The sequence below is a fragment of the Oncorhynchus clarkii genome, chromosome 29 (genome assembly GCF_045791955.1).
Source record: "Oncorhynchus clarkii lewisi isolate Uvic-CL-2024 chromosome 29, UVic_Ocla_1.0, whole genome shotgun sequence".
NCBI lineage: Eukaryota > Metazoa > Chordata > Actinopteri > Salmoniformes > Salmonidae > Oncorhynchus > Oncorhynchus clarkii.
This window is the reverse complement of record NC_092175.1, coordinates 8,951,107-9,012,054: the sequence shown is the minus strand read 5'-3', so window position 1 is coordinate 9,012,054 and position 60,948 is coordinate 8,951,107. Positions and strand designations below refer to the sequence as shown.

The window sequence follows — 60,948 nt, the reverse complement described above, 5'->3', positions numbered from 1 at the left end:
GTGTTTAACGGCAGTTGGCATCCAATATTAACGTTGCATTACCGTCATCAACTGGACTGGAGTATAAATCCATTATGCTTTGTGATTCAAAAATGGATAAAGAGAAGAAAAAAATGACCCTGCCAACTAACTTATTAACCCCCCCCCATTTCATTTGTAGGCCCATCAGAGGTCAAATAGCGGGTGCTTATATTTGTCCTGTTTCACACGTACAAGTGTGTGAGACACCCTCGGAGAGTGGGGTCACGGCCAGGGATCAGCCAATATTGACTGCGTGCTGGCAAAAGTCTACTACTTACCGGGAGCCTCTTAGGATCCCTCACCCGTGACCCATTTCCTCTACCTTCTTCACCGCCTTAGCACGCTACACCTTCTGTACAACTCTGACCCTGGCAACCTCCTCCTGCTTCTCTCACACCGGACACTTCTGATCCCCAGCAACATGGGCACCCCCACAGTTAACACATACCACTTGTTTCACTGATACTACACATTTCCTTGTCCCATGCCCTCCTGCACACTTCTCACATATTGGATTCTCCCTCCTACACACTGCTGCAACATGACTATAAACTTGGCACCTGAAACACCGTAGTGGATTCGGCACTCAAGCTCTGATGGGATAACTGATATATCCTAACATGACTTTGTTGGGCAACGACTTAACATCAAAACTCAACAGGACAGACAGTGCATTTTCTGTTTCGCCACCAGGTCTGCGTCGCACCAAACGGTGACCGTCAAAGACACTGGGAATCTTCAACTTCAGTTGATCCACCTCCACCCTTACCGCTACCCCAGTAATCATTCCTTTCAACGGCACCCTGTTCTTGAGAGCAAAGAAAGTAACAGGTCTTGTCCCCATTCACATGGCGCGGGGCACCGCTCCCTCTCGGTGGAAGAAACACAAAGAAATCCACTTCGGGTTACCTTCGCCCTTTTCCCCCCCTCAACCTGAAACCAGATATGGGTCAGCCAAAAGGAAGGGTCACTCCTACCGGACCAGATGAATGACCATTGGTGCAAGGCTCGGGCTCCAAGCTCAACACCACACCTGCCACCTCAGGTAATTCATCTTCATTGTCTTCCATATCACCTCCAGCACTCGGTCTGGAGTACAGCTCATTCTGTTTGCACTTGACACTGATCTTCATCGACATTACCGGTCTCCCTCACCGTTGCTAGCTTCATCGGATTCAAACTAATCATCTGTTTTCTTCACTCTCCTTATCCCCTTCTTTTTTCGGCGGAGTTACTCTCCTCATCATCATCCTCAAGCTATTTACAGGTCCACGAGATTAAGGATCGCGCTGATCAGCAGGCTCACTAGAAGTCTTCTTCCTAACTTCAACTCTAGTTTATCAACAGCAGTCCATCCAGTACTCCCCTCACTCTTCCTCCCTCCATTGCTGGCATCATCTTCATCATACTCGTTCAGACTTCACAACGCTATCACTCGGATGCCTTGTTTTTTTAAATATGTTTTTTTACTTTCCATTGCCGTTTTCGAGAACATGCTCTTCACTCCATGCAGTCTTAGCCCGAGACTGCTCCGCTGGGCACCCGATGAGCAATTTCACACAAAATAATGGAGAGAGTGCCTTCAAGCAAGAGTGTTCCTTAGTTTATGTGCTCTCTGGAAGTCACGGTAGAGGCTAGACAGGTGGATTGGGATTCGAACAGTGCCTCTGTTCTAGGGTGCGTCGCCCCGGTTAACGGGCCAATTAGCTTTGGCGCTTAATGCTTTATTAGCGTCACCTGTCTTCTCGTCATCTTTATAATCGACAGTTTCCGAAGATGCATTTCTGTCGTTCTCTATCTGTCCAGGACCAGTCTGACGTGCAGCGTCTTCGGTAAGCATGTTCATGCGACGTTATGATTGATGCTTTGATTGCGAAATGATTAGATGGCTGAACTCTGCTCAACGGTAAACGACGTTTCTGATAACCACCAGAGGCGTCGTTAGGTCCGCTAAATAAATATAGGCTTTGACAAACTTCTGCACATTTAATGTGTTAGGTCTCCGTGTGCGTGATTCACGAGTGTTTTTGTTTTTCGCAGGTAAAGTTTTCCAAGTTTGTAAAAATGCACAAACAGGAAAAACCACTGTCGATGTTATGGGGTAGGTATTTAGCTAGAAATTGTGTTTCTAGTGTGCCCATTTAAATGTAGCTGTTGGACGGAATCGGTTAGGCTTTTTAAAAATTGTTTTTGTAGGTTGTGAACTCAGTGAGTCAAAGATGGAGGAAACGTTCAAAACGGATGACACAAACTACCAACATCAACTCGCCCTGAGAACCGTAAGTCATTACTCATCTTGGAGCATTACATCTTACAATCCAAGTGCTGTACAAACACATGAACTGCCTTTAGGTTTCAGGTCGTGTGTAGCAGCCCAGCTGAGCATGTCTGAAATGCACGTGATACGTTACTACGGGTAGCACGACTGCGATCAATGCAACCTGGAACGTACTTTAAAATCAATACAGTGGCACATTTGCAAATGACTGACTTGTCCCTGGCAGATGTGTCTGGGCGCAGGCGCCAAAGGAGAGTTCAACATTGTGGAGTTGATTACTGGAGAACCGGATGACGCTAAAGGTATAACTGTGGCGACCCTGCATGCCAGCGGCATGCCCATGGTAAGATGTAGTCCCAATTTTTCATTTGTAGGCTTAAATCTATTGCATTGCAGTTCATTTTAAATTGATCAACCTAGATTTCTATTGTGAAATTGAACTACTTAATGACCTAGACTACAAGGTGAATTTATATCTGATAATGGGAGTAATCACCAGCTTACTGCTAGGCTCTATGAGTTTGAATGAGAACACTTGTCGTCTGTATTCACATCTCCAGGTCAATCTCTCTGGGCTTGAACTCCACCCTCCTGTCACCTTCAGGCTGACAAGTGGTGCTGGCCCTGTGTACATCTGTGGGGAACACATTGCCCGTGAGTAGGGGGACCAGGGATGCCCTAGTTGAGGGGTTTGATGGGTGTGAAAATGAAGGGCTTAATGACTTCGGGGTTCAGCTTGTCAAGGTCTTGCGGAGTAGGTTTAGCCAATGGTTTAGCCAAGGGGGTGACTCTAGAGGCGGCTTGGACATCCATCAACTACAGGGCTTTCAGACTGGCAGTTGTCGTCTGTGTAACTTGTTTCTTTCCAGTGGAGGATGACTTCTCAGGCATCGAGAGTGGTGATGAGGAGATGGAGGATGAGGAGGAAGACATTGAGGAGTCTCCTGTGAAGCCGAAGAAAGCACTAGCCAAGAGCGAAAACGCTGCAGGCAAGGTATCTGTTTGATATCAAATTCTAGCTCACTTTTTTTTTTTTGTTGGAATGATTAGGTTACCATTTTCACTTGACACAACAAGACACGTACTTATAGCATGTGTTCTTACTCAAACTATGCTTGACAACGAGCTGTTATGCACAAACTGATCTGGGATCAGGCTAATGTTGTTCCCCCGTCTCCAGAAAAAGAAGCCAGAGGCGGCAGATGAGTAAGTCGTGTTAATCAATGCTTCTCTGACGCATTTATGAAATCATTTCCTGGAAGTGCTTTGCAGAAATGTAATTGTTGTATCTGGTTGCCAAAGCCATAATTGATGCTCTCTCCTTCCAGACCTGTGTCAGATGATGAGAACCCTCCCCAAAAGGTACTTTAATATTTACTCTGCCTTTAATATTTACCTTCCTGTTCAATCTGAGACTCCAGCTTTGTCCCAAATGGTACCCTGTTCCCTATATAGTGCACGTAGTCTTTCCTGTTAGAATCACAACTGGCCTGGTTATAAAATTGTGGTTCCTATGCTTTTCAGGGAAAGGGGAGAGGAAAAGGCAGGGGAAAGTAATGGCAGGTAAGTGGCTACCTGGTGACTGCCTCAGGGTGTAATGGTAATCTCTGAGTGGGCCTCTATCTGTTTGTAGAGCTGGTGTTTCAAGTACCATGGACTGGATTCAAATGTTTGCACGTGTGACTGTCACTTTGGCTAAAGTGTCTGCTAAATGGCATATATAAAATCCACTCCACTATACTGGACAACATATAAATGCAACAAAGTGTTGGTCTCAGGTTGTGAGCGGAAATAAAAGATCCCAGATATTTTCCATAGGTACAAAGCTGCCCTTATTTTTTTTACGGCCCTTTTAGTGAGCGTTTATCCTTTGCCAAGATAATCCATCCACCTGACAGGTGTGATACATCAAGAGGCTGATTGAACAGCATGATCATTACACAGGTGCACCTTGTGTTGGGGACAATGACAAGGTAACTAAAATGTGCAGCTCTGTCACATAACACAATGCCACAGATGCCTCAAGTTGAGGGAATGTGCAATTGGTATGCTGACTACAAGAATGTCACCAGAGATGTTGCCAGAATTTAATTTCTCTACCTGAAGTCACTAATCCCATTTTGGAGAATTTCAGTATACCAAAATGGCCTCCACTGTAGACCATGTTTAACCACGCCAGCCTAGGACCTCCACATCCAGCTTCTTCACCTGCAGGATTGTCTGAGACCAGACAGCTGATGAAACTGTCTGTAATAAGGCCTTTTGTGCGGGGACATATACTAATTGGCTGGGCCTATGCCCAGTCATGTGAAATCCATAAATTAGGGTACATTTATTTAAATTGATTTCCCTATATGAAGTAACTCATTAACAATTGCACTGTTCAGTACATTTGTTTTTCATTAGTCCACTAAACCACCTAACATTTTGGGACTGTAAAGATTGGACTTTTAAAGAAGCAAAATGTCACTTGCCACAAGATGTCACTGGCTGTGTTCTCGAGCAGCTCAACTGTATGATGGGAATTTTGTTAAACCATTTCTTTGGTCTGTTTCAGGTGCTGCTGCTCATCCAAATGTCCTGTTTGGTCAAAGGTTCTGTCAATCAATTTAGGTGTCTCTCTACCTGTATTAAACTAAGTCTGTTTGTCCTGTACTTGTTGTCGGTGCTTTGTAAGTAAATCGTTTGGAAGAAATGGTCGTGTTTCGTACATGTTGATTACTACCACTATGTAATTGGTTTATCATCCGTAATCTAACAACCATGTTCTTCTAAAGTCAAATCATGTTGCTCTTCAGGTGGGAAAGTTTGTTCTAGACTTAATTCCCCCCCCCCCCGGTTATCTTGACATTGGAGAGCTCAGTTTTGAATGTGGCAGAACACCCTGTCCCAAATTAATCTCTACACTTCTGTTGGCTCACGCCAGTTCTTGACAAACCGGTGTGCCTGGCAACTACTACCGTACCCTGTTCAAATACCCTTAAATCGTGTCTTTCCCGTTCACCCTCAATGGCACAGCTTAAATCCTTTAACCTGTCTACTCCCCTTCAGTCTCATGTAAAGGTGTTAATGTTGTGTGGTTCTGGATTGGGGTCGGGTGACCGCCACCCAATTTGAGATGGCTTGGACCGTGGAGTGCTCAGCATGTGTGGGAACACCTTCAAGACTGTTGAAGCATACAAAGCGTTGATGTCTATTCTACATTGTAGAAAATAGTAAATAAACTGGTGTCGGTGGAACAGTTTCTCATCTAAAATTCAGTGGGCTCATTTCAATTAACCACACAATCCATCTTTGGCTTAACTCTTGACATTATCCACATTGATCAAATTGTTTCCCCTCCCACCCCATAATGACAAAGCAAAAAAATCTAAGTTTTCAAACTGCTTACTCAGTACTTTGGCAGTGATTACAGCCCCGAGTCTTCTGGGGTGTGACGCTACAAGCTAGGCACACCTGCATTTGGGGAGTTTCTTCTCTGTCAGAATGGATGGGGAGTGTCGCTGCACAGGTCTCTCCAGAGATATTAGGTTGGCTCTGGCTGGGCCAATCAAGGCACCTGCGTCTCATTGGTTTGATTCTTCAGTCGTCCTTGGGGAGGAAAGAGTTGGAGGAGCTGTGTTGTCTTGGCTGTGTGCTGTTGGAAGGTGAACCTTACCCCCAGTCACGAGATCCTGGGGCAGTTTTTCATCAAGGTTCTCTCTGTGCTTTCCCTCGATCCTGACTAGTCCCCGCCGCTAAAAAACATCCATAGCATGATGCTGCCACCACCATGCTTCACCGTAGGGATGGTGACAGGTTTCCTCCAGTTGTGATGCTTGGTGTTCCATCAGATGAGAGGATCCTTTCTCATGGTTAGAGTCCTTTTGGCAAGCTCCAAGCGGGCTGTCATGTGCCTATAACTGGATGGCTCTCCCATCTCCACAGAGGAACTCTGAAGCTTTGTCAGAGTGACCATTGGGTTCTTGGTCACCTCCCTGACCAAGGCCCATTTTCGCTGGGTGGCCAGCTCTAGGAAGAGTCTTGTTGGTTCCAATATTGTTCCATTTTAAGAATGACGGCGGCCACTTTGGTCTTGGGAACCTCCAAAGCTGCAGAAATGAAGTACCCTTCCCCAGATCTGTGCCTCGACACAATCCTGTCTCGGAGCTCTACGGACAATTCCTTCGACCTCATGGCTTGTTTTTTTTGCTCTGACATCCACTGCCAACTGTGTGCATTCCAATCAAGTTGTGGAAACGGGATGCACCTGAGCTCAATTTCAAGTCTCATAGCAAAGTTGTTTAACTTTTATAAATTTGAACAAATGTTTAAAAACCTTTCTGCATTGTGTCGATTTGATGAGGAAAACAATTAATTGAATCCACTTCAGAATAAGGCTGTAACTTAACAAAATATGGAACAAGTCAAGGGGTCTGAATACTTTCCAAATGCCCTGTATATCTTCTTTGGCTTGAGTGTGACTCCTTGCATAGGCATCTCTGAGTGGCTTCAGTTTATCCTGCAACCCACACAAACATGCAGGCAAGGGAGAGAGGAACACATAAAACCTTGTATTGACTACCTTACATGTGAATCAAACTGAACTGACGACTCACCGGAAGCTGTAAGTGCTCATGGTGTCTGTGACCAACTGGTTGCTGATTGTACTGCTGCCACAGGGAGAGCCCCCCCCCCCTGGGGAATGCCTAGGCAATAACAGATAACCTCGCCAACATCCTCCGTGTCCAGAGATTGAGAACCAACACTAGACACACTGTTGCTGAGGAAGAGAGAAACACACACACACACAGTGTTACTGGCAGGCAGAGATCACACACTACCAAGAGAGAGAAGACACGCGACACTGCACAGCCAGTGATGCAAGACTTCTAAGTCCGGGACAGCCACAGGACATTTCCTGTCTCTGTATCCTCTCTCCTGCTGTGAGACCAGAGGTGGCAGACATTCACACACAGTACCAGTATGTCACCTGTCTGACACCAGAGAGAGGAAAGAAGAGGAACAGGTGGGAGCGAGAATTAAAATAGGTCAAAGAACAGAAGTTGGACAGAGAAGCGACAGAGCCGGCAGGATTGAGAGGGGGAACGGTAAAATGATAGAGAAAGGGACAGGAGGGAGAGAGCAGAACTGGCTTCTGTATTGTAACTCCCATGCATCATGGAAGACAAGAATATCAAAGCAGGTGAACTCTCATACACACACCTTAGAACAGAGACGAGCTCATTGTGACTTCTTAAACGTTTCTTTGCTCCAGCCCTGTGGTCCTCGAACCGGTCCACCCACAGACCACAAGACAAAACCAACAGGGAGATGGTGCCAGGTGCCGCCGTAGACAGTAACAGTCAGACTACAGCTCAGACATCTAGCCACTCACAACCAGCATTGCAACATGCTCGGTCTGTCCACATCATCAACAGTCCTGGGATCAAGTCAGAACAGACTGGTCTAAAAACACACACAGGGACCCAGGGTTCTTACAGGTCTCTCTTTCTGGTCAAGGATTCCACAGCCGTCGCAACACTTGGGGAGAGGGGTCAAAGGTCAGTGGTAACGTCACTTCCTTGTGAACACACCTGTACCCGTCCTTGACTCCTAACAGAGTCATTCTTCCCACACACACCATTGCTTTAACCCTTCCCCCGATACCACTCTCACACCATCCAACACAGTAAGATACAAGTCACTCTCCTCACTAGACTCCACTTCCTCCAGGGAGGCCTGCGGATCAACGATACGGCGGATGGATGTCGTAATGTCTGTCGGACTGTACTCAGCTCCGTCACTGGCATCTCCTGAGAACACAGAGAGAGAGAGAGAGAGAGAGAGAGAGAGATGTGTCCATTGGTGAGGTGACAGACCACCCACAAGGAACGCTAAGGATGTGTGTGAATGCGCCCGTGTCACTGGCCAACTAAGTTTATCCATGCTACTCAATACAGGCCAGAATGGATGAGTCTTATAACAACGCCCAGTCGTTATCGCATCATCAGTCATATACTCTGACGTACACACACACACATCCGCGGGTCCTTCCTGTAGTGTGTATGTGTCTGTTGGTCAGGGTTCTCGAGGAGCATTCTTGTAAAATGTATTTATTCATCTTCCCCTTTCCCTGCTCTCATCCTGTCATCTCGCTCTCCCTCACACACACTAGCTCATTCATTCAAATTTACGACACACACACACACTAGCGCACATGACATGAAGCGCACATATGACACACACCTTTTATGTGTGTGTGTGTCAGGGTGGGGGGTTTAGTGGTTGTCATAGAGACACGAGAAGTGGGATGGGGTGTGTGTGTATCCTTAACCTTGAGAAGGCAATGAGGATTAATCACAGCCAGACAGTGGCACAGCTAGAGAGAGAACGCTGGGGAGACAGAGAGTGCGTGTGAGTGTGTTTGTATCTCGCTCTGAGAGCTTTGTGTGTCTGTGGTTGGTCATTAGGTCGTGAAAAGGCATCAGTGTTACGGACGCTCTCAGAATACATAACAGGCACATATACACACACATACATACAGCCCACACACACACACAGACGACACAATCACTACAACTAACACCCTGCTCTTGTGCGCGCCATATGTTTGCTGCTACTATCCTGTTCTCTCTTTGTGGTGTGTGTAGTATGTACAGGTGAAGTCGGAAGTTTACATACACCTTACATAAATTCATTTAAACTCAGTTTTTCACAATTCCTGACATTTAGTCCTAGTAAAAATTCCCTGTCTTAGGTCAGTTAGGATCACTGCTTTATTTTAAGAATGTGAAATGTCAGAATAATAGTAGAGAGTGATTTCAGCTTTTATTTCTTTCACATTCCCAGTGGGTCAGAAGTTTACATACACTCAATTAGTATTTGGTAGCATTGCCTTTAATTTTTTTTACTTGGGTCAAACGTTTCGGGTAGCCTTCCACAAGCTTCCCACAATAAGTTGGGTGAATTTTGGCCCATTCCTCCTGATAGAGCTGGTGTAACTGAGTCAGGTTTGTAGGCCACCTTGCTCGCACAAGCTTTTTCAGTTCTGCCCACAAATTTTCTATAGGGTTGAGGTCAGGGCTTTGTGATGGCCACTCCAATATCTTGACTTTGTTGTCCTTAAGCCATTTTGCCACAACTTTGGAAGTATGCTTGGGGTCATTGTCCATTTGGAAGACCCATTTGCAAACAAGCTTTAACTTTCTGACTGATGTCTTGAGATGTTGCTTCAATATATTTACATAATTTCCCTTCCTCAAGATGACATCTATTTTGTGAAGTGCACCAATCTCTCCTGCAGCAAAGCACCTCCACAACATGATGCTGCCACCCCTGTGCTTCACGGGTGGGATGGTGTTCTTTGGATTGCAAGCCTCCCGCTTTTTCCTCCAAACATAACGATGGTCATTAAGGCCAAACAGTTCCATCTTTGTTTCATCAGACCAGAGGACATTTCTCCAAAAGTACGATCTTTGTCCCCATGTGCAGTTGCAAACTGTAGTCTGGCTTTTTTATGGCAGTTTCAGAGCAGTGGCTTCTTCCTTGCTGAGCGGACTTTCATGTCGATATTGGACTCGTTTTACTGTGGATATAGATACTCTTGTACTTGTTTCCTCCAGCATCTTCACAAGGTCCTTTGCTGTTGTTCTGGTATTGATTTGCACTTTTCGCACCAAAGTATGTTCATCTCTAGGAGACAGAACACGTCGCCTTCCTGAGTGGTATGACGGCTGCGTGATCCCATGGTGTTTATACTTGCGTACTATTGTTTGTACAGATGAACGTGGTACCTTCAGATGTTTGGAAATTGCTCCCAAGGAAGAACCAGACTTGTGGAGGTCTACAATTTTCTTTGAGGTCTTGGATGATTTCTTTTGATTTTCCCATGATGTCAAGCAAAGAGGCACTGAGTTTGAAGGTAGGCCTTGAAATACATCCACAGGTACACTTCCAATTGACTCAAATGATGTCAATTAGCCTATTAGAAGCTTCTAAAGCCATGACATCATTTTCTGGAATTTTTTAAGAATGATTTTTTAAGCCTTGAGACATGGATTGTGTATGTGTGCCATTCAAAGGGTGAATGGGCAAGACAAAATATTTAAGTGCCTTTGAACGGGCTATTGTAGTAGGTGCACCGGTTTGTGTCAAGAACTGCAACGCTGCTGGGTTTTTCAAGCTTAACAGTTTCCCGTGTGTATCAAGAATGATCCACCACTCAAAGGACATCCAGCCAACTCGACACAACTGTGGGAAGCATTGGAGTCAACATGGGCTAGCATCCCTGTGGAACGCTTTCCACACCTTGTAGAGTCCATGCCCAGATTAATTGAGGCTGTTCTGAGGGCAAAAGGCGGGGGTGCAACTCAATATTAGGAAGGTGTTCTTAATGTTTTGTACAATCAGTGTATAGTGTTTGTGTGTTACCAGCTCTATGCGTCTGCGGCTACTGTCCTGTTCTCTCTGAGCCAGGTCTTCCATCTCGTGGAGGCGTTGCCTGTTCTCTCTCTCCCTGGCCCCCGTCTCAGCACTCTGTTCCAGCTCCTCTCCAAGGCACACAACACTCTCCCTCAGATGCAGCACCTACAGAGAGATTTTTCTGAGAGATTATTGTTTTCATTCTTTCCAGAATTTCTGCTTTGGAAATATGTACGCCATGCCAATATTGCACCATGAAATTGAATTGAGAGAAAGAGATATTATAGTGACAGAGAGTGAGAGACAAGGGAAGAAGAAGTGTGTGAGTAAAGACATGCTATCTAGGGTTTACTGTCCATTTTGTGTCATCGTCTCACCTCAAACCTCTTGACCTGTCCTCTCTGGAACTGCAGGTCACACACCTTGGCCTCCTGCTTACTGACGACACTATGGCCCACCGTGGACGACTCCAGGAGCTGCACCCTGGTCACACTCGTTGCAAGCTGAGGAGGAGGCGAGGAACAGAGAGGAAGAGGAGAGGCTGAAGGACAAGAGGAATGGCAGAGTGGGTTTTTCAGCCAGTCTCCTATCCACAATAACAGCATGTGAAGGTCACCATCTCCCCACATTACTCAGCTCTCAGTCCTTACCTCTTCCTGTACTGTGTGTCTCTGTTTATTGACCTCCTCCAGTTCAGCCTGCAACTCTCTGACCTGAGAGATACCACCGGAGGACTGAGAGAGAGAAAGATCAGGTTTTTGGTCATCTTTCATTTTTAGTACATGTCGAAGTCTTTATACATGGTTTTGAGCCACTATGAGGCAGAGAGGGAACCCACCTGAGCGATGAGGGCTTTGTGTTTCTTCAGCAGTTCATCAAGGTCCTCCTGGTTCTCCTCTAGTCTCTTCAACAGATCTGACTTCTCATGTTGGAGCTGGACTACCTGCTCATCCACCTACACGTAGACACACACACTTTAAAACTGCTCTCTCCAAAAGATTGTTGTCCTCACACATATACAGGATCCTGTTACTGTTGGTTTCAGAAGGATTGCAAACATTTTGATGTTCACAGTTCCCGGACACGACTGATAATTATAATGTTCTAGTACCAGTAAGAGTCTAGTACAAGGCCTCTATCTCTCTCACCAGATGCTTGTGTTTGCAGATGTTCTCTAGTTCTGAGCATTCTCCAGTTCCATGGACAGAGTCTTCTGAAAATACTCCAGCTCTCCTCGCTTCACTCTTCCCCAACTGACAGAGAGAGGGAGTGGAAGGTATGTTTAAATTTTACCCCCCCTTTTTTCTCCTCATTTTTCATGATATCCAAATTGGTAGTTACTGTCTTGTCCCATTGCTGCAACTCCCGTACGGACTCGGGAGAGGCGAAGGTACGAGAGCCATGCGTCCTCAAACACGACCCTGTCAAGCCACACTGTTCGCTTAACCCGGAAGCCATCCACACAAACATGTCGGAGGAAACAACGTACAACCGCCGACTGTATCAGCGCGCACTGCGACATGCCTGCCACAGGAGTCGCTAGAGCGCGATGGGACAAGGACATCCCGGCCGGCCAAACCCTCCCCTAACCTGGACGACGCTGGGCTAATTGTGCGTCGCCTCATGGGTCCCACAGTCACGGCCAGCTGTGACACAGCCCGGGATCGAACCCGGATCTGTGGTGATGCCTCAAGCACTGCGGTGCCTTAGACCGCTGTGCCACTCCTCTCGGGAAGCTTCTATTTTATTATTGTGAATCTAAACACACCTCGAATCCCCCTTCATAACATCATAGTGTGTCTGTGTGTACCTGGCAGTGCAGGCGCTCTATGTGTTCCTTGCTGCTGGGGGCCTGGTTGTGTCCAGGGTTGTCTATGGTAGACGGTAGTAGCTGAGCGTCCACCAGCAGAGCATGGGTTCTCTTCAGATCTCTCCACAGTCTCTTCTCCACGTCAAAGTCCCTGTGGCCCACCTGGCAGAAGGATGAGACAGGGAGCAGGCAAGGCAGCAGGCTGTTAGTCAGCCTGCCAGCTTAGTGGAGTCTGCCACTAGGACAGTCGGTGTAGTCAGCTCAGCTGCCCCGATTAAGACCGGGTCTGTGCCTCGATCTTGTTCGGGCAAAACTAAACATTGGCGGTGTTCGCCTTAGCAATCTCACTGTAATAAAGACATCCTCTAATTCCTGCCATTATTAAAAGAGATTGTGATATCTCAAAATAAGGGCTACTTAATGTTAGATCCCTCACGTCCATGGCAGTCATAGTCAATGAACTAATCACTAATCATAACCTTGATGTGATTGGCTTGACTGAAACATGGCTCAAGCCTGTTGAATTTACTGTGTTAAATGAGGCCTCTCCTCCTGGTTACACTAGTGACCATATCCCCCACACATACTGCAAATGTGGAGGTGTTGCTAACATTTACAAAGGCAAATAAAATAAAAAATTACAAAAATGACTGCGTTTTCATCTTTTGAGCTTCTAGTCATGAAATCTATGCAGCCTGCTCAATCACTTTTTATAGCTACTGTTTACAGGCCTCCTGGGCCGTACACAGCATTCCTCATTGAATCTCATCTGACCTTGTAGTGATGGCAGATAATGCTAACACTTTTGGTGACTTCAATATTCACAAGGAAAGGTCCACAAACCCACTCCAAAAGGCGTTCGGAGCCATCATTGACTTAGTGGGTTTGGTCCAACATGTCTTCGGACCTACGCACTGCCACAGTCATACCCTGGATCTGTTTTTGTCCCGTGGAATAAATATTGTGGATCTCAATGTTTTTCCTCATAATCCTGGACTATCGGACCAACATCTTATTACGTTAGCAAATAATCTGCTCAGACCGCAACCAAGGATTATCAAAATCCGTGCTATAAATTATTGGACAACCCGAAGATTCCTAGATTCCCTTCCAGACTCCCTCCACCTACCCAAGGATGCCGGAGAACAAACATCAGTTAACCACCTAAACAAGGATCTAATGTAACCTTGCGTAATATCCTAGATGCAGTCACACCTCTAAAAACAAAAAAACATTTCTCACAAGAAATGAGCTCTCTGGTAAACATAAAATATCAGAGCCCTGAAGCAAGCTTCTACAAAATTGGAATGGAAATGGTGCTCCACCAAACTGGAAGTTTTCCAACTAGCTTGGAATGACAGTACCGTGCAGTATCGAAGAGCGCTCACTGCTGCTCGATCAGCCTACTTTTCAATCCTAATTGAGAATAAAAACAATCCAACATTTATTTTTGATACTGTCGCAAATCTAACTGAAAAGCAACACTCCTCAAAAGAGGATGGCCTTCACTTCAGCAGTGATGAATTTGTGAACTTTCTTCAACAAAAATATAATGATCATTAGAATGCAAATTACAGACTCCATGTATTTCTCCAAAATTCAGTTGTCCTGAGTCTGCACAGAACTGTCAGGACTTAGGATCACTTAGGATCTCTTTACACATTCACAAAATTAGTGATAGCCTCTAAACCTTCAAGCTGTCTACTGGACCCTATTCCAACTGAACTACTGAAAGCGCTACTTCCTGTGCTTGGCCCTCCTATGTTGAACAAAATAAATGGCTTCCTATCCTCCGGATGTGAACCAAACTCACTAAGAGTGTCAGCAATAAAGCCTCTCCTGAAAAAGCCAAACCTTGACATGGACATTTTTTACAACTAATCGGCCTATATCGTATCTCCCATTCCTCTTAGCATTTTTTGAAAAAGCTGCCTTCCTGAAGACAATGTATATGAAACGCTACAGTCTGGTTTTAGATCCATCATAGCACTGAGACCGCACTCTAAAAGGTAATTTACCACCTTTACATGGCATTAGACCAAGCATCTGCATCTGTCCTCGTGCTCCTAGACCTTAGCGCCACTTTTGACACCATCGATCACCACATTATTTTGGAGAGATTGGAAACCCTAATTGGTCTACACGGACTAGTTCTGGCCTGGTTTAGATCTTATCTTTTGGGAACGATATCTATTCGTCTCTGTGGATGGTTTGTCCTCTGAGAAGTCAATTGTATGTTTCGGTGTTCCTCAATAACCACTATTGATTTCACTATATATTCTACCTCTTGGTGATGTCCTTCGGAAACACAATGTCAACTTTCACTGCTATGCGGATGACACACAGCTGTACATTTGGAAGAAACATGGTGAAGCCCCACAATTGCCTACACTGGAAGCCTGTGTTTCAGACATGTGGATGGCGGCAAATGTTTTACTTTTAAACTCGGACAAAACAGAGACGCTAGTTCTAGGTCCCAAGAAACAAAGAGATCTGCTCTTTGATCTGACAATTAATCTTACTAGTGCTCTCCCATGTCGTCCCTAGGAGGGGTGTGTCACGTCGTGCCAGGCTTTTTTCACTATATCCCCTGTCTCAGCCTCCAGTATCTTCGCTGCAATAGTCTATGTGCTGGGGTTCTAGAATCAGTCTTTCCTATCTGGTGAAATTCTCCTGTCTTGTGTGAACATAAGTATGCTCCCTCTAATTCTCCCCTCTCTCATACTCCCTCACACCCTCTCTCGCTCTCTCTCTCTCGTCAATATCAAGGAGTGGAGGAACTCTGGGGCAATGAGTTAACGTCGGTTGGTGACGTTTGTAATTCAATTTGTTGCTGTGAGGGAGTTAGCGGGGCTGATGCATTGTACACGGGGAGGCGTAAACAGACTCTACATCTTCCTGTAGTGACAGAGTGAGGTGGTGTTGAGGCGGCTCGGGGCTGCCTGCTATATTGGGTGTCTTTGTATTGCCTGTTGGTAGAAGTGACATGCTGAATTCATCACCTAGAGAGCGTTACACTAGAAAAATCTATACTTCCCCAACGCCTGGACTGGAAAGCACACAGACACACACTAACACACACACACACACACACACGACCCAGAGGCACATTAATAGAAAGACCAGCATGATTCAACAGCGCCAATGAGATTGAGTTTGTGCAGCAGTGAGTTTGCGTATAAGGGTGTATATGTATCAGCAGTCTGACCAACAGTCTATCAATATGTAAATTCAGGAGTGCGCAGTTACTTTATCAGTGATAGCAGGTCTGTTAACACAGCATGCGGTGCTGTGTACCCCGTGGTGTTTGATGAGGCCCCTGTCTATACTGAGAACTATTACTGTGTGTGTGCCTGCATATCTATATATATGGTGTGTGTACCTGGTCACAGAGTGTAGTTATCAGTCCCTCCTGGTCGTGTTTCTCGTGGACTCCTGTTCCAACTGCATCTCCAGCTGACGCAGCTACAAGGCAATGGAAAGAACCAGATTACAACTACCACAAATGAGCAAAGGAACCAGGTGTTTTAGAGGACATAGTCTAACCATGTTCAACAGTCAAACAAAAAGGAACTGTGCACTTTATATATTAAACACAAAAACTATGTTTTAAGGGAGGAGGAGGGCATTGATCGGAAGCAGGAAAAGAAAGAAACTGTACAAGCCTACTTCGCCCATGCTCTACCAAGGTTTTCCAGCACACGGCTTTGACCTACTACAGCAGCTATGTTGGTCTATTGTAATTCAAACCACGTGTTGGCAGGTTGCTCAGGATTCAAACCTTCTCAAACAGCTGACACTCAGTAACTGTTTTGACCCGACGCAGTGGTCCCAGTCTGTGGTCAGTAGCTGGGACCTACCCGTCTCTCAGAGGACTTGTGTACATCTTCTAACCCCTCTTTATCCTCCAGCTCTTTGATGGATCTGTTTCCTTCTCTCCATCTCCATCTCAAAATGCAGGTGCACCTAGAGGTGGAGAAAGAGGGAGAGAGAGAGCAGACAGTTGAGGTCAGACATCTTGCAAATTAGTTTGACTGTGTGAGAGTGTGCTATAAGTTTGTGCGTGTGTGTGTGTGTGCATGCATGCATACCTGCTACAGCTGTTGTATCTTGGCAGTGAGCTTAGAGCTTCTCTCCTCTCTCATTGGTCTGGGTCTCCAGGAGGCGGAGCTGCTTCTTCAGGTCCGTCAGCGAATCAGAGGCCAGGTGAAAGGGCACGCTGAGGTCACGGATCTGGTCACACAGCTCCTCCTCCTTCTGCTGTTGCACCCGTACCACCTCCGCCTGGCTCTAATACACACACATACAGAAGTTAATAAGGCTGTGCCTAGTGGGCAAAAGAAGTGGAGGTGGTTTGGCCAACTTCACACCATGTGATTAGTAACCTTGCCTGAGACCTTGAACCTTGTTAACACCCAGACCCTCGGCTTAAAGGGATGTGTGTAGAGAAGAGTCCTGAAGAATCCCAACCCCTCCCTCCAGATGTCCCACACCTGTTCCCGCGACCATCCTAAAAGGCCAATCCAACCCCCTTAACCGGCAAACCTTAAATCTACTTTACCCAACCTCCATACAAACCCTCCTCCCATATGACTCTGCTACAAACCAAAGTTATTATATTCAACTAAAACTAAAAGAAAAACTAAAATAAACTTTTGAAAAACTAAAACTATACTGAAACTAGTATCTTCTTCTGCAAAATAACAATTTATGATGGTTTTTATTTTAAGTTTTATAAAATAAATACTTTGGGAAAAAATCTATTGGGGTTTTCGAGCTTCTGATTCTGGCAGGTAAATGCTGCCAGTAGATGGCAATGTTTAAAATATGCCTAGCATGTGCATCGCTAATACCAAGGAGGACAAGGCGGAGGATTACCTCTGCCCAAAATCTGTCCCTGCGAGATAAGCAGACCTTTTTGCAGGGAGATCTATGAGAAAGGGTCAAATTACGTGAGGCTTAGTTGACCAAACAGAGTAATGTTTAAGTTGTTACAAATGTACCCCGATAAATTGGCTAGAATGGTCCCACCTGATCTTGTCTCCTCCCGCCTGCCTTCCATCTTTGAGGACATATTTCATCAGAGGGGTTAATTGAACATCTTGTCAATATAATAGATCATATTTGCTATCACTAGCTAACAATAGGGAAGAAGGGGGCAATAAGCAGACTAGAGTGGCCCCGCCCCAAACAGAAAAATTGGCTAGTGAGATGTTTTATTCTGGGGTGGGGGCAATAATCTGACAACGGTTGCGTTCCCCTGCTCAGACGTTGCATGCATCAGTCAATGGTTGCTTGCCATCGACAGTATCATGGACTGACAGATTGCAATAACATGTGTGGTTAGCTGATATTTAAAATACCTGTCCAGGCGTCAGCAACGTCTAAACTTTGGAATGCGGCCTAAGATAACCAAACCTGTGACCATCACCTTATTGCTGCCCCCCAGTGGCATGAAGTGACAAGAAAACACAAACTATACGCCAACACACAAATGGCTTCTAACCTCCCGCGCATAGGCTTCTTTCTAATCCCTAACACTACAAATGGCTTCTAACCTCCCGCGCATAGGCTTCTTTCTAATCTCTAACACTACAAATGGCTTCTAACCTCCCGCGCATAGGCTTCTTTCTAATCTCTACCACTACAGATGGCTTCTAACCTCCCGCGCATAGGCTTCTTTCTAATCCCTAACACTACAAATGGCTTCTAACCTCCCGCGCATAGGCTTCTTTCTAATCTCTAACACTACAAATGGCTTCTAACCTCCCGCGCATAGGCTTCTTTCTAATCTCTACCACTACAGATGGCTTCTAACCTCCCGCGCATAGGCTTCTTTCTAATCTCTAACACTACAAATGGCTTCTAACCTCCCGCGCATAGGCTTCTTTCTAATCTCTAACACTACAAATGGCTTCTAACCTCCCGCGCATAGGCTTCTTTCTAATCTCTAACACTACAAATGGCTTCTAACCTCCCGCGCATAGGCTTCTTTCTAATCTCTAACACTACAGATGGCTTCTAACCTCCCGCGCATAGGCTTCTTTCTAATCTCTAACACTACAGATGGCTTCTAACCTCCCGCGCATAGGCTTCTTTCTAATCTCTAACACTACAGATGGCTTCTAACCTCCCGCGCATAGGCTTCTTTCTAATCTCTAACACTACAGATGGCTTCTAACCTCCCGCGCATAGGCTTCTTTCTAATCTCTAACACTACAGATGGCTTCTAACCTCCCGCGCATAGGCTTCTTTCTAATCTCTAACACTACAAATGGCTTCTAACCTCCCGCGCATAGGCTTCTTTCTAATCTCTAACACTACAGATGGCTTCTAACCTCCCGCGCATAGGCTTCTTTCTAATCTCTAACACTACAAATGGCTTCTAACCTCCCGCGCATAGGCTTCTTTCTAATCTCTAACACTACAAATGGCTTCTAACCTCCCGCGCATAGGCTTCTTTCTAATCTCTAACACTAAAAATGGCTTCTAACCTCCCGCGCATAGGCTTCTTTCTAATCTCTAACACTACAAATGGCTTCTAACCTCTCGCGCATAGGCTTCTTTCTAATCTCTACCACTACAGATGGCTTCTAACCTTCCGCGCATAGGCTTCTTTCTAATCTCTAACACTACAAATGGCTTCTAACCTCCCGCGCATAGGCTTCTTTCTAATCCCTAACACTACAAATGGCTTCTAACCTCCCGCGCATAGGCTTCTTTCTAATCTCTAACACTACAAATGGCTTCTAACCTCCCGCGCATAGGCTTCTTTCTAATCTCTAACACTACAGATGGCTTCTAACCTCCCGCGCATAGGCTTCTTTCTAATCTCTACCACTACAGATGGCTTCTAACCTCCCGCGCATAGGCTTCTTTCTAATCTCTAACACTACAAATGGCTTCTAACCTCCCGCGCATAGGCTTCTTTCTAATCCCTAACACTACAAATGGCTTCTAACCTCCCGCGCATAGGCTTCTTTCTAATCTCTAACACTACAGATGGCTTCTAACCTCCCGCGCATAGGCTTCTTTCTAATCTCTAACACTACAGATGGCTTCTAACCTCCCGCGCATAGGCTTCTTTCTAATCTCTAACACTACAAATGGCTTCTAACCTCCCGCGAATAGGCTTCTTTCTAATCTCTAACACTACAGATGGCTTCTAACCTCCCGCGCATAGGCTTCTTTCTAATCTCTAACACTACAAATGGCTTCTAACCTCCCGCGCATAGGCTTCTTTCTAATCTCTAACACTACAGATGGCTTCTAACCTCCCGCGCATAGGCTTCTTTCTAATCTCTAACACTACAGATGGCTTCTAACCTCCCGCGCATAGGCTTCTTTCTAATCTCTAACACTACAAATGGCTTCTAACCTCCCGCGCATAGGCTTCTTTCTAATCTCTAACACTACAAATGGCTTCTAATCTCCCGCGCATAGGCTTCTTTCTAATCTCTAACACTACAGATGGCTTCTAACCTCCCGCGCATAGGCTTCTTTCTAATCTCTAACACTACAGATGGCTTCTAACCTCCCGCGCATAGGCTTCTTTCTAATCTCTAACACTACAGATGGCTTCTAACCTCCCGCGCATAGGCTTCTTTCTAATCTCTAACACTACAGATGGCTTCTAACCTCCCGCGCATAGGCTTCTTTCTAATCTCTAACACTACAACTGGAACTAAATAATATAAAAACAAATAGAAATGTTGTTATCAAACTGAAACTAAATACACATGAGTACTAAGAACACCAAGGTAACCTGCCTAAATGACTACCGACCCATGAAGTGCTTTGAAAGGCTGGTCATAGCTCACATCAAAACCATCATCCCAGAAACCCTAGACCCACTCCAATTTGCATACCGCATCAACAGATCCACAGATGACGCAATCTCTATTGCACTCCACACTGCCCTTTCCCACCTGGACAAAAGGAACACCTATGTGAGAATTATATTCATTGACTACAGCTCAGCGTTCAGCACCATAGTGCCCTCAAACCTCATCAATAAGCTAAGGACCCTGGGACTTAACACCTCCCTCTGCAACTGGATCCTGGACTTCCTGACGGGCCGCCCCCAGGTGGTAAGGGTAGGTAACAACACATCCGCCATGCTGATCCTCAACACGGGGGCACCTCAGGGGTGCGTGCTCAATCCCCTCCTGTACTCCCTGTTCACTCATGACTACACGGCCAGGCACGACTCCAACACCATCATTAAGTTTGCCGATAACACAACATTGGTAGGCCTGATCACCGACAATGACGAGACAGCCTATAGGGAGGAGGTCAGAGACTTGGTCATGTGGGGCCAGGACAACAACCTCTCCCTCCCGGATAGTGGACTACAGGAAAAGGAGGACTGAGCACACCCCCATTCTCATCGATGGGGCTGTAGTGAAGCAGGTTGCGAGCTTCAAGTTCCTTGTTGTCCACATCACCAACAAACTAACACGGTCCATGAAGAGGGCACGACAAAACCTATTCCCCCTCAGGAGACTGAAACGATTTGGCATGGATCCTCAGATCCTCAAAAAGGTTCTACAGCTGCACCTTCGAGAGCATCCTGATTGGTTGCATCACTGCCTGGTATGGCAACTGCTCGGCCTCCGACCGCAAGGCACTACAGAGGGTAGTGCGTACAGCCCAGTACGTCACTGGGGCCAAGCTTCCTGCCATCCAGGATCTCTATACCAGGCAGTGTCAGAGGAAGGCCTTAAAAATTGCCAAAGACTCCAGCCACCCTAGTCATAGACTGTTCTCTCCGCTACCACACAGAAAGCAGTACCGGAGCACCAAGTCTATGTCCAAGAGGCTTCTAAACAGCTTCTACCTCCAAGCCATAAGACTCCTGAACATCTAGTCAAATGGCTACCCAGACTATTTACAATGCCCCCCCTCCCCTCTTTACACCACTGCTACTCTCTGTTGTCATCTATGCATAGTCACTTTAATAACTATCTACATGTACATACTACCTCAAATAACCGGTGCCCCCGCAGATTGATTCTGTGTCAGTGACCCCCTGTATATAGTCTCGCTATTGTTATTTTACTGCTGCTCTTTAATTACTTGTAGCTTTTATCTCTTATTTTTTTTAAACTGCATTGTTGGTTAGGGGCTCGTAAATCAGCATTTCACTGTAAGGTCTACTACACCTGTTGTATTCGGCGCATGTGACTAACAAAATTTGATTTGAAATCAAATCTGAAACAAAACTGAATTTCAAATGAAAACAAATATAAAATCACACAACTATAATAACCTGCGTTGCCTTTTCTGTGTCAAAACTCGCATTCTGGCATTTATTCTGCACACTCACCGATGCATCATGAAGTATAACCCAGATCAGCAGCTAACATCCAGTGCAGTCAAATCTTCCGTTCGGTGTGTGCGAGTTTGACCTATTGTTCAATCAAAATGAAAGGCAGTTAACCTATAGTAGTTAACCCAGCTTGTCACCGTCCGGAACTCTCTGCTCTAGACTTTCTGTTTCTCCTCCTCCAACTGTTTCTCCAGCGCCCCCCTGGTGACCTTACACTGGTCCAGATGAGCCTGAGAGAGGGAGGGAGAGAGAGTGAGAGAGAATGAGAACCTCACAGTGTATAATCTGCCGTGGACAGGCTATGGAAATTACGTGAGATTTTACTTCTGGGTTAACCCGAGGTCACATACTGCATTATGTGACACAATTGTAATTGTGCTGTGGCCCTTTTGAGTTATACAGATAAAGATACATGTGTTGTAATCCTAGCTGCATTTCCTTGTTCTCCCTGCTGAGTCGTAGTCTCTCTCCGTGTCCATCACCTGACTGACAGCGTCACCGCGGAAACGCTCGCCACTTAGTTCCGATGACACCGCCGCCACCTACGGGACGCACACGCGCGTCTACTTGCAACCAGAACTTTACCCACCGTCCTCAAACTTGACACGTTAAGGTCGTCGTTTACACTATACTGTCCTCCTAAACTTGACACGTTAAGGTCATCGTTTACACTATACTGTCCTCCTAAACTTGACACGTTAAGGTCATCGTTTACACTATACTGTCCCCCTAAACTTGACACGTTAAGGTCGTCGTTTACACTATACTGTCCTCCTAAACTTGACACGTTAAGGTCGTCGTTTACACTATACTGTCCTCCTAAACTTGACACGTTAAGGTCATCGTTTACACTATACTGTCCTCCTAAACTTGACACGTTAAGGTCGTCGTTTACACTATACTGTCCCCCTAAACTTGACACGTTAAGGTCATCGTTTACACTATACTGTCCTCCTAAACTTGACACGTTAAGGTCGTCGTTTACACTATACTGTCCTCCTAAACTTGACACGTTAAGGTCGTCGTTTACACTATACTGTCCTCCTAAACTTGACACGTTAAGGTCGTCGTTTACACTATACTGTCCTCCTAAACTTGACACGTTAAGGTCGTCGTTTACACTATACTGTCCTCCTAAACTTGACACGTTAAGGTCATCGTTTACACTATACTGTCCTCCTAAACTTGACACGTTAAGGTCGTCGTTTACACTATACTGTCCTCCTAAACTTGACACGTTAAGGTCATCGTTTACACTATACTGTCCTCCTAAACTTGACACGTTAAGGTCATCGTTTACACTATACTGTCCTCCTAAACTTGACACGTTAAGGTCGTCGTTTACACTATACTGTCCTCCTAAACTTGACACGTTAAGGTCATCGTTTACACTATACTGTCCCCCTAAACTTTACACAAGGTACTGTCCCCCTAAACTTTACACAATGTACTGTCCCCCTAAATTTTACACAAGGTACTGTCCCCCTAAATTTTACACAAGGTACTGTCCCCCTAAACTTTACACAAGGTACTGTCCCCCTAAACTTTACACAAGGTACTGTCCCCCTAAACTTTACACAAGGTACTGTCCCCCTAAACTTTACACAATGTACTGTCCCCCTAAACTTTACACAATGTACTGTCCCCCTAACTTTACACAATGTACTGTCCCCCTAACTTTACACAATGCTCTATCCCTCTAACTTTACACCACCCCTCTAACTTTACACCACCCCTCTAACTGTACACCATCCCTCTAACTTTACACCATCCCTCTAACTTTACACCACCCCTCTAACTTTACACCACCCCTCTAACTTTACACCACCCCTCTAACTTTACACCACCCCTCTAACTTTACACCACCCCTCTAACTTTACACCATTCCTCTAACTTTACACCACCCCTCTAACTTTACACCATCCCTCTAACTTTACACCATCCCTCTAACTTTACACCACCCCTCTAACTTTACACCATCCCTCTAACTTTACACTTTCCCACCTTGGTCTCAGGGATGTCAGTGGTCTGTCTCAGCTCGTTCCTCTCCCTCTCAGACTTCTTCAGCCGGCGTCTCAGAGCCATGATCTCATCCTGGGGAATCAAAGTATTTTACCAAATCTGCATGTTAAAGCAAAGCTCTTGTAACTCTGTCTTTGGGTCGATTCAAAAGGCTTTGGACTTTGGATCAAGTAGTTCCCTTGGTAACTAAATCATGAATCAATTAATACCTATTTAGCCCCGAATCACTGAGTAGTCTCTGAATTAACTAATACCTCTTTAGCTCTGAATCACTGAGTAGTCTGTGAATTGATTCCTACCTCCTCGGCTCTGAGTCTCTGGTCGTCCATGTTAACATCCAGTAGGGGGCGTACTCTACACAGCAGTTTCCACCAGATCCACTTGGCCACGCATCTCAGAGTACAGATGTTACTCTGGAAACACCTCACAGCCATCTGCTGCACCTGTATGGGGACAGACAGAGACACCGGCATCCTACCTACTGTACCACAATTATAGGAAGACACATTATCGGGTGATACCGTCATGCAGAGTCACTGAATGTGTGTGTGTTACACCAGCGCCTACCTAACCTAACACATTACAACATGTTTCACCTGGGTTAGCAGTCAGGGGTTAGAGGTCATCGGTCAGACGCCTTCATTTTGCGGCCTTGTTGTCTAGCCAGGTGTCCCATACAGGCAGCCTGTAGCTGAACCAGCCAATCACTGACCAGCTTGTCTCTCTGCTGCTCCCAAGTACTTTAACACACCTCGTTTCATGAACACCTGCGGAGGGGAGAGAGAGAAAGAATGGGGAGAGACAAGGAGAGTAGGTAGCGAGAGGGGGGAAGAGACAAAAAGAGGGAGGGAAGAGACAAAGAGAGGGAGGGAGGGAGAGACAGGGAGGGAGGCAAAGAGAGGGAGGGAGAGACAAAGAGAAGGAGGGAGACAAAGAAAGGGAGAGAGAGACAGAGAGGGAGGGAGACAAAGAAAGGGAGAGCGAGACAGAGAGGGAGGGAGAGACAGAGGGAGGGAGAGAGAGAAAGCGAGGAAGTGAAAGACAGAGAGAGTGGAAAAATGTAGTGTAACTAGCTAATCTTCAGAAACACTGTGTCAGAGACTGACTAAAGAGCTCAGTACTGTCAGAACAGAAGCCCCCTCCCTCCCTGATACTGATATACAGGTGAGCAAGATGTTGGCACCAAAATTCCCTTTATCAACTTGATAACCTATGCAGAATGGCCAACACTACTAACCTGTGCACAGGTTAGTGTTAGCCTAGAATTAGCCCCTGTGCACAGGTTAGTAGTGTTGGCCATTCTGCATAGGTTATCAAGTTGATAAAGGGAATTTTGGTGCCGACATCTTGCTCACCTGTATATCTGTGGCTCTGAAGGCTCTCTATTTCCAGGGGCTAATTCTAGGCCAACACTAACTGGTGCACAGGGGCTAATTCTAGGCTAACACTAACCTGTGCACAGGGGCTAATTCTAGGCTAACACTAACCTGTGCACAGGGGCTAATTCTAGGCCAACACTAACCGGTGCACAGGGGCTAATTCTAGGCTAACACTAACCTGTGCACAGGGGCTAATTCTAGGCTAACACTAACCTGTGCACAGGGGCTAATTCTAGGCTAACACTAACCTGTGCACAGGGGCTAATTCTAGGCTAACACTAACCTGTGCACAGGGGCTAATTCTAGGCCAACACTAACCGGTGCACAGGGGCTAATTCTAGGCTAACACTAACCTGTGCACAGGGGCTAATTCTAGGCCAACACTAACCGGTGCACAGGGGCTAATTCTAGGCTAACACTAACCTGTGCACAGGGGCTAATTCTAGGCTAACACTAACCGGTGCACAGGGGCTAATTCTAGGCTAACACTAACCTGTGCACAGGGGCTAATTCTAGGCTAACACTAACCTGTGTGGTAGAGCTGCAGGGCGGGGAGGATGTGTGCAGAGTGCAGCTGGACCCTGAGAGCAGGGACGTCAAAACATCCGCTACCGCTGTCTGTCTTAGCAAACACACACTGCATGAACACTGGCCTGGCTCGACCAATCAGATTCAACAGAGCATCCTGGATGGAGGGGGAAGGAGAGAGGTGGAGAAAAACATCCTCAGATAGACAGAGTAGAAGTGTGGGATTTTGTATGTGTGTGTTTTACAGTGTTATAGTAGTTACGGCCTGTAGTTTGACTGATATACAGTGGGAGTGTTTATTAGGGTACTTACGGTCTGTAGTTTGACTGATATACAGTGGGAGTGTATACTAGGGTACTTACGGCCTGTAGTTTGACTGATATACAGTGGGAGTGTATACTAGGGTACTTACGGTCTGTAGTTTGACTGATATACAGTGGTAGTGTGTATTAGGGTACTTACGGCCTGTAGTTTGACTGATATACAGTGGGAGTGTATACTAGGGTACTTACGGCCTGCAGTTTGACTGATATACAGTGGGAGTGTATACTAGGGTACTTACGGCCTGCAGTTTGACTGCAGGCCGTACTGCCCTAACCCATCTGGACAAGAGGAATACCTATGTGAGAATGCTGTTCATTGACTACAGCTCAGCATTTAACACCATAGTACCCTCCAAACTTGTCATCAAGCTTGAGACCCTGGGTCTCGACCCCGCCCTGTGCAACTGGGTACTGGACTTCCTGACGAGCCGCCCCCAGGTGGTGAGGGTAGGTAACAACATCTCCACCCCGCTGATCCTCAACACTGGGGCCCCACAAGGGTGCGTTCTGAGCCCTCTCCTGTACTCCCTGTTCACCCACGACTGCGTGGCCACGCACGCCTCCAATTCAATCATCAAGTTTGCGGACGACACAACAGTGGTAGGCCTGATTACCAACAACAACGATACGGCCTACAGGGAGGAGGTGAGGGCCCTCGGAGTGTGGTGTCAGGACAATAACCTCACACTCAACATCAACAAAACTAAGGAGATGATTGTGGACTTCAGGAAACAGCAGAGGGAACACCCCCCTATCCACATCGATGGGACAGTAGTGAAGAGGGTAGTAAGTTTTAAGTTCCTCGGCGTACACATCACAGACAAACTGAATTGGTCCACCCACACAGACAGCATCGTGAAGAAGGCGCAGCAGCGCCTCTTCAACCTCAGGAGGCTGAAGAAATTCGGCTTGTCACCAAAAGCACTCACAAACTTCTACAGATGCACAATCGAGAGCATCCTGTCGGGCTGTATCACCGCCTGGTACGGCAACTGCTCCGCCCACAACCGTAAGGCTCTCCAAAGGGTAGTGAGGTCTGCACAACGCATCACCAGGGGCAAACTACCTGCCCTCCAGGACACCTACACCACCCGATGTCCCAGGAAGGCCATAAAGATCATCAAGGACAACAACCACCCGAGCCACTGCCTGTTCACCCCGCTATCATCCAGAAGGCGAGGTCAGTACAGGTGCATCAAAGCTGGGACCGAGAGACTGAAAAACAGCTTCTATCTCAAGGCCATCAGACTGTTAAACAGCCACCACTAACATTGAGTGGCTGCTGCCAACACACTGACACTGACTCAACTCCAGCCACTTTAATAATGGGAATTGATGGGAAATGATGTAAATATATCACTAGCCACTTTAAACAATGCTACCTTATATAATGTTACTTACCCTACATTATTCATCTCATATGTATACGTATATACTGTACTCTATATCATCTACTGCATCTTTATGTAATACATGTATCACTAGCCACTTTAACTATGCCACTTTGTTTACATACTCATCTCATATGTATATACTGTACTCGATACCATCTACTGCATCTTGCCTATGCCGCTCTGTACCATCACTCATTCATATATCCTTATGTACATATTCTTTATCCCCTTACACTGTGTACAAGACAGTAGTTTTGGAATTGTTAGTTAGATTATGTTATTACTGCATTGTCGGAACTAGAAGCACAAGCATTTCGCTACACTCGCATTAACATCTGCTAACCATGTGTATGTGACAAATAAATTTGATTTGATATACAGTGGGAGTGTATACTGGGGTACTTACGGCCTGAAGTTTGACTGATATACAGTGGGAGTGTGTATTAGGGTACTTACGGCCTGTAGTTTGACTGATATACAGTGGGAGTGTGTATTAGGGTATTTACGGCCTGTAGTTTGACTGATTTACAGCGGGAGTGTGTATTAGGGTACTTACGGCCTGCAGTTTGACTGATTTACAGCGGGAGTGCCTGCGTATGGCGGCCAATTCTGCGTATGGCGGGCACTTTCTGACAGTGCCACTCCTCTGTAGCGAGCCCTGGCTGCCCCCTCCCAAACCTCGACACGGGGGGGGGGGGGACAGAGACACGGGGGCCGAACAGCGTCTTCACTACCCAACTGGAAAGAGAGAGAGAGAAGGAAAGGTTGAAGCAAACATTTATTTTAAAAAACATTGTAAGGCACACATCAATAATACCCGTTTAGTAGATCTGAAAGAGTTGGATTGACACAATATGGTAATAAGCCAAGGAGAGGTATATCTGAGATTGGGCAACACTTACACAGAGGACTTCTGCAGCAGCGAGATGGCATTGAGAGCAGATGGGTTGCTCTGAACCAGGTTGAACCATCCAGTCAGGTCATATCTGACCGGGTCAGAACCCATCAGGTGGCTCACCTCCCACTGCAGGGGCTGCTCACACTGACGCACTGAGGAGACAAAACAGAGATTAGAACTGAACTTCTACACTACTATACATCAGAACAACGTGACCACTGCTTGCACAATATCTTCTGGATCACTGAAACGGACCAAACACTGACATACACACTCTTGCCCAAACTCCTGCTATTGTACAAAGTCACACATTAGCAAACAAACACAGACGCCCCCCCCCCCCTTTTCTCCCCAATTTCTCGATATCCAATTACGATCTTGTCTCATCGCTGCAACAAGGTCGGAACTGTAACAAGGTCGGGACTGCGATGCAGTGCCTTGGACAGCTGCACCACTCGGGAGGCCCTCCCCCCCTTTTCTCTCTGGTTCTCTCTCTCCCCTCACCCCCCTCTCTCCCCTATCCCCTCTCTCCCCTCACCACTCTCCCCCAGTCTCACCAGTGGAGGGGGGTTTATTACCTGTAGAGCGGGCTGGCCTATGGCATACACCAACCACAGCAGGACTGGTCTCTGGAGCTTCAAAGTCTACTGGAACTCTCTCCTGAAACAACAGTACACATTACATTACATGTTTGTGTGAGTGTGTAAAGGTGTGTGTGTGTGTAGCAGTTCTCCTGCAGTCTCCTGCAGTCTCCTGCAGTCTCCTGCAGGTGTACAGCAGATGCCAGTCCAGCGTGGTTGAAGTCCAGGGAGAGAACCAACAGCGAAGCGGGATGAGGCGTCTCTGTGCTGAGAGCTCACACACCCAAAAGACCTCAGGATCGTAAACACTGTCTGGGTACGCTCCACTGGAAACACACACAAGGAGAGACAACGTTCTACACACAGTGTGCTTTTACCTCACACCCTTCATAAATACACAAAGATTTCATATTACATTACGCAAACATGCACGCAATGCACACACAAAGCACTCACCACTGATGCTGTCTCCGACCGTGCCAGCCTGTTTGAGGAGTGTGTGTGGGTGAAAACTTGGCAGGAGGTGGTCTTGCCCGTGCCACTGCGCACACACTCTGGTCCCTGCGCGTGCCTACTTTGGAGGCATACACACGCCTGACTAGAGCGGCCAGGGCAGGGGGGGCGTCCCACACGACGGGAATGAGGGGTCTAGGGAGAGGAGACCACAACATTCCCTTCTCATCAGAGTTCACGTGGAACTACAGCAATATAAAACCTTGCTCCTATCACTGACGGACCAGAGAGTAGAGACACTGGGTTTCCTGGAATGAATCACTCAGCAGAAACTGTTCCTGCAGTGTGTGTGTGTGTGTGTGTGTGTGTGTGTGTGTGTGTGTGTTCACCTTTCCGTGTTGGTTCAGCGGCAGCCAGAAGTTGAGCAGGTTGGGTCCAGCGTGTGTGAGGGGCAGGCTGGCTTTAGCTCGACTGGTTAAAGTGTGGAGCGCTCCACCCTCAGGTCCCTCAAGTCCTCACACAGGTTCAACTCAGACGGATTCAACTGGAGAGAAAGAGAAAAGAGAGACATCATGCAGTGTTCCGTCTTCCCCCATTCGGACTCTCACTAGGCCTGCTGGGAGATCTGGGGTTCCCTTGTCTGGTTTCAGCAGAGTGGCTGGAACACAAAACCCACCAATCACAGACAATCTTAGTATAAACCCACCAATTGGAAGTCTCAGGACAAAGCCATTAAATCAAATCAAAGCCATTAGTCACTTAAAGCTAGAATCCTTGGTTGGCACATCCATTTTTGCATTAAAAACATTATTCATAATATTATTAATATATGCCCATTAATTCTTGAAGAAAATAACTTTCAAATGCCTCATGAGCTGAGATCCACTGTCATAACCCATCAAAACCCCAAATTTAAGCTTGTTTTACTCCAATGTTTGTAAAAAAGGAAACACGGTATAGCCTAGTAAACGTTTGAAAAAACAATGTGTTTTAACGCATACAGTGCTATTTCACAGTAAACAAATTAACATCAAGAAGGGCATTCAACATGTATGGCACTTACACAAATGACTGATGTTTGGCTCAGAGAAATTGATAATAAAAAGATTGTGGGGAAGGTTTTATTAGATTTCCGGACAGTTTTAGACATTATCGATCATAATCTGCTGCTGGAAAAACATGTGTGTTATGGCTGCTATATTGTGGATAGACAGTTACCTGTCTAACAGAACACAGAGGGTGTTCTTTAATGGAAACCTCTCCAACATAATCCAGGTAGAGTCAGGCATTCCACAGGGCAGCTGTCTAGGCCTCTTACTTAAAAAAAATCTTTACTAATGACCTACCACTGGCTCTGAGTAAAGCAAGTGTGTCTACGTATGCTCATGACTCATCACTATGCACGTCAGCTACCACAGCAGGTGATATCACTGCAACACTTAACAAAGAGTTGCAGTCAGTTTCAGAATGGGAGGCAAGACATAAATTAGTCCTAAATATGTCAAAAACTAAAAGCATTGTGTTTGGGGCAAATCATTCAATAAAACCTAAACCTCTAGTAAATCTTGTAATAAATAAATTAGGAAATTGAGTAAGTTGAGTAGACTAAACTGCTTGGAGTAATTGGATTGTAAACCTTCATGGTGTAGCTCAGTTGGTAGAGCATGGCGCTTGCAACGCCAGGGTTGTGGGTTCGATTCCCACGGGGGACCAGTATGAAAATGTATGCACTAAGTTGCTCTTGATAAAAGCGTCAACTAAAATGTAGATGGAAAATGTCAAAGCATATTGAAGGGTAGTTAAGATGGGGAGAGGTCTGTCCATAATAAAGCGCTGCTCTGCTTTCTGAACAACACTATCAACAAGGCAGGCCCTGCTTTTGTTACAGTCCAGTCATGTGGTCAGGTGCCACAAAAAGGCACTTAGAAAAATTACAATTTGCCCAGAACAGGGCAGCACAGCTGGCCCTTAAATGTACACAAAGAGATAACATTCATAATATGCATCCGTGTCCTGGCTCAAAGTAGAGGAGAGATTGATTTCTTGTTGACATGTTGAATCCACTGAGCTGCCTGTTTAATCTACTAGCACACAGCTTGGAGACGGCTCTGAGACAGGATTGTGTCGAGGCACAGATCTGGGGAAGTCCATTTCTGCAGCTTTGGAGATTTCCAAGAACAAAGTGGCCTTCATGATTCTTAAATAGAAGAATATTGGAACCAACCAGACTCTTCCTAGAGCTGGCCGCCCAGCCAAAGTGAGAAAATGGGGGAGAAGGGCCTTGGTCAGGGAGGTGACCAAGAACCCAATGGTCACTCTGACAGAGCTCCAAAGTTCTTCTGTGGAGATGGGAACCTACCAGAGGAAAAATCATCTCTGCAGCACTCCACCAATCAGGCCTTTATGGTAGAGTAGCCAGACGGAAGTCACTTCTTAGTAAAAGGCACATGGCAGCCCGCTTGGAGTTTGCCAAAAGGCACCTAAAGGACTCTGACCATGAGAAACAAGATTCTCTGCTCTGATGAAACCAGGTTTGAACTGTTTGGCCTGAATGCCAAGAGTCACATCTGGAGGAAACCTGGCACCATTCTTATGGTGAAGCATGGTGGTGGCAGCCTCACGTTGTGGGGATGTTTTTCAGCGGCAGGGACTGGGAGACTAGTCAGGATCGAGGGAAAGATGAACAGTGCAAAGTACAGAGACATCCTTCATGAAAACCTGCTCCAGGGATATCAGGACCACAGACTGGGGCCACGGTTTCTCTTCCAACAGGACAATGACCCTAAGCACACAGCCAAGACAACGCAGGAGTGGCTTTGGGACAAGTCTCTGAATGTCCTTGAGTGGCCCAGCCAGAGCTGGAGAGACCTGAAAATAGCCGTGCAGCGACGCTCCCCATCCAACCTGACAGAACTTGAGAGGATCTGCAGAGAAGAATGGGAGAAACTCCCAAATACAGGTTTGCCAAGCTTGTCGCGTCATACCCAAGAAGACTCAAGGCTGTAATCGCTGCCAAAGGTACTTCAACAAAGTACTGAGTAAAGGGTCTGAATACTTGTGTAAATGTGATATTTCAGTTTTTTAATGTAAAAAAAAATCTGCTTTTGTTTTTTCATGATCCATTTAAGAATAATGTAATGTAACAAAATGTGAAAAAAGTCAAGGGGTCTGAATACTTCTCGAATGCACTGTATGTGGTAGTAGAATAGGGGCCTGAGGGCACACACTCAATATGTTGTGAAAGCTGTATTGTAATGTTTAACTGCCTTAATTTTGCTGGACCCCTGGACCAATGGAGATCCATAACAAATGTAAATCCAAAACGTGGTTAAAAGTATAATTTTGATACTATGGAGGGTCAGTCCTTGGGAGTGGTTACATTTCTCCATAAGCTTTTCATCAAAACACAGGCGGCCACTTTGTTATTGTTTCAATTAAGGATTCCAGCTTTAGAGATGTGTTCGATGTTAATCATTAACAGGGAGACATTCTTCTATAGTTAATTAAGCACTGTATATTTGTCCCAACATGATTTATCGTTGTTTTTGTGGAGAAAATTTCAGTCATAGTGGAGATTTCCTGGTTGTGATTCTAGTCTGTATTCTCAGTATTATTCTCACAGCACAACTAAACAGAGATTACCAGGGTTTATGTCTCAGGGGATTAAACTCTGATATGCATCCCTAATCTCTGATCCCTGTGTGTGTGTGTGTGTGTGTGTGTGTGTGTGTGTGTGTGTGTCAATCAAATGTATTTATAAAGCCCTTTTTTACATTAGCCGATGTCACAAAGTGCTATACAGGAACCCAGCATAAAACCCCAAACAGTAAGCAATGCAGATGTAGAAGCATGGTATGTGTGTACCAGGGTTCATGGGATGTGTGTGTGAGTATATGAAAATCTAAAAGGATTAATGCTGGCTAGATGACCTAGTCTGGGTATTCTCAAACTGGGGTATTGGGGGTAAGCCAAATAAAAATGTGATTCACATTAAAAAATATATATAAAAACATTTAAAAAACATTTTCAAACAGTCCATTTATATTTTCCAACGGGGCTATACATTTGGGTGAGGGTTTTTTCCCGCCTGAGTAGCCTTATTTCACTGGCAAAAATACAAGAAACCATATAGTGTTCAGTGAAATAACAACACAATGTTAAATACAGGGAGCCTAGACACATAATTAACATCCAATCACATTAACCATTACTCTCTCACGGGAAACCTTCACTCTTGCACAGACATTTAGAAATTAAACATGACAATTTGAAAAATAAGCCACAGGAGTTTTCTGAGCGAGAATAAAGATGAATTTCGAGCAGTAAGACATGTATAAAAGCAACAGATACCATTAATAAGAAGGGGCTAGAAGCGTCTTATATGGTGAGCTACCGAGTTGCTAGGACAGGCAAGCCCCATACTATTGTGGAGGACTTAATTCTTCATGCCTTCATCAAACAACACTGTTCCACGATGCATCAGTGACGTGGCAATACTGCTTTCCATACAAGCCAGTCAATTATATGCGCTACAGCTGGAGGAGTCAACAGACGTGGCGGGCCTGGCACAGCTCCTGGTATACGTCCGTTCCGTTTATGGGGGTCAATTAAGGAAGACATCCTCTTCTGCAAACCCCTGGAAACCAGGACAACATGGGAGTATATTTTTAAAGTACTGGACAGCTTTGTGACATCAAATGGACTTTGATGGTCAAGATGTGTTGGTGTCTGTACTGATGGCGCAAAAGCCATGACAGGGAGACATGGTGGAGTGGTAACGCAAGCAGTTGCTCCCGACGCCACTTTGTTCCACTGCAGCATCCACCGAGAGGCTCTTGCTGCCAAGGGAATGCCTGACAGCTTGAAAGACATTTTGGACACTACAGTGAAAATGGTTAACTTTGTTAAAGACAAGGCCCCTGAAATCTTGTGTATTTCCCTCATTATGCAATGATATGGGCTGCGACCATGTCACACGTTTACAACATACAGAAGTGCGCTGGTTATCCTCTTTGATCTCTAGGGGCGCTATTTCATTTTTGGATAAAAAACGTTCCCGTTTTAAGCGCGATATTTTGTCACGAAAAGATGCTCGACTATGCATATTCTTGACAGTTTTTGAAAGAAAACACTCTGAAGTTTCAGAATCTGCAAAGATATTGTCTGTAAGTGCCCCAGAACTCATTCTACAGGCGAAACCAAGATGATGCGTCAACCAGGAAATGAGCAGAATTTCTGAAGCTCTGTTTTCCATTGTCTCCTTATATGGCTGTGATTGCGCAAGGAATGAGCCTACACTTTCTGTCGTTCCCCCAAGGTGTTAGCAGCATTGTGACGTATTTGTAGGCATATCATTGGAAGATTGACCATAAGAGACTACATTTTCCAAGTGTCCGCCTGGTGTCCTGCGTGGAATTTGGTGCGCAATTGCCAGCTGCTTGTACTTTTCCATTTGATTGAGGGGAGAAACCATGCTTCCACGAACGATATATCATTGAAGAGATATGTGAAAAACACCTTGAGGATTGATTCTAAACAACGTTTGCCATGTTTTCAGTCGATATTATGGAGTTAATTTGGAAAAAAGTTCGCGTTTTGAGGACTGAATTTTCGGGTTTTTTTGGTAGCCAAATGTGATGTATAAAACGGAGCTATTTCTAATACACAAAGAATCTTTTTGGAAAAACTGAGCATCTGCTATCTAACTGAGAGTATCCTCATTGAAAACATCAGAAGTTCTTCAAAGGTAAATGATTTTATTTGAAGGCTTTTATGTTTTTGTTGAAATGTTGCGTGCTGGATGCTAACGCTAATGCTAACGCTAAATGCTACGCTAGCTAGCTACTTTTACACAAATTATTGTTTTCCTATGGTTGAGAAGCATATTTTGAAAATCTGAGATGACAGTGTTGTTTACAAAAGGCTAAGCTTGAGAGATGCGCAATTACGCAGGTACTTTCCCGAAACGGGATTCGTTATCCCTTTCATGCCCTGCCTCCAGTCCACTTACCGATATCTGAAGAATTAAATTGAATTTAAATCAGAAGCCACTGCCAGATTTCTGGATAGGGCTGCGCTCAGTTTCTTGTCTTGGCAAATCGCGCTTGTAAGACACTGATGCCCTTTGCAACCACGTACATGTGTGAGAGTGGATTCTCGGCCCTCACTAGCATGAAAACTAAATACAGGCACAGACTGTGGGTGGAAAATGATTTAAGACTGAGACTCTCTCCAATACAACCCAACATTGCAGTTATGTGCATCCTTTCAAGCACACCCTTCTCGTCAACCTGTGGTGAGTTATTCACCATTTTTGATGAACAAATAAGGTTTTATATGTAAGATGGATAAATAAAGAGCAAAATGATTGATTATTATTGAATTATTATTTGTGCCCTGGTCCTATAAGATCTCTTTGTCACTTCCCACAAGCCGGGTTGTGACAAAAACTCACACTTATTTTTATGTTTAATAAATGTATGGTATAGTGTGTGTGGCAGGCTTACAATGACAACAAAAACAACAACATTTGAGGGGGTACAGCTGGAGGTTGAATGTTTGAAGGGGCACGGGACTACAAAAAGTTTGGGAACCACCGCTCTAGCCTAACGACTCACACTAAATTATTCCTCTGCTCTGCCGTTCGCCACATACTATATAGTCTGAGACTGCCGTCATCGAAGTGGTCCGGAGTGACGAGGGGCGCTGTACAAAACAAAGTCACCAGCGATCGGATCAGAGAATCAGAGGATCAGAGAATCAGAGAATCAGAGAATCAGAGGATCAGAGAATCAGAGAATCAGAGAATCAGAGAATCGAAGCCTGTGAAGGATTTCCCACCCGCCGCTTCAGCCACGTGTGTTCTGGCTCCCGCAGTACGAAGGGTCGGAAAAGTAGTGCTGAAGCCGGGTGCCATTAACACGCCGACCAATCCCACACAACACATACAGGGAACCACACGACAATACCACCACTTACCCAGGCGAAAGCCCTCCTTGTGGACGGACCACACGTTCCCGACTTCATACCACACATCCCTCACCTGGCAGAGAGGAGAGAGAGAGAGAAAGAAAGCCGGAGAGCCAGAGAGCGAGAGAGCCAGAGCCAGAGAGAGAGAGAGAGAGAGAGAGAGAGAAGAAAGAGACAGAGAGAGAAACCGGTTTCTCAAAACCTGTTCACAAACCTGTTCTACTAAAACACTGAAGCCTCAGGACCAGAACATCCAATCAAATCAGAATAAACCAAATTACAACACAGTCAAAAGAAAACTACATTGCTTACTGGGAAACGCAAGCAAAAGCACAAAGCAAAATGCAGTGCTATCTGCAATTAGAGAGTGTCATTTCCCCAAATTTGAAACCCTTATTCAATGTTTCAAAGACCCCTCTGATGAGAGTAGGCTACCCGTCCTGTTGGGGGAGGACGCAGAGAGCTGTGGGTTGGCAGCGCACTACATTGCTGCCTGCCATAAGTTGAGGGACAGTGTCTGACAGACCAATCAACCTGCACATGTCCTCTACTGTGTGCTTATTGTTATTGTTGAATGTATGGTTATTGTTGTTACTGTTGTACCTTTGACAATTTTGATTCTCATTTTTATTTTTATATTGTAAATATCTTTGGCAATATGTACATTGTTACGTCATGCCAATAAATCAAATTGAATTTAATTGGATTGAGAGGAGAGAGAAAAAAGAGAGAAGAAAGAGAGAGAGAGAAAAAAAAAGAGCGAGAAGAGAGAAGAGAGAGAGAGAAAGGAGAGAGAAGAAAGAGTGAGAGAAGAGAAGAACGAGAGATAGAGAGCGAGAGGAAAGAGAAAGGAGAGAGAGATGAGAAGAAAGAGAGAGAGAAGAAAGAGAGAAGAGAAAGAGAAGAAAGAGAGGTAGAGAAGAAAGAGAGATTTAGCGAAAGAAAGAAAGCGTGAGAAAAATAAAGAGGAGGAGGCAGGGGGAGAAAGAGAAATGCAAAATTGTGTGTATTCTACAGCATGCAGTGTGTGTTCTTTAGTAGGTGAATGTTCCACTGTGTGTATGTTCCAGGAAGCCAGGTAGCCTGGCGGCTAAGAACTACATGAAGAAAAAAACAAACAGCGCACGACTCATGCCAGATAAACCGAGTGCCTTTGCGATGCCCCAGTACAGCAGGTTTGCATAGCACGCATACGATACAGTATGTACATACAGTGCCTTGCGAAAGTATTCGGCCCCCTTGAACTTTGCAACCTTTTGCCTCATTTCAGGCTTCAAACATAAAGATATAAAACTGTATTTTTTTGTGAAGAATCAACAACAAGTGGGACACAATCATGAAGTGGAACGACATTTATTGGATATTTCAAACTTTTTTAACAAATCAAAAACTGAAAAATTGGGCGTGCAAAATTATTCAGCCCCTTTACCTTCAGTGCAGCAAACTCTCTCCAGAAGTTCAGTGAGGATCTCTGAATGATCCAATGTTGACCTAAATGACTAATGATGATAAATACAATCCACCTGTGTGTAATCAAGTCTCCGTATAAATGCACCTGCACTGTGATAGTCTCAGAGGTCCGTTAAAAGCGCAGAGAGCATCATGAAGAACAAGGAACACACCAGGCAGGTCCGAGATACTGTTGTGAAGAAGTTTAAAGCCGGATTTGGATACAAAAATATTTCCCAAGCTTTAAACATCCCAAGGAGCACTGTGCAAGCGATAATATTGAAATGGAAGGAGTATCAGACCACTGCAAATCTACCAAGACCTGGCCGTCCCTCTAAACTTTCAGCTCATACAAGGAGAAGACTGATCAGAGATGCAGCCAAGAGGCCCATGATCACTCTGGATGAACTGCAGAGATCTACAGCTGAGGTGGGAGACTGAGGTCAGTCGTATATTGCACAAATCTGGCCTTTATGGAAGAGTGGCAAGAAGAAAGCCATTTCTTAAAGATATCCATAAAAAGTGTTGTTTAAAGTTTGCCACAAGCCACCTGGGAGACACACCAAACATGTGGAAGAAGGTGCTCTGGTCAGATGAAACCAAAATTGAACTTTTTGGCAACAATGCAAAACGTTATGTTTGGCGTAAAAGCAACACAGCTGAACACACCATCCCCACTGTCAAACATGGTGGTGGCAGCATCATGGTTTGGGCCTGCTTTTCTTCAGCAGGGACAGGGAAGATGGTTAAAATTGATGGGAAGATGGATGGAGCCAAATACAGGACCATTCTGGAAGAAAACCTGATGGAGTCTGCAAAAGACCTGAGACTGGGACGGAGATTTGTCTTCCAACAAGACAATGATCCAAAACATAAAGCAAAATCTACAATGGAATGGTTCAAAAATAAACATATCCAGGTGTTAGAATGGCCAAGTCAAAGTCCAGACCTGAATCCAATCGAGAATCTGTGGAAAGAACTGAAAACTGCTGTTCACAAATGCTCTCCATCCAACCTCACTGAGCTCGAGCTGTTTTGCAAGGAGGAATGGGAAAAAAATTCAGTCTCTCGATGTGCAAAACTGATAGAGACATACCCCAAGCGACTTACAGCTGTAATCGCAGCAAAAGGTGGCGCTACAAAGTATTAACTTAAGGGGGCTGAATAATTTTGCACACCCAATTTTTCAGTTTTTGATTTGTTAAAAAAGTTTGAAATATCCAATAAATGTTGTTCCACTTCATGATTGTGTCCCACTTGTTGTTGATTCTTCACAAAAAAATACAGTTTTATATCTTTATGTTTGAAGCCTGAAATGTGGCAAAAGGTCGCAAAGTTCAAGGGGGCCGAATACTTTCGCAAGGCACTGTATCTTAGGACATGACCACGTGACATCATACCTGTCCTGTTCTAGTGTTCAGTGAAATAACAACACAATGTTAAATACAGGGAGCCTAGACACATAATTAACATCCAATCACATTAACCATTACTCTCTCACGGGAAACCTTCACTCTTGCACAGACATTTAGAAATTAAACATGACAATTTGAAAAATAAGCCACAGGAGTTTTCTGAGCGAGAATAAAGATGAATTTCGAGCAGTAAGACATGTATAAAAGCAACAGATACCATTAATAAGAAGGGGCTAGAAGCGTCTTATATGGTGAGCTACCGAGTTGCTAGGACAGGCAAGCCCCATACTATTGTGGAGGACTTAATTCTTCATGCCTTCATCAAACAACACTGTTCCACGATGCATCAGTGACGTGGCAATACTGCTTTCCATACAAGCCAGTCAATTATATGCGCTACAGCTGGAGGAGTCAACAGACGTGGCGGGCCTGGCACAGCTCCTGGTATACGTCCGTTCCGTTTATGGGGGTCAATTAAGGAAGACATCCTCTTCTGCAAACCCCTGGAAACCAGGACAACATGGGAGTATATTTTTAAAGTACTGGACAGCTTTGTGACATCAAATGGACTTTGATGGTCAAGATGTGTTGGTGTCTGTACTGATGGCGCAAAAGCCATGACAGGGAGACATGGTGGAGTGGTAACGCAAGCAGTTGCTCCCGACGCCACTTTGTTCCACTGCAGCATCCACCGAGAGGCTCTTGCTGCCAAGGGAATGCCTGACAGCTTGAAAGACATTTTGGACACTACAGTGAAAATGGTTAACTTTGTTAAAGACAAGGCCCCTGAAATCTTGTGTATTTCCCTCATTATGCAATGATATGGGCTGCGACCATGTCACACGTTTACAACATACAGAAGTGCGCTGGTTATCCTCTTTGATCTCTAGGGGCGCTATTTCATTTTTGGATAAAAAACGTTCCCGTTTTAAGCGCGATATTTTGTCACGAAAAGATGCTCGACTATGCATATTCTTGACAGTTTTTGAAAGAAAACACTCTGAAGTTTCAGAATCTGCAAAGATATTGTCTGTAAGTGCCCCAGAACTCATTCTACAGGCGAAACCAAGATGATGCGTCAACCAGGAAATGAGCAGAATTTCTGAAGCTCTGTTTTCCATTGTCTCCTTATATGGCTGTGATTGCGCAAGGAATGAGCCTACACTTTCTGTCGTTCCCCCAAGGTGTTAGCAGCATTGTGACGTATTTGTAGGCATATCATTGGAAGATTGACCATAAGAGACTACATTTTCCAAGTGTCCGCCTGGTGTCCTGCGTGGAATTCGGTGCGCAATTGCCAGCTGCTTGTACTTTTCCATTTGATTGAGGGGAGAAACCATGCTTCCACGAACGATATATCATTGAAGAGATATGTGAAAAACACCTTGAGGATTGATTCTAAACAACGTTTGCCATGTTTTCAGTCGATATTATGGAGTTAATTTGGAAAAAAGTTCGCGTTTTGAGGACTGAATTTTCGGGTTTTTTTGGTAGCCAAATGTGATGTATAAAACGGAGCTATTTCTAATACACAAAGAATCTTTTTGGAAAAACTGAGCATCTGCTATCTAACTGAGAGTATCCTCATTGAAAACATCAGAAGTTCTTCAAAGGTAAATGATTTTATTTGAAGGCTTTTATGTTTTTGTTGAAATGTTGCGTGCTGGATGCTAACGCTAATGCTAACGCTAAATGCTACGCTAGCTAGCTACTTTTACACAAATTATTGTTTTCCTATGGTTGAGAAGCATATTTTGAAAATCTGAGATGACAGTGTTGTTTACAAAAGGCTAAGCTTGAGAGATGCGCAATTACGCAGGTACTTTCCCGAAACGGGATTCGTTATCCCTTTCATGCCCTGCCTCCAGTCCACTTACCGATATCTGAAGAATTAAATTGAATTTAAATCAGAAGCCACTGCCAGATTTCTGGATAGGGCTGCGCTCAGTTTCTTGTCTTGGCAAATCGCGCTTGTAAGACACTGATGCCCTTTGCAACCACGTACATGTGTGAGAGTGGATTCTCGGCCCTCACTAGCATGAAAACTAAATACAGGCACAGACTGTGGGTGGAAAATGATTTAAGACTGAGACTCTCTCCAATACAACCCAACATTGCAGTTATGTGCATCCTTTCAAGCACACCCTTCTCGTCAACCTGTGGTGAGTTATTCACCATTTTTGATGAACAAATAAGGTTTTATATGTAAGATGGATAAATAAAGAGCAAAATGATTGATTATTATTGAATTATTATTTGTGCCCTGGTCCTATAAGATCTCTTTGTCACTTCCCACAAGCCGGGTTGTGACAAAAACTCACACTTATTTTTATGTTTAATAAATGTATGGTATAGTGTGTGTGGCAGGCTTACAATGACAACAAAAACAACAACATTTGAGGGGGTACAGCTGGAGGTTGAATGTTTGAAGGGGCACGGGACTACAAAAAGTTTGGGAACCACCGCTCTAGCCTAACGACTCACACTAAATTATTCCTCTGCTCTGCCGTTCGCCACATACTATATAGTCTGAGACTGCCGTCATCGAAGTGGTCCGGAGTGACGAGGGGCGCTGTACAAAACAAAGTCACCAGCGATCGGATCAGAGAATCAGAGGATCAGAGAATCAGAGAATCAGAGGATCAGAGAATCAGAGAATCAGAGAATCAGAGAATCAGAGAATCGAAGCCTGTGAAGGATTTCCCACCCGCCGCTTCAGCCACGTGTGTTCTGGCTCCCGCAGTACGAAGGGTCGGAAAAGTAGTGCTGAAGCCGGGTGCCATTAACACGCCGACCAATCCCACACAACACATACAGGGAACCACACGACAATACCACCACTTACCCAGGCGAAAGCCCTCCTTGTGGACGGACCACACGTTCCCGACTTCATACCACACATCCCTCACCTGGCAGAGAGGAGAGAGAGAGAGAAAGAAAGCCGGAGAGCCAGAGAGCGAGAGAGCCAGAGCCAGAGAGAGAGAGAGAGAGAGAGAGAGAGAGAAGAAAGAGACAGAGAGAGAAACCGGTTTCTCAAAACCTGTTCACAAACCTGTTCTACTAAAACACTGAAGCCTCAGGACCAGAACATCCAATCAAATCAGAATAAACCAAATTACAACACAGTCAAAAGAAAACTACATTGCTTACTGGGAAACGCAAGCAAAAGCACAAAGCAAAATGCAGTGCTATCTGCAATTAGAGAGTGTCATTTCCCCAAATTTGAAACCCTTATTCAATGTTTCAAAGACCCCTCTGATGAGAGTAGGCTACCCGTCCTGTTGGGGGAGGACGCAGAGAGCTGTGGGTTGGCAGCGCACTACATTGCTGCCTGCCATAAGTTGAGGGACAGTGTCTGACAGACCAATCAACCTGCACATGTCCTCTACTGTGTGCTTATTGTTATTGTTGAATGTATGGTTATTGTTGTTACTGTTGTACCTTTGACAATTTTGATTCTCATTTTTATTTTTATATTGTAAATATCTTTGGCAATATGTACATTGTTACGTCATGCCAATAAATCAAATTGAATTTAATTGGATTGAGAGGAGAGAGAAAAAAGAGAGAAGAAAGAGAGAGAGAGAAAAAAAAAGAGCGAGAAGAGAGAAGAGAGAGAGAGAAAGGAGAGAGAAGAAAGAGTGAGAGAAGAGAAGAACGAGAGATAGAGAGCGAGAGGAAAGAGAAAGGAGAGAGAGATGAGAAGAAAGAGAGAGAGAAGAAAGAGAGAAGAGAAAGAGAAGAAAGAGAGGTAGAGAAGAAAGAGAGATTTAGCGAAAGAAAGAAAGCGTGAGAAAAATAAAGAGGAGGAGGCAGGGGGAGAAAGAGAAATGCAAAATTGTGTGTATTCTACAGCATGCAGTGTGTGTTCTTTAGTAGGTGAATGTTCCACTGTGTGTATGTTCCAGGAAGCCAGGTAGCCTGGCGGCTAAGAACTACATGAAGAAAAAAACAAACAGCGCACGACTCATGCCAGATAAACCGAGTGCCTTTGCGATGCCCCAGTACAGCAGGTTTGCATAGCACGCATACGATACAGTATGTACATACAGTGCCTTGCGAAAGTATTCGGCCCCCTTGAACTTTGCAACCTTTTGCCTCATTTCAGGCTTCAAACATAAAGATATAAAACTGTATTTTTTTGTGAAGAATCAACAACAAGTGGGACACAATCATGAAGTGGAACGACATTTATTGGATATTTCAAACTTTTTTAACAAATCAAAAACTGAAAAATTGGGCGTGCAAAATTATTCAGCCCCTTTACCTTCAGTGCAGCAAACTCTCTCCAGAAGTTCAGTGAGGATCTCTGAATGATCCAATGTTGACCTAAATGACTAATGATGATAAATACAATCCACCTGTGTGTAATCAAGTCTCCGTATAAATGCACCTGCACTGTGATAGTCTCAGAGGTCCGTTAAAAGCGCAGAGAGCATCATGAAGAACAAGGAACACACCAGGCAGGTCCGAGATACTGTTGTGAAGAAGTTTAAAGCCGGATTTGGATACAAAAAGATTTCCCAAGCTTTAAACATCCCAAGGAGCACTGTGCAAGCGATAATATTGAAATGGAAGGAGTATCAGACCACTGCAAATCTACCAAGACCTGGCCGTCCCTCTAAACTTTCAGCTCATACAAGGAGAAGACTGATCAGAGATGCAGCCAAGAGGCCCATGATCACTCTGGATGAACTGCAGAGATCTACAGCTGAGGTGGGAGACTGAGGTCAGTCGTATATTGCACAAATCTGGCCTTTATGGAAGAGTGGCAAGAAGAAAGCCATTTCTTAAAGATATCCATAAAAAGTGTTGTTTAAAGTTTGCCACAAGCCACCTGGGAGACACACCAAACATGTGGAAGAAGGTGCTCTGGTCAGATGAAACCAAAATTGAACTTTTTGGCAACAATGCAAAACGTTATGTTTGGCGTAAAAGCAACACAGCTGAACACACCATCCCCACTGTCAAACATGGTGGTGGCAGCATCATGGTTTGGGCCTGCTTTTCTTCAGCAGGGACAGGGAAGATGGTTAAAATTGATGGGAAGATGGATGGAGCCAAATACAGGACCATTCTGGAAGAAAACCTGATGGAGTCTGCAAAAGACCTGAGACTGGGACGGAGATTTGTCTTCCAACAAGACAATGATCCAAAACATAAAGCAAAATCTACAATGGAATGGTTCAAAAATAAACATATCCAGGTGTTAGAATGGCCAAGTCAAAGTCCAGACCTGAATCCAATCGAGAATCTGTGGAAAGAACTGAAAACTGCTGTTCACAAATGCTCTCCATCCAACCTCACTGAGCTCGAGCTGTTTTGCAAGGAGGAATGGGAAAAAAATTCAGTCTCTCGATGTGCAAAACTGATAGAGACATACCCCAAGCGACTTACAGCTGTAATCGCAGCAAAAGGTGGCGCTACAAAGTATTAACTTAAGGGGGCTGAATAATTTTGCACACCCAATTTTTCAGTTTTTGATTTGTTAAAAAAGTTTGAAATATCCAATAAATGTTGTTCCACTTCATGATTGTGTCCCACTTGTTGTTGATTCTTCACAAAAAAATACAGTTTTATATCTTTATGTTTGAAGCCTGAAATGTGGCAAAAGGTCGCAAAGTTCAAGGGGGCCGAATACTTTCGCAAGGCACTGTATCTTAGGACATGACCACGTGACATCATACCTGTCCTGTTCTAGTGTTCAGTGAAATAACAACACAATGTTAAATACAGGGAGCCTAGACACATAATTAACATCCAATCACATTAACCATTACTCTCTCACGGGAAACCTTCACTCTTGCACAGACATTTAGAAATTAAACATGACAATTTGAAAAATAAGCCACAGGAGTTTTCTGAGCGAGAATAAAGATTAATTTCGAGCAGTAAGACATGTATAAAAGCAACAGATACCATTAATAAGAAGGGGCTAGAAGCGTCTTATATGGTGAGCTACCGAGTTGCTAGGACAGGCAAGCCCCATACTATTGTGGAGGACTTAATTCTTCATGCCTTCATCAAACAACACTGTTCCACGATGCATCAGTGACGTGGCAATACTGCTTTCCATACAAGCCAGTCAATTATATGCGCTACAGCTGGAGGAGTCAACAGACGTGGCGGGCCTGGCACAGCTCCTGGTATACGTCCGTTCCGTTTATGGGGGTCAATTAAGGAAGACATCCTCTTCTGCAAACCCCTGGAAACCAGGACAACATGGGAGTATATTTTTAAAGTACTGGACAGCTTTGTGACATCAAATGGACTTTGATGGTCAAGATGTGTTGGTGTCTGTACTGATGGCGCAAAAGCCATGACAGGGAGACATGGTGGAGTGGTAACGCAAGCAGTTGCTCCCGACGCCACTTTGTTCCACTGCAGCATCCACCGAGAGGCTCTTGCTGCCAAGGGAATGCCTGACAGCTTGAAAGACATTTTGGACACTACAGTGAAAATGGTTAACTTTGTTAAAGACAAGGCCCCTGAAATCTTGTGTATTTCCCTCATTATGCAATGATATGGGCTGCGACCATGTCACACGTTTACAACATACAGAAGTGCGCTGGTTATCCTCTTTGATCTCTAGGGGCGCTATTTCATTTTTGGATAAAAAACGTTCCCGTTTTAAGCGCGATATTTTGTCACGAAAAGATGCTCGACTATGCATATTCTTGACAGTTTTTGAAAGAAAACACTCTGAAGTTTCAGAATCTGCAAAGATATTGTCTGTAAGTGCCCCAGAACTCATTCTACAGGCGAAACCAAGATGATGCGTCAACCAGGAAATGAGCAGAATTTATGAAGCTCTGTTTTCCATTGTCTCCTTATATGGCTGTGATTGCGCAAGGAATGAGCCTACACTTTCTGTCGTTCCCCCAAGGTGTTAGCAGCATTGTGACGTATTTGTAGGCATATCATTGGAAGATTGACCATAAGAGACTACATTTTCCAAGTGTCCGCCTGGTGTCCTGCGTGGAATTCGGTGCGCAATTGCCAGCTGCTTGTACTTTTCCATTTGATTGAGGGGAGAAACCATGCTTCCACGAACGATATATCATTGAAGAGATATGTGAAAAACACCTTGAGGATTGATTCTAAACAACGTTTGCCATGTTTTCAGTCGATATTATGGAGTTAATTTGGAAAAAAGTTCGCGTTTTGAGGACTGAATTTTCGGGTTTTTTTGGTAGCCAAATGTGATGTATAAAACGGAGCTATTTCTAATACACAAAGAATCTTTTTGGAAAAACTGAGCATCTGCTATCTAACTGAGAGTATCCTCATTGAAAACATCAGAAGTTCTTCAAAGGTAAATGATTTTATTTGAAGGCTTTTATGTTTTTGTTGAAATGTTGCGTGCTGGATGCTAACGCTAATGCTAACGCTAAATGCTACGCTAGCTAGCTACTTTTACACAAATTATTGTTTTCCTATGGTTGAGAAGCATATTTTGAAAATCTGAGATGACAGTGTTGTTTACAAAAGGCTAAGCTTGAGAGATGCGCAATTACGCAGGTACTTTCCCGAAACGGGATTCGTTATCCCTTTCATGCCCTGCCTCCAGTCCACTTACCGATATCTGAAGAATTAAATTGAATTTAAATCAGAAGCCACTGCCAGATTTCTGGATAGGGCTGCGCTCAGTTTCTTGTCTTGGCAAATCGCGCTTGTAAGACACTGATGCCCTTTGCAACCACGTACATGTGTGAGAGTGGATTCTCGGCCCTCACTAGCATGAAAACTAAATACAGGCACAGACTGTGGGTGGAAAATGTTTTAAGACTGAGACTCTCTCCAATACAACCCAACATTGCAGTTATGTGCATCCTTTCAAGCACACCCTTCTCGTCAACCTGTGGTGAGTTATTCACCATTTTTGATGAACAAATAAGGTTTTATATGTAAGATGGATAAATAAAGAGCAAAATGATTGATTATTATTGAATTATTATTTGTGCCCTGGTCCTATAAGATCTCTTTGTCACTTCCCACAAGCCGGGTTGTGACAAAAACTCACACTTATTTTTATGTTTAATAAATGTATGGTATAGTGTGTGTGGCAGGCTTACAATGACAACAAAAACAACAACATTTGAGGGGGTACAGCTGGAGGTTGAATGTTTGAAGGGGCACGGGACTACAAAAAGTTTGGGAACCACCGCTCTAGCCTAACGACTCACACTAAATTATTCCTCTGCTCTGCCGTTCGCCACATACTATATAGTCTGAGACTGCCGTCATCGAAGTGGTCCGGAGTGACGAGGGGCGCTGTACAAAACAAAGTCACCAGCGATCGGATCAGAGAATCAGAGGATCAGAGAATCAGAGAATCAGAGGATCAGAGAATCAGAGAATCAGAGAATCAGAGAATCAGAGAATCGAAGCCTGTGAAGGATTTCCCACCCGCCGCTTCAGCCACGTGTGTTCTGGCTCCCGCAGTACGAAGGGTCGGAAAAGTAGTGCTGAAGCCGGGTGCCATTAACACGCCGACCAATCCCACACAACACATACAGGGAACCACACGACAATACCACCACTTACCCAGGCGAAAGCCCTCCTTGTGGACGGACCACACGTTCCCGACTTCATACCACACATCCCTCACCTGGCAGAGAGGAGAGAGAGAGAGAAAGAAAGCCGGAGAGCCAGAGAGCGAGAGAGCCAGAGCCAGAGAGAGAGAGAGAGAGAGAGAGAGAGAGAAGAAAGAGACAGAGAGAGAAACCGGTTTCTCAAAACCTGTTCACAAACCTGTTCTACTAAAACACTGAAGCCTCAGGACCAGAACATCCAATCAAATCAGAATAAACCAAATTACAACACAGTCAAAAGAAAACTACATTGCTTACTGGGAAACGCAAGCAAAAGCACAAAGCAAAATGCAGTGCTATCTGCAATTAGAGAGTGTCATTTCCCCAAATTTGAAACCCTTATTCAATGTTTCAAAGACCCCTCTGATGAGAGTAGGCTACCCGTCCTGTTGGGGGAGGACGCAGAGAGCTGTGGGTTGGCAGCGCACTACATTGCTGCCTGCCATAAGTTGAGGGACAGTGTCTGACAGACCAATCAACCTGCACATGTCCTCTACTGTGTGCTTATTGTTATTGTTGAATGTATGGTTATTGTTGTTACTGTTGTACCTTTGACAATTTTGATTCTCATTTTTATTTTTATATTGTAAATATCTTTGGCAATATGTACATTGTTACGTCATGCCAATAAATCAAATTGAATTTAATTGGATTGAGAGGAGAGAGAAAAAAGAGAGAAGAAAGAGAGAGAGAGAAAAAAAAAGAGCGAGAAGAGAGAAGAGAGAGAGAGAAAGGAGAGAGAAGAAAGAGTGAGAGAAGAGAAGAACGAGAGATAGAGAGCGAGAGGAAAGAGAAAGGAGAGAGAGATGAGAAGAAAGAGAGAGAGAAGAAAGAGAGAAGAGAAAGAGAAGAAAGAGAGGTAGAGAAGAGAGAAGAAAGAGAGATTTAGCGAAAGAAAGAAAGCGTGAGAAAAATAAAGAGGAGGAGGCAGGGGGAGAAAGAGAAATGCAAAATTGTGTGTATTCTACAGCATGCAGTGTGTGTGTTCTTTAGTAGGTGAATGTTCCACTGTGTGTATGTTCCAGGAAGCCAGGTAGCCTGGCGGCTAAGAACTACATGAAGAAAAAAACAAACAGCGCACGACTCATGCCAGATAAACCGAGTGCCTTTGCGATGCCCCAGTGCAGCAGGTTTGCATAGCACGCATACGATACAGTATGTACATACAGTGCCTTGCGAAAGTATTCGGCCCCCTTGAACTTTGCAACCTTTTGCCTCATTTCAGGCTTCAAACATAAAGATATAAAACTGTATTTTTTTGTGAAGAATCAACAACAAGTGGGACACAATCATGAAGTGGAACGACATTTATTGGATATTTCAAACTTTTTTAACAAATCAAAAACTGAAAAATTGGGCGTGCAAAATTATTCAGCCCCTTTACCTTCAGTGCAGCAAACTCTCTCCAGAAGTTCAGTGAGGATCTCTGAATGATCCAATGTTGACCTAAATGACTAATGATGATAAATACAATCCACCTGTGTGTAATCAAGTCTCCGTATAAATGCACCTGCACTGTGATAGTCTCAGAGGTCCGTTAAAAGCGCAGAGAGCATCATGAAGAACAAGGAACACACCAGGCAGGTCCGAGATACTGTTGTGAAGAAGTTTAAAGCCGGATTTGGATACAAAAATATTTCCCAAGCTTTAAACATCCCAAGGAGCACTGTGCAAGCGATAATATTGAAATGGAAGGAGTATCAGACCACTGCAAATCTACCAAGACCTGGCCGTCCCTCTAAACTTTCAGCTCATACAAGGAGAAGACTGATCAGAGATGCAGCCAAGAGGCCCATGATCACTCTGGATGAACTGCAGAGATCTACAGCTGAGGTGGGAGACTGAGGTCAGTCGTATATTGCACAAATCTGGCCTTTATGGAAGAGTGGCAAGAAGAAAGCCATTTCTTAAAGATATCCATAAAAAGTGTTGTTTAAAGTTTGCCACAAGCCACCTGGGAGACACACCAAACATGTGGAAGAAGGTGCTCTGGTCAGATGAAACCAAAATTGAACTTTTTGGCAACAATGCAAAACGTTATGTTTGGCGTAAAAGCAACACAGCTGAACACACCATCCCCACTGTCAAACATGGTGGTGGCAGCATCATGGTTTGGGCCTGCTTTTCTTCAGCAGGGACAGGGAAGATGGTTAAAATTGATGGGAAGATGGATGGAGCCAAATACAGGACCATTCTGGAAGAAAACCTGATGGAGTCTGCAAAAGACCTGAGACTGGGACGGAGATTTGTCTTCCAACAAGACAATGATCCAAAACATAAAGCAAAATCTACAATGGAATGGTTCAAAAATAAACATATCCAGGTGTTAGAATGGCCAAGTCAAAGTCCAGACCTGAATCCAATCGAGAATCTGTGGAAAGAACTGAAAACTGCTGTTCACAAATGCTCTCCATCCAACCTCACTGAGCTCGAGCTGTTTTGCAAGGAGGAATGGGAAAAAAATTCAGTCTCTCGATGTGCAAAACTGATAGAGACATACCCCAAGCGACTTACAGCTGTAATCGCAGCAAAAGGTGGCGCTACAAAGTATTAACTTAAGGGGGCTGAATAATTTTGCACGCCCAATTTTTCAGTTTTTGATTTGTTAAAAAAGTTTGAAATATCCAATAAATGTTGTTCCACTTCATGATTGTGTCCCACTTGTTGTTGATTCTTCACAAAAAAATACAGTTTTATATCTTTATGTTTGAAGCCTGAAATGTGGCAAAAGGTCGCAAAGTTCAAGGGGGCCGAATACTTTCGCAAGGCACTGTATCTTAGGACATGACCACGTGACATCATACCTGTCCTGTTCTGTTATGTCTGTTGCCCCTCTATCACTCCCTCTTTCTTCTTCTCCTCTTCTTTCTGCTCATCTTTCTTTACTTCCATTTTTGGCATCTTGACATCATTTGTCACCTTTTCTTTCCCTGACTTCACTTCCTGCCCCTGCTTCAACAGCTCAGCTTTCATTTCCTGTTTCTGCTTCGGTTGCTCTGTTGTAATTTCCTGTTTCTGCTTCAGCTGCTCCGATTTCCTGTTTCTGTGGCCACTTCCTGTTTGGCTGTCGCCCCCAGGGGTGGGCTCTTGAGTTTGGGGGAGAGGACTCGCCGGGGCGTGGAGGTCTTGAGATCTGATTGGTTGGAGTGGCGGCCTCGCTCTCCGTTGACCAACTGCTCGTTTCGCAGGGCCATCTCGGCCTCTAGGATTGGTGGAGTCTGATCCGGGAGGAGAAATTGCTGCGCCAGGCTGCCACTCAGTTTACTGTGCTGGAAAGAAACAAGATGGACGCCACCACAGTACATAAAAACACAGGGCAACGTGCTGTCTTTTTACTTGACCTTTGGCTGCCTTTTAATCGTCGACTGACTGACTGTATTTTCACTAGAGGTGAAAAAATGCAATTGAGTTAATTGCAGGATTTGCTGTGATTAAACGCAAACTCCGAATTTGCTCAAATTGAGCTGTGATTTAAGATTTTTCATACAAAAAGCATCACACTGTCGTTCTTTTAGCTGTATAGAATTTGGGATCTTTTCAAGTGCATTTTAAACACTTTTTAAAATCAAATCCACAAAGATGTTAACGAGTTAACGGATGAACTCTGACAGCCCTAGATTTCACAGCATGTATTTGGAACTGGGCCACAAACCAGACTCAGATTTACTGTTAGAAAAATGCCCAATACAGTCTACAGAACAGGCTCAGCGGATATATATACTGTGACAGCAGGTTAGCTCAGACACTCTCACACACACACACACACACACACACACACACACACACACACACACACACACACACACACACACACACAGTCATGCTAGTGTGGAAGAGCAAATGTCCTCTACGTCTACAGTTCACAGTTTCCTCTTGTCCACTAAACAGGTGTGAAATACCGCGGTGAATTACTGACACATATCATTGCAACTGTATGTAATAAGTCCTGAACTAGTCTATGACAGGTTTACTCCTGATTCATTAATAACAGAGGTGGTATGGTCAGTTTAGATTAGACCTGCTGTTACTGTGGAGACGAAGAGGACAGGAAGGACAATAGGACCACTCTCCCGTCGCCTGCTCAGGGGTGGTCGAAACAGGTTACTCATCCATTTGAATGATAATACATACAGTACTAGAATATAGGAATTTAACAAAGAGATGGGTGATGGAGAGAGGAGTGTGTGGTGCTCTGGTTACTGTGTGCACGCACAGGAGTGGATGTGTTTGCAGACGGGACATTCAAAGCAGTGTGGGACATACAGTAGACGACACAAAGAATGACGTATCCAAAGCACACACGGGCTGATCGTTTTAGAATACACACAACATGAAGACTCATTAGAACACACAGGACTCTAGAACACACAGAGGACCATTCCAGAACACACAGAGTGAGGACCATTCCAGACCATTCTAGAACACACAGAGTGAGGACCATTCCAGAACAGTAATGCCTCGTGCCACATCATCTCTGCACCTCCCTTCTGCTCCCAGAGCTTTAAGCGTGAGGACAGCGCCATGACAACGGCTGCTGGGGGAGGGGTCAAACAGTCAGAGGTCAGCCAGATGTGATGTCAGAGTGGGGGGGGCGGGACACCACAGAAACGGTGATACAACCTGAGGATGGAGAGAAACAGGAATGAGGGAAAGAAATAGGATCGCGAGAAAGAGATCAGTAATGAGAGAGAAGAAAAGAGAGAGGGAAGGAAGGAGAGACAGAAGATTCAGAGAGCAAGAGAGAGGGTGCATTGAAAGATACAATGTTAATGTTTTTTTCCCCCCAATACCTTTCTGGTGACGTAGTAACCGCTGTGAAGTTGACAACACATTATGAAACACCTGACGGTGGTGGAACACCATGACATATCACTCTACACCCCTAACCACACACACCAGCTGTCTCTCAGAAATATTAGTCCTTCTAGTGAAGTCATATGCACACACACACACTTGAATATCTGCACAACCTCTCACAAATGACTGTTTCTTCTCCCACCCAGCACACTCCCAACCTGGGTCTCATGTACGGCACTCGTGCCCTCTCCTCTCCAGTTTCAGCCCGACTCAGCTGTCCGTTCCATTGTGCTTCTCAGACACACACCTCTGGGCTCCTGGCCTGTGGCCCTCAGGACCTTACAGACACACACACATCTCTGGGCCCCTGGACCTCACATACACACACACCTCTGGCCCTCAGGACCTTGCAGACACACACACACACCTCTGGCCTGTGGCCCTCAGGACCTTACAGACACACACGCTACCTGCAGCACCTGCCTGGAACACCAGCGGGCGTAGACAGACAGAGACCTGTAGAGAACCTGTTGGGTGAAGGGCAGCTCAGGTGGTGCGGGGTAGGAAGGAGAAAAGTGGTGCCTGGTTTTATGTGTCAACGGCACGTTCACGGGAACAGGGGCTCAACTCGTGGTTTCAAAGCGTTTGTCTCCCGCCGGAAGCAATCCGTTTTCTTGTGACCCACCTAATCAACACAACTGTGTCATTACAGTAAGCTACAACCCGGTCAGAATTGGCCATGACCTTATCCAGTCAGCAGCTACTGTAACCCAGGCCCTCTCCTTTGTCCTCCCTCTCCCCTACTCGCTTCTCGTCCCCCTCTTATCCTTTTCCCTTAACCCCCCCCCAAACCTGTCCCTCAGTCCACCTCGGGCTTTATAAATAAAGTTATGAGAACAAACTCGCTTCTCACAAACTATTCTCTGGCATGTCACAGAAATACATACTAACATACATAACTCGCTTACCTTTATGACGGCTTTTAAATCAACGCAGGAACTCCAAATGTACTGGTTTATAATCCCAATCCCGCGGGGGTCAAAGTGAGCGGCTCACTGTCCCACCGTCAAAACAGAAACACACACGAGCCGAGCGCCCAACAAAGCAGTCAGAAATAAGAGTGACAGACGTCATCTCTCTCGCTCGAGGCAGCTTGCTAGCCAAAATATTGCGCCATAAATATAGTGGGACGGGGGGACGTATGGGATACTACCCTGTTAGGAAAACGGGGTAAATGAGAAGGGAGAGAGAATACAGCTGGGGGGGGGGGGGGGGAGCAATAAGGGTAAGAAAATGTTGTAGCAATCTAACATTCACCCTGTGTCTTAATTTGCCTCAGGCTAAAACCCTAGGCCAAAACAAACCAACAGATGACTAGCATACAAAAACAGAGGCGAGAGAGGGGAAAGCTGGAATGTTCTGGTAGTCTACTGGGACATGGACCTAGGAGGGATGGATTGTTGTTGATATTGGAAGAGTGAAAACGCACACAAGAACTCAAAAGCCTAGTCCAGAGCAACAGTGCGGAAAAGCCTTGTATCTCCGTCTTGAGGGGTAGTCGGCTGTCGCTCCAACCTGACAGCTGCAGCTAAGAGGGGGAGGAGAAGCCTCACGGAGAAAGGAAGATGGCTGGAAGGGGGGGGGGTACCAAAGGGGTGAGGGAGAAAAGTAGGGGAGGGAAAGGGGGTGAGAAATAAGTGGAAGGGAGAAGAGCTAGGGGAAGTTGAGAGGAGGGAGGGGGACAGAAGCGGTGGGGGAAGGGGGAGGAAAGAGGGCTGGGACCCCGGACCTATCCCAAGAAGCCTCCAGTTTACCGATTTGAATAGTCCAGCACCCCCTTGTGCACAGTATACAAAACACGTTTCAGAGGGAGGGCACATCAAGTGGGACACGGGCCAAGAACCCCCTTTTTTTGGGGGAAACGTAGGTTTGTCTAGATGATTTTGATGTTGAATTATTATCAGCAAACGGTCCAGAGTCTGAGCCTCAGTCTATTTCTTCATGTTTTTAAATTGAAAACGTGGAATAAAACAGCGATTCGTTTATCCATTTATTTATGATATGGGAAGATAAACTGTCACTCAACAGTTGGCTGCTGTTACCACCGTATTTCTGAAGAACAAACATCCCCCCCCCATGTTAACATTTGAACATAATAACTCATTGACATTCATACCTCCCTTTTGATATCACGACACACTATGTAGTGCACTAAAGTAGTGTCCCAACAGGTCAACAAACCACACGTCACACAAAGCAACACAGACAAAAGAAAATGATGTATTTATTTCTGAACTGTTTTATATAAGCAGTCCAACACATAATGCTCCTAGCGGTCTTAAAAACAACATGACAAAATTCATTCAAACAAAATGGAATGACAATAATCATTTAATAATATTACCAATGACAGTAATCATCATCGTCATGACTGTAATGGTAATAGTAACCCAACGCCAGTAGTATTTGCGTTTTGTTTGTGGCACGTGTCAAATAATTTGTCTGGCCGTGTGTAAAACTGGACTATTCTACAGCGCGAGCCCTGGCGAGAGCCCTGGCGCGAGCCCTGGCGCGAGCCCTGGCGCGAGCCCTGGCGAGAGCCCTGGCGAGAGCTCGTAGACAGAGGCCGCTACCCCCCCCCCCTCCAAAAACAAAACACGCAATAAATATGAAAAGAGCAAGAGTCCGGGTATTCAAACAAAAATAATCTGGCAATTTGCAGCTAAAGTCTTCATGTGCAAAGATCCAAAGTGTTCACCACAAACAGATTTACACACTTCAAAACCCCAACGCCCATCCTCATCCGAGGAGCGTCTCTACATGGTGAAATCTTCTTAAATAAACCTAGAGCATCTGTCATTTAATATACACACATATATTCATTCATATATATATATATACTTCCATTTTTTGTTAGTTTTTCTTCTTCCTATATTCCGCCCCTTTTCATTGTCTTGTTTTGTTGTCAAGCTTGTGTGTGTAGATGACAAAAACATCTACACTAAATAAAACACTGACAAGCGATTCAAATGCAGCGCACACACATGCTTGTACACACAACGCACACACACTGAATACACCCATTACAACCAAGTCCTGTGTGTGTGTGTGTGTGTGTGTGTGAGACAAGTGGAGGTGCTGAAAGGCAGATTCACTCCATGCTGACACACACACACACACACACACACACACACACACACACACACACACACACACACACACTCTCTTCTATTCCACATCCCCAGTTCGGTCACAGTTTTGTACCCTTTAAGAAAGACCCACTCCTCAGATTCAAACGGTTGAGAGAGAGTGTGTGTGTGTGTGTGGCCAGAGGCTGGCGCTGTGAGGGGTCCGTCCCCGCAGGGGCCTGTTCAGATAGGAGGATTCTCATTGGTCCAGAACAGTCAGCCAATCAGAATCAATCAGCGACAGGTATTTGGCACATTGAACATGGAGTAACACATTAGGTCAAAAAGGTCAGACAAAACCCCTTTCGTTTTGGTTTAACAAGAAGAAAAAAAGGACGCCCTGATGAGGTATCTCTCTAAAACGACATCACTTCCCCTGACTGACCTGTGTAGGCCTCTTAGAATATCAACAACCCCCCCGCCCCCCAACACATAAACCCTCCTCTACCCCTCCAGCTACACATGCAGGTCACAGCTGTGGAAACGCACGGATATATATCACAGATATATAGATATCACAGATATAGATATATCACATATACCACCCTCTGAAAAACCCTGAAATTAAAATTGAATGAACAAATCCTTTCTCCTCTCTTTTCAACAACCAGCTGTGCTTTCAGGTTAAACGGCGTGTCACGGCTGCAGCCACAGCAGCACAAGCTGGTTCTCCTCATATATAAAGCCAGAGAGGATTGTGGGCCTACCATTCTGGGTCACATTCAGAAATAAATCTATAGGTTCAAACCAGACTGAAGGGGACTAACAGATTCGGGTTCCGGTCGCTGTCTGCTCCAAACGCTAAAACACCCCGCGTCACCTACCACCTCTCTCTCTCTCTCTACACTGACCTACTTATACGGCCAATCCTGTGTGTGTGTGTGTGTGTGTGTGTGTGTGATCTACATCTGGAAAGCTGTGGCGTACACATTAGGGCCACCCTGACACAATTACAACTTCTCACACAGCAAAGTCTCTGGCCCCGCTGGGATTCAAAACTCACATACAGTCCCCGCTCTGAGGTACGCATACTGCCAGGTGAATGAAAGCCCCCCCCCTCCCTCCCTCCGCTCCCCAACATTCCTAAAGAGAAGAGGACAGACTCACACATTAATGAGCAGTACTGGAGTAAAGGGACTGGAGGAGATGCGCAGAGAGCGGCTTGGCCTTCGTACACATCATCCCCGGTTCCCATAGTTACAGGTGCAACCCCCCCCCCCCAAAGTCAAAACGGTTACCAACGGTTACGAGCCGCATCGGAGAGGTTTGTCCACGGCGACAAGAGTTCCGTGCCAGAGAGTTCTGTATCCGGGGGGGGGCGCCTGCTTTCAAAACGGGTCCTCCTGGATGCTCAGGTGACTCAAGTAAATATTGACATTGGCACTTTATGCATTTCACTGCCGGAGGGATGGAGGAGGAGACGGAGGGATGGAGGAGGAGACGGAGGGATGGAGGAGGAGACGGAGGGATGGAGGAGGAGACGGAGGGTCAAAGTCTCTTCAAAAAGTCAAAGCCGTCATCTTTCTCTCCTTCGTCGTTCTCTGTGAAGGAATGAAACCTGCTGCCAACCTCTATGGCCCCATCTCTGGACACACACACTTACACACGAGCAGGTCACTGTCGTTCTCTTGGGTTTCTCCCGGCAGGTCTCTCTGCTTCCTTGTCCTCCTCCCACCATCTTTCCACTTCTCTCCCCTCCACTCAGTCTCTCCTTTCCCCTCTTCATGAGCTCACAGGAGAGGAACGTTATTGGTCCGGCCCCTCTCTCCAAGCGGTGACATTGGTCCAGAAACTCACCACCTGCTTTAGGTCCCCGCCCCTCCACTACAGCCATCCAATCCCGTGGAGAGCGGCCCGGCAGGTGCGTGTGGCTCGGGTTCAGTCTCAAGACGAGGCTGGGGGGGATTGAGGGACAGGGGAGGGGTGAGAGGAAGAGGGATGCGTGGCATCGCTCCAGGGTGCGGTCGGAGAGGGAGGGCGCTCTGGTTCTCTTTAGGTACACGCATGGTCCGAGGGTACGTTTTTGCCTTTCAGTGTGTGTGTGTGTGTGTGTGTGTGTGTGACAACAGAGGAGAGCGGCTGGCAGGCTTGGTCCATAAACACTCCAGAGTGAGAGTGTGGGGCTTTATTGTGTGTGTGTGTGTGTGTGTGTGTGTGTGTGTGTGTGTGTGTGTGTGTCCAGGACTTGGGCCTGTGGCGGGCGGGTTCATAGGGGATGAGGTTATAGGATGTGGTGTGTGTAGGTGTGTGTGTGTGTGTGCGGCCTACAGGCCATTGCTGTTGCGGTGTGTGAGAGGAGGTTTGGAGAACTCCACCACCCCAGCCCGACCCTTCCCGATGACCTTAGGGGCGCGACGCAGCAGCTTCTGGGCCTCAGTAAACGCATCGGTCAGCTCTTTCTTCCACTGGACAAACTCTGGGTCACTCTGCAGAGAGACCGAGATAATAAACATATTATTACACACACACACCTTCCATTTGACTAACTTATAATAGAATAATTAATAATACATTAAAACAAATTTGAAATTGTATATATATTCTGGTTGCTTTCCCAAAACTCCCAGGTTTTTCAGAAATCCAGAGAGCCAGAGCCTGAGAGCCAGAGCGAGAGAGCCTGAGAGCCAGAGCGAGAGAGCCTGAGAGCCAGAGCGAGAGCGCCTGAGAGCCAGAGCGAGAGAGCCTGAGAGCCAGAGCGAGAGAGCCTGAGAGAGAGATAGCGACAGAGCGAGAGAGACAGAGCGAGACAGATAGAGACAGAGCGAGACAGATAGAGACAGAGCGAGACAGAGTGAGAGCGAGATAGAGACAGAGCGAGAGAGAGACAGAGCGAGAGAGAGACAGAGCGAGAGAGAGACAGAGCGAGAGAGAGACAGAGCGAGAGAGAGACAGACAGAGCTAGAGAGAGACAGACAGAGCTAGAGAGAGAGACAGACAGACAGAGCGAGAGAGACAGACAGACAGAGCGAGAGAGAGTGAGAGCGAGAGAGAGAGCGAGATAGAGACAGAGCGAGAGAGAGACAGAGCGAGAGAGAGACAGAGCGAGAGAGAGACAGAGCGAGAGAGAGACAGACAGAGCTAGAGAGAGACAGACAGAGCTAGAGAGAGAGACAGACAGACAGAGCGAGAGAGACAGACAGAGCGAGAGAGAGACAGACAGAGCGAGAGAGAGACAGACAGAGCGAGAGAGAGACAGACAGAGCGAGAGAGAGACAGACAGAGCGAGAGAGAGACAGACAGAGCGAGAGAGAGACAGACAGAGCGAGAGAGAGACAGACAGAGCGAGAGAGAGACAGACAGAGCGAGAGAGAGACAGACAGAGCGAGAGAGAGACAGACAGAGCGAGAGAGAGACAGACAGAGCGAGAGAGAGACAGACAGAGCGAGAGAGAGACAGACAGAGCGAGAGAGAGACAGACAGAGCGAGAGAGAGACAGACAGAGCGAGAGAGAGACAGAGCGAGACAGAGCGAGACAGAGCGAGAGAGAGCGAGAGAGAGAGAGCGAGAGAGAGAGACAGAGCGAGAGAGAGCGAGAGAGAGCGAGAGAGAGCGAGAGAGAGCGAGAGAGAGCGAGAGAGAGCGAGAGAGAGCGAGAGAGAGCGAGAGACACAGAGCGAGACAGAGCGAGAGAGAGCGAGAGAGAGCGAGAGAGAGCGAGAGAGAGCGAGAGAGAGAGACAGAGAGAGAGAGAAAGAGCGAGAGAGAAAGAGCGAGAGAGAAAGATAGTCCTACGTACCTCACACTGCAGGACAAACTGTTTCCCTCCTTTGATGCGCAGCAGGATGCACTTCTTATCTTTAATCTGTGTCTCCTCCACCGTCACAATCTGCTCCATCGTCAGCAGGTTTTGCTGCGGAACACACACACACACACACACAAAAACCAAAATCAGGAACATGTCCAGGAGGCAGGGGAACCAATCACAATCGGAGAATGAGACGGACCAATCGAAACGGAAGCTACAGAGGAAAGTGGCCTTTTTTTAGGAACGGCGCTAGAGAGCGAGGACGTTGCTCTGAAGGTAAGGCTGTCTGGTAGCAAAGCTCCGATCCGTCTACTGTGCCACCGGGGGAGAGGAGGTGGTGGTGGGGCAGCAGCTGTCAGACTTACCTTCGGGGCGCGGACTGTGTGGTTGACCGTTTTCATCCAGGCCTACAGAACGTGAGCGAGGACAGACAAGACAGACGGACAAGCTTCATGCACTAGACAGACAGGATGGACAATGACGAAGAACACGAACACACACACACACACACACACACACACACATCCATGGAAACACACAGAAAGAAAAACCCACCCAGAATCCCACGTACGTGAAGAGCAGAAGCGCACAAACTGAAACACACGCACGTAAACTCGGACCGACACACATCGAGAGGACGGTGTGACGTAGAGATGGCTCACCCGTGACTCCCCCTCTCCCCTCCACTCCACTCGGTTGGGGAACAGGTAGAAGTATCGGCGCTGCCACTGCGTCAGGAACGGATTCCCCAGCTTCAACATGTAGCCGTGCATTATACAGTCCTTGCCCAGGGCATAGTCTACACACACACACACACAATACAAATACTACATTAACCCCATGACCACAAAATAAACCTAAATACTGCACTTTGAGATGTGTCCCCAGTGTGACGCGTGTTCTGCGTCTCCCTCTGCGTTTCTCCGCCGTACCCTCCTCGTGGCCCAGCTGTTTGTTCTTGGTCCTCTTGCGGGCCTCGTTCTTGTCCGTGTCGGAGTTGACCGCCTCGTACACCGTCTCAGCCACCTCCTGCTGCCAGCGCTCTGAGATGACCAGGGGGAAGTTCTTGTACAATTCCTGGTCACTGTCCAACAACTAGAGGGACCGAGAGGGAGGAGAGAGAGGGGGGGAGAGGGGGAGAGAGAGAGAGGGTGGGAGAGAGAGAGGGTGGGAGAGAGAGAGGGTGGGAGAGGGGGAGAGAGAGGGAGGGAGAGGGGGAGAGAGAGGGAGGGAGAGAGGGAGGTAGAGAGAGAGAGGGAGGGAGGGAGAGAGAGGGAGGGAGAGAGAGAGAGAGAGAGAGAGAGTGGGAGTGAGAGAGAGAGAGGGAGAGAGAGAGGGGGGAGAGGGTGGGAGAGAGAGGGTGGGAGAGA

The 60,948-nt window shown here is 45.6% G+C and overlaps 2 protein-coding genes, 1 non-coding gene and 1 pseudogene across 4 annotated transcripts in view; 2 read left to right on the top strand and 2 right to left on the bottom strand.

Moving 5' to 3' along the window:
• The first annotated feature begins 1,782 nt into the window (after positions 1-1,782).
• On the top strand, positions 1,783-4,922 carry LOC139388501 (nucleoplasmin-like). Its single transcript, XM_071135198.1, has 10 exons — positions 1,783-1,853; positions 2,062-2,122; positions 2,218-2,300; positions 2,526-2,642; positions 2,860-2,953; positions 3,169-3,293; positions 3,480-3,505; positions 3,628-3,661; positions 3,824-3,862; positions 4,857-4,922. The coding sequence occupies exons 2-9, from the start codon at positions 2,086-2,088 to the stop codon at positions 3,854-3,856; spliced, it is 549 nt and encodes a 182-aa protein (XP_070991299.1). The 5' UTR covers positions 1,783-1,853; positions 2,062-2,085; the 3' UTR covers positions 3,857-3,862; positions 4,857-4,922.
• Positions 4,923-6,893: 1,971 nt separating this feature from the next.
• Positions 6,894-50,821, bottom strand: LOC139387801 (unconventional myosin-XVIIIb-like; annotated as a pseudogene).
• On the top strand, positions 31,064-31,134 carry trnaa-ugc (transfer RNA alanine (anticodon UGC)). The gene has a single exon. It is a non-coding gene; the product is annotated as a tRNA-Ala (tRNA).
• Positions 50,822-55,551: 4,730 nt separating the features above from the next.
• LOC139388107 (G protein-coupled receptor kinase 3) overlaps positions 55,552-60,948 on the bottom strand; it is a 192,236-nt gene continuing 186,839 nt past the window's right edge. Inside the window, exons 18-22 of one of the 2 annotated variants that reach the window (XM_071134676.1) lie at positions 60,511-60,673; positions 60,241-60,377; positions 59,944-59,985; positions 59,570-59,683; positions 57,990-58,259 (exon numbers count right to left, since the gene is read on the bottom strand). In XM_071134676.1, coding sequence (XP_070990777.1) covers positions 58,098-58,259; positions 59,570-59,683; positions 59,944-59,985; positions 60,241-60,377; positions 60,511-60,673 — 618 coding nt within the window. In that variant the 3' untranslated portion in view covers positions 57,990-58,097. Of the gene's footprint in view, positions 58,260-59,569; positions 59,684-59,943; positions 59,986-60,240; positions 60,378-60,510; positions 60,674-60,948 lie in introns of both variants that reach the window. The other variant, XM_071134677.1, reaches the window with a different exon arrangement.

Coding starts and splice junctions, on each gene's coding strand:
- LOC139388501 (XM_071135198.1), top strand. CDS start 2,086: ATGCACAAACAGGAAAAACCACTGTCGATGTTATGGG. Junction 2,123..2,217: donor ACCACTGTCGATGTTATGGG/GTAGGTATTTAG, acceptor TTGTTTTTGTAG/GTTGTGAACTCAGTGAGTCA. Junction 3,662..3,823: donor ATGAGAACCCTCCCCAAAAG/GTACTTTAATAT, acceptor TATGCTTTTCAG/GGAAAGGGGAGAGGAAAAGG.